The sequence below is a fragment of the Carex rostrata genome, chromosome 22, assembly GCF_964058835.1.
Source record: "Carex rostrata chromosome 22, lpCarRost1.2, whole genome shotgun sequence".
Lineage (NCBI taxonomy): Eukaryota > Viridiplantae > Streptophyta > Magnoliopsida > Poales > Cyperaceae > Carex > Carex rostrata.
Window position 1 is genome coordinate 4,144,771 of NC_135939.1, and position 72,089 is coordinate 4,216,859.

The window sequence follows — 72,089 nt, forward strand, 5'->3', positions numbered from 1 at the left end:
CACCTAAATGTTTTTTCCAACTTTCGAGTACAATTCATGAAACTTTATATTCTCCATCTGAATTTGAAGATAACCAATTTAAGTTTCTTCATTTGAAGATAACGCAATTACACTGGACCTGTTCGGTAAGAGGAAAAGAAAAATAAACTGTAATAGAGATAATGTTTTAGGTTAATAAGAAAGGAGAAAATAATTAAGTGGAATATTCTGTCGAGCACATATTTTTTTTAATATTTTATAATCATTTAATCATCGAAGCTTTTCTAATACTATTCCTTTTTATACTCACTATGATTTTTGCCGAAATTTTTATATATGCTATATTAAAAAAAAATACCTTAGATTATTGAGATTTCAAAAAATAACGGGGTCGCCAAATCAATATGTAGCTTAATTCTTGGAGGCCCCTCAAAGAGTGGTGGAACACTGTGGAGAGAAAAGGAGGCTAAGCATCCCTTATAAATTGACATTTTATACTTTAGTCCATTAAATTTTGTAATTCTCAAGAGGAGGGATCAACTTACATCATTTTTTGATGACACCAAATTACACTTTACATTTTCAAAGCTTTCAAAGTCCAAACAGTTGATCCAAATCATTCAGCATGATGAATATATTGAAATGTGCTTGCAGATCAAATTTTACATTTTTCTTAATTTTTTTACTATTTATTAAGTATTTTCCTAAATCGTTGTTTTCAGACCATTGAATTTTTGTACCCATCTTAATAAATAGTAAAAAAATTCAAAAAAAAATGTAAAATTTGATCTGGAAGCACATTTTAATATATTCATCATGTTGAACAGTTTGGATCGACTGTTTGGACTTTAAAAATGTAAAGTGTAATCCAAATCTGCTCATTTTCTTAAGAAAATGAGCACCCTCCTATTCTTTCATCCGAACCGTTCAAAATCAATCACACATCTTCAATTATTATTTTTTATTTTATATCAATATAATATATTAAAACAAATCATATGTAATTGAAACTGTGTAATCAATTTTGAACAGTTTGGATGAAAGAATAGGAGATGCTCCTATTCTTAAAAAAAAAAGAAAAAAAAAGAAAAAAAAAAGAAAAGCAGATTTGAATCCTCTAAACAGAAATACTGATTTTTGTTTAAACGAATTACTAAGTTTAATACTATTCATTTGACCAATGCGCTTGCATTTTTTAAATTTTCAACGAGAGGCAAGTAGGCAACACCAGATGAATTGACTCGCTTAAATTTATGATTTAATATCCTCCATCAACTGTACGATGCTCTCACTTCAGTGGCATTCCAGTGAATATCACGAACATCAGGACTCTTTGCGAGAGAAGCAGCCATAACTGCACGGCCCACTTGTTCGTGAACATCACGTGCGGTCTGGTGTACGGGCGGCGCTCCTCTCGCTCTCTCCTCAAAAGTCCAAACTCCAAACAGCGATACGACTCAAATACTCCTCGCATAGGACGGCCTCCTCTCCATTTCAAAACTGGCACAGAAATTCCATTGTTTTTAGTTGTGTCAATATTAATGGAGTAAGTATATGATACTATATGCATATTACGATTTGGCACTGTGTTACGGCTCTATATTCGAGTTTTCAAATTTTAATTGTCGATCCGAACCGTTCATCTTGTTCTCCATATTAATATGTGTTTGGAGACCAAATTTTATATTTTTTTAAATTTTTTTACTATTTTTTTAGATTTATAGAAAATCACTGTTTTTGGATGGTCCAGAATTTTCAAATCAAGTGATTTTCTAAATATCTAAAAAAATAGTAAAAAAATTTCAAAAAATGTAAAATTTGGTCTCCAGACACATATTAATATGGAGAACAAGATGAATGGTTCGGATCGACCGTTAGAATTTGAAAACTCGAATATAGAGCCGTAGCACGGTAACAACCCGTGATTTGCATAGTACCATAGACTCACTCATATTAATGTCATAATCTCTTATTTCGGCTTCACCGAGTATATAACAAGGCATTTATTTTCACGATATCATTTATTTAACTATTGAATTAAATTGTTCTTGAGGATTTGAGCCGAGAATTTTATTAATACTATTTGAAAAATAAAATAAAAAATAAACCGAAACATCTCTGAAATTGGAGAATTTGAAGGCTTCAATTCAATTTGCGGCCCCGAAAATGGAGCCGTAGATTGAATTGGCGGCTCTGATATTTTTGAAATTCCTAATTAAATGTGATTTTTTGGTTTATTTTTTTGTTTGGAATATGATATAAATAATTTTTTTGAGGATTTGAAGGATGCATACAGTTGTTGGCGCATTTGGACAAAACACAAACTCAGGGAGAATAGTTATTGATTTGAACTAACCTTCTAATCGCTAACTCAACATTTTGTTAGTTAGCAGAATAGTCATTGATTCAAAAGATAGCACTTTTTGTGGTATGCCCACACATAGAATAGTACGTGCACTGAATTGGTGTAATCTTTGAGTTAGTGTTAAGTCGAGCCCATCCAAACGTACCCCAAATTTAAAGTTATATGTTGTTGTTCATATTAACTAATTAGATTTATTATTTAATTATGATATACAAATTCATGGATGTTGCTAAAACAATTCAAGAAACTATTAAAATTAGATTGGTTTTTCAGACAAAAAAATCTAGTTGAAATTGGAGGATTTTTATAAAATAAAACAATTTATATAAAAATATTACATCAATGTTGAAATAATAAAATTATATATAATAAAAATTACCACAATACATCGCATGATAATTCATATAAATACACAAAACAGATTGTAACACTATGTATTTTGTTGCACCAAAGACACATCAGATACTTATTCATTAAATAAGAAAATGATTATGAGCTGTCTATTATAATAAAAGATTTAAATAGTATTTATCGTGTCATAGCGAAATAGCTAAAAAAATGCGCTATGTCCATATAACACTATAGCTTTTATAATTCGAAAACGCTATAGCGTGCTATTTAATTAGAATCTTGATTATAATAAATGAGGAGGGAGGCATAATCAGACGGACGGTTAAAATCATACACAGTGTAGCATGACTAGAAAGTTCAAAAACTCTTTATCAAGAGTCTATCTACATGCTGCACTCTCTCTTATCTTTTAAGAGGAGTATTATATTTAAGTAAAACAACACAACTATTTATTAAGGCTCTGTTCGGCGCACCGATGGAAATGAGTGTCGGCATAGGAAAAGTGAAAATTTGAACTGCTTTTTACTGTTCCCGTGGGAAAAAAAATTCAATTGAACTGATTATTTTTTTCTCACAGGAACAGTAACGCGGCCGAACAGGGCCTAAGAGAAACTGCTTATTTAACCTTAAAAAATGCTTATTTATCCATTATTTTTGTGGATTATGTAATATTTTTATTGTTAACAAGTATGTATTTTCGTTAGCATATACACAACTATTTTTTAACATAAATGATGACAATTAGGTGTAGTGGCTGAGTCACCATGTAACAGTGGTAGGTAATTGTCTATCTCTGGTATTTTAAAATCGGGTATGAAGTAGTATAAATATGTTGGCTCGTTTACTTTTATTGCATACTCCCATCCGTTAACAATTCATTCTTACAATCCAACATAATGAATTAAATTGCAAATTGCAACTGATAATTGACTAAAATTATTAAGTGTTAATGTTTTTCTTGATCTATGTTTAAATATGATTTAGAATTTGGTGAGATTGATTAAAATGATTCAAGTATATAAGTTAATTTTGTCTACTGATCCGATAACTTGATAATCCACAACTTTCTGTCCACCCCTAATTCAAATCCTGGCCACTAGGTGCACAATTTAAGATGGACACATGGACTTGTAAGATTTTGCTTATCCTTTTAATCCATGTAAAAAAAATAGACATGTTGTTTGAAATATTTTATATACTAAACAGAAAGTACAACAACTTGGAATTTTATTTATGTTATTTAAATAAACAAATAGTGTTGACCGGTAGGATCTTCCCAGGATGAGCACTAACGCAGTATTTATATTGAAGCACTGGAGACTGGAGAGGATGAGCATTGAGCAGTAATGCAGTGCAGTATTGAACTATTGATATTAAAGCACTGGAGACTGGAGAGGATGAGCATTGAGTATTGAAGCACTGTAGACTGGAGGGAATGGGCAATCTCGTCTTTACACCAAACACACACTCTCTCACTTCCGTGCTATTAAATCGCCCCCACTGCTATTATTGCAGCGCAGAGGCAGTCGCACGAATAAATGGGGGCTCTTTCCTCTTTCCCCCTCTCTTTCTCTCCTTTCTCTCTCCTCGTCCTCCCTGCGCCAGACCCAGCAAGCACCAGCGGTGACGACACCTCCACACCCCTTCTCGTACCGCGCTTCTACCCCACCTGCTTCAGTCCCCTTATCTTCTCTGGCGTCGCTGACTCTCATGTCCCCCACCCCCTCTCCTTGCTCGTTTCTCGTGACTTCTACTACTAGTCCTCCTACGAGATTCAACTAAAACCTCTTTTGGTAACAAACATAGGAATGGGAACTGACGTCACGCCTCCCCGCCCCAAGTCTCCTCCCAAGTACCCAGATTTGTGCGGTCGTCGGAGGTTACAACTCGAGGTGCAGATCTTGAACCGTGAGATCGGCTTTTTGCAGGTAATGCCTCTCTCTATCTCTCTTTAGAAGTACAATGTGGGAGAGTGGAGGCGTGGAAAAGCGACTCTGGGATTTTGGTTTCCTTTTCCTGGAATTTGCTAACAATGGGATGAGGGATGCTTGTTAGTGCCACAGAGGGAAAGTTATCTGGTTTTAGAAATGTTTCTGAGTGCGCTTCTTTTTGTTTTCTTGCGGTATTTTACACGAAACTAAAAGGAAAGCGAGGACTCTGTTCAGGATTTCAGGTAGATGTTGCAATAAAATAATGGACCATAGGTTTTTCTAGTACTCGTCTCCTTTTTTATTTTTTAGGAAATCTTCTTTTAGCTAGCAAATTTTTTAGGGAAATCTATTTGGAAAAGGGATTTTTAGAAACTTAATTATATCCTGATTTTGAAAACTTCCAAGAGAAAGCAAGCATGAAGATGAAAACCAGAGCACCATATCTATGCAGAACAAATTCAAACATGGATTGAATGCTAATACTTTGAAGTTGTGAATGTTTTTAGTTCAGTAGAAGATTTCGAGTATTTTTTTAGAGTCCTAGTCCTGGCTCTAAAATCTTGTTTAAATTGTCAATTACTCAATTTTGTTGAGCAATACATCTTTCTGAATTTTCTTTCTATTTAAATATGGATAAAAGAATAAAAGCTTCAGTATGGGTCCTGTTGTAGTTGTCATAATTGGTTCTATACATTTCTGGATCATATGGTAACATAAAGATACAACAATTGATTTGTATGCAAGAAGGAAATTTCAGCTTAATGCAGATGGCTAAAGTATTTTCGACTTTATTGAATTTTCAATTCCATGAAAACCTATTTTTGGTGTCACAGCCAGTTTTGGTTGGAATGCTTAGCAATATAATTATTGGTTATTGGTTTTGGAAACTATTTCTCTTTGCCATGCTTTTTTCCTGTTGTTTAATTAATTATTGATTGGTTGGTAGAACCAGGGTCCGAAGTTGTTGTACTAATGCAATCACTTGAAGGAGAAATAGTTGGCAATTCTAAAATTGTTGGGTCCAAGAAATTAACGCGAGGCTGGTCTGGTCGTAGTATTGACTTTCAGTTTAATTGTGCACCGATGTAGATATTAACTTAATACTAGGAGATTCGTATGGCACAATTGTTATTCAAAAGCACATAAGTTGATTTGGCAAGTAATTGTTTAATTAATTATTGATTGGTTGGTAGAACCAGGGTCCGAAGTTGTTGTACTAATGCAATCACTTGAAGGAGAAATAGTTGGCAATTCTAAAATTGTTGGGTCCAAGAAATTAACGCGAGGCTGGTCTGGTCGTAGTATTGACTTTCAGTTTAATTGTGCACCGATGTAGATATTAACTTAATACTAGGAGATTCGTATGGCACAATTGTTATTCAAAAGCACATAAGTTGATTTGGCAAGTATCAAATGTACTTCTAACCACTCTAAACAACCTTCTATTTATTAGAATTATCTCCATAGAAGGCCGTTAGAGAAATATATACTATTGAGTTTGGAATTTTAGATGAGGCTAAACTGAAGTTGTCCATCAAGTAGTCCACATTTACATCAAACAAAATATCTATGCATTTGTGTGGAGAAATTACACCTGAAAGGATATTTATATGTAGTGAATTTGGTATTGTACAGGGTCTGATGCTGGTAGTAACCGCGGTGGGACTGCCAGCTTGACCCTGTTCGTTTTCTTGTCTCAGTTTGTTTGATTTTTTTGCTTAATGTGAGTAGCTTAATACTGAATTGGACATTTGAGGGTTATTCAATTACTTGCATAATCTACCGTAGCTTAAGTTGTCAGCTACTTGCATAATCTACTGTTTGTTTCGTGTTTAATTAAGCTCAATTGCATATTTTGGATTACCTTTGGGTTGTGATATTTGATTACTGCTAATCTTTTGATTCTGTTGATTTTAACTAGGACGAGTTGCAATCACTTGAAGGAATACAACCTGTTTCAAGATGCTGCAAAGAGTATGCTATTATATCCAAAATTTTCCTTTCAATTTTTGTTTTGCTCCATACCGAAGTTCCTACTACTGTCCAGAAATGAAACTGAGCTCTCAGTTTTCTCTGTTTTGTATAATGATATGGTAAGGCCAAATTTGAACAACATTGAAGGTCAACCCCCCTCCAAAAAAAAAAAAAATCTACGAAGAAGATCACACGCAAAAGCAACGTGACATTATGTAGTCTGTTAGTCTGTACTGGTAAATGGCCAACTGTCTCATTCGTGTATTATAATATTGTTTACATGTTTGTAGCATTTTTAGACTTGAACCACAATGAACTCTCACATGATTACGATAGCTACTTGCATCTTATTCCAGATGAAACTTGTCATTTTACTTTTCTAATAATCTGGATTTTTTTACTGTGCAGATTGAACGAGTTTGTTGGAACAAAACCAGATCCGATTATACCAGTGTATGGTTCTACTCATGTAATCATATATCTTATTGTCTTTTGAGACTTGTGATGATTTGTGCTTGTTTTTTAGAAATAAGAAGAGACATGGGTCCTGTTGCATGTGGAGGTGGATCAGGTACTTCATAACTTTTTTTTGCTTGGACATTTCATGTTTACTTGCAATATTTTGTTAATATCAATTAATTTTATGTTAGCATAACGAAGAGACCAATCACCACAGGGAAACTTTACGAATCTTTCCTTTTTGTGGACTTCATCTCATTTGTTAATAAGAACTATATATATTGATTTTGGTTAATAAGCTACTTGTTTTCTGATGAGCTCACGAAAAGAATATGTTTGACTAGGTCAACGATGTGCTGCTGCGTCTCATGGATATGCTGCTTGGAGGAACCAACTAATTGCAGCTGTCCCCAATCAAAGAACTGTGACTTCTGCAGCTGCGAGTGTACATGCGACAGTTGCAGTTGCCCCAGTTGTAAATGCTGTAATTCCTGTGCTGAGGTCCCCTGCTGTCCGCGATGCAGGTCACCAAATTGCAGTTGCAGCAGCTGCAAGCCAAATTGCAGTTGCAGCAGCTGCAAGCCAAATTGCAGTTGCAGCAGCTGCAAGCCAAATTGCAGTTGCAGCAGCTGCATGCCAAATTGCAGTTGCAGCAGCTGCAAGCCAAATTGCAGTTGCAGCAGCTGCATGCCAAATTGCAGTTGCAGCAGCTGCAAGCCAAATTGCAGTTGCAGCAGCTGCATGCCAAATTGCTGTTGCAGCAGCTGCAAGCCAAATTGCAGTTGCAGCAGCTGCATGCCAAATTGCTGTTGCAGCAGCTGCAAGCCAAATTGCAGTTGCAGCACCTGCATGCCAAATTGCAGTTGCAGCACCTGCAAGCCAAATTGCAGTTGCAGCAGCTGCATGCCAAATTGCAGTTGCAGCAACTGCTGCAGCTCGAACTGCTACAGCACTAGCTGCAAATGTAAACCAATTTGCAGTACTGACTGTGGCTCATGCTCTAGTGCATCTTGCTGCAGTTGTATGAAGTGTTCATGCACACAACCTCAGTGCTGCAGTTGGTTATACTCATGCCTCCAACCATGGTTTTGTTGCTGCAAATCGAGTTGTGGCAAGTCTATTTGCTGCAGATCATGCTGTGTGCTTCGGACCCCACGCTGCCCAGAGTGCTCGTGTGGGTGTGTTTGGTCGTGTCCAACTTGCGGAGACATATGTAGGTGCTTCAAACGCAACAATCCATGCTGTATAAGTGGTTGCTTTTGCTAAAAGATGGTTCTTTCTTGGCACCCTTTTTTACTCACCTTGTTTATTGATGCAATATCATTAGTATTGTTTTGAATTCTTAAACATTGGTATTTAGAATATAGTTTTTGTCAAATGTGCAGCTTTTTATTGTTAGTTTTTGGGACAAATCTCCTACTGTTTTAAATTAAGTGTTGCCCTCATTCATGTGACCCAACCAGTTTATTCCCTCCTGTCAGGATTTTCAAAATGATTTTCTCAAGTGATTTTAAATATGCTATAAGGATTTCATACATCCATAATTTATTGATAAACGATTCTGTTCTCATCTTGTGTATTGAGTACTATTTGTATGTGTATGTTCATCATCTTTGAGAGAATAGAAAAAATATAGTGAAAATGGGATATATGATGATTTCAAATTGAGCCCATTAAATACGTGAGAATGGCAAAGGTGGATGCCTAGGTCTAGTGCAGCTAACAAAGGAGGTTAGTGGGAATTTGTAGTGGCTGCTGGTGCTTTTCAAGCATTGTATATTACCAGTAGGATACCTCCACGTTGCTCTTAGAGAATCATGACTAGTAGCAAAGTTGATATAAAACTATCTGAGGGAATTAGATGATTTTATGTGTTCATATACTTGAGAGAACAACAATCTAGTAATCTCTTTAATTTATTTGATTAATAAATGTTCTTTGTGATAGGATACAAAAACAACAGAAAATAGCAAACACTGGCGGTTTATTTGAAATCAGAGTTGTACTTATTAGATTTTGGTTGTTAGTTTAAGTGTTTCCCTTTTTTTATGTGGCCCAACAAGCTTTTCCCTCTTGTCAGGATCAAAATGATTTTCTCAAATGTCAAATATGCTATAATTATTTCGTACTCCCAAAATTTGTCGATAATGGATTCTGTTCTCGTCTATTTGTGTCATCATCTTCGAAATCATGAATATACCCTTTCTAGCAATTTTGCTTTGGTAATTATAAACGAGTCCATTATGCTTGTCTAAATAGGCACTTGCATTGATAACCTTTGAATTGGATGAGATCATTTGGCATTTATTACTCGTATGCATGTTGATGTGAGAGTTGAATACTTTCTTGAGACAGGATGAAGGAGAGTTTGGAAATAGGAGCCTTTTTAATTTAACCTTGATTTTCAGAGCATGAAAAATTAGCTCATAATTAATGCTTTCGAGTTTGTTAAACCTATAAATAAGAAATACACGGTAAACAATCACTAGTAAGAGAAATCAACAATAATGGTTGCATTGGACATAACAAGTTGGAGGCCAAGAGGATGAAGAAAACTAGGTTTATTTATTAGAACTCAACTTGTATACGGAGTTCTATTCAGAATTAAAAATAGTTCAGTGAGCAATGAACTCACTAAAAGGCAAAAGAAAGAAGAAAGAAGCAACATGGGCACTCTCTCAGTAGTTCCAAGTATAAGCTATCGGACTTCGCACTTGATGCTGCTCATTGCTCCATGTTAACCAGCCAAACTCTGCATCTGATCGGTTTCCAACCTGTATCGACTTAAAAGTCACGGTAAAGCGCAGTTTCTGGCCTACCTGTTTGAAAACAAGCTTCTGGGGCTTAATGGAGACACTGACACTAGCTGGCCCGGTGACTTTTGCATTGTAAACGGACCCTGCAACACCCACATTGGTCACCTCCCTTTGATACTTCACAACCTTTCTTGATTTTTGACCAAACACTACTGAAAAAGAAGGATAGTTGAGGTTCCCAGGAGTTGACAGCTTGTGTGAGCATGTCAAACTCGCACTAGAGGTGATAACTTGGATTTGCTGAACTGTGTAGCCTAAGGTGCACAAAAAGGAAATGTAATCTTCGGTGGTAGTGTTGTAAATAAGACCAGGAGATTGGGCCTTTACAGGATCAACATGACCTGATCCATATGACCATGGCGTTGCAAGTTGGGTCCCACTGGCAGAGTCATGGAGTGGCGAGCCGGTATTGTCGACTGTGTAGGCTGTGGTCATGAGAGCCGACTTGATTGCACTAGGGCTCCAATCTGGATGCGCAACCCTTATCAGTGCAGCTAGACCGCTGATATGCGGGCAGGACATTGAAGTTCCTGTACCAGTAAAATTTGAAAATCAATTAAGCCTACAATAAAACTTGTTCTTTCCCTCCTTTTTTAGTACATACAGGCCATTATTTCCCAGCCCGTGTATACTGGTAAGGAGTCCGGAGAGGTATGCTTCTGTCAAATTTCTATTAAATTCAGGGTAATAGAGGTATAGATTCGATTTTACAGATACATGTATTTTAACAACCAAAAGACCCAGATATTTAACAAGTGAAAACATTTTTCTATATGGTAACTGGTAAGGAGTGGACAGTTAACCTTATCACCCGTACTGTGTATTTCTAGAACTAAACAATGGCAAAATAGATCTTACCAGATATAATATTGAAGTCAGATCGCCTTTCATCCTCGGCTAATCCACTAGGCCCAACTGACCTAGTCCAACCAGCTAGTATGTTCAACCCTGGTCCGATCATATCCGGTTTGAGCAACTCTGGCACCAGTGTGTTAGGTCCTCTTGAACTGAAAGCTGCCACCACTGGAGACGGCTGCACGCCTAGTACAGTTCCTCCAAAACTCATCTCAACTGTTGGATTTTTATCAGAAAGCACGTAATCTCTTATCATATCACCACTTTTTGCTCCAACATTAATTGCTGGTAAAAGGTGGCTGTCAGCCACTAATTCCTCTCCATTTACTGGCAGATTTATCAATATCATCCCGGCTCCACCGGCCTCTTTTACAACTTGTCCCTTTTGGGTACGTGCATTCGTGCCCCGTTCACATAAAACTACTTTACCTTTGACTTGTGCTGGGTCTAGTGTACCAGCCAAGCATAACTTACTTGAATTGCTCCCAACTTGAACTCCCTTATTATATACGATTGGAAGCATTTGTTTTGCATCCCACTCTCCACTATACAGGGAAACTCCAGTGTACTGTTTTCCATTGCCTAATTGAACATTTGCTGGAAAGTCCCGATCAAGTGTCCCCGCTCCAACTGTGGCAATCCATGGTGCTGTGTTTGTGAGGGATGATGCTGTGGGCCCACTGTTACCTGCAGAGCAGGACACAAATATTCCTTTCCTTATAGCAGAAAATGCACCAATTGCAACTGGGTCCCGAAAAAAAGCAGAATTCCCGCCACCTAGGGACATTGATAGCACATCTACCCCATCGTCAATTGCACTGTTTATCCCAGCAAGAATATCTGACCCATAACATCCTCCAGTCCAACAAACTTTGTAAACTGCAACTCGAGCACCTGGCGCCATCCCGCGAGCAATGCCAGAGGCATAGCCAAACAAACTAGCATTTGCCACTAGTGAACCGGCAGCCGTGGATGCAGTGTGTGTACCATGACCATTATGGTCCCTCGGTGAAACCACACTTATTTTGCCTCCCGCTGCCTGAAATCCACTGGAGAAGCTACGTGCTCCAATCAACTTGCGGTTGCATACGGATGAAGAGAAGTCAGGTCCCGACTCACATGTGCCTCGCCAATGTGAGGGAATTGCCGGGAGATCAGCATCTCTAAAGCTGGGATGTTCTGGCCACACACCAGTGTCAAGTACTCCAACAATGACGTCAATAGAAGGGTAGTTGGAATTACTTGACGAAGTGTACGGAGATAAACCGAGAAAGGTCGGTGAATGGGTCGTAAGGAGAGGGATGAATGTGTCGGGATGGATGTGGAGGATAGATTCATGGTTGGCAAGGAGCGGTACATGGTGTGGTAGTAGAGATGCCGCAAAGGCATTTACGGAGGAGTATGAATAAAGTAGGTGGCGTGACGGGTCAATGGAGAGTGATTGAAGCAGGGCTCCGTGCCAGGCAGTGTTCGTGTGGTACGGTGCCGGTTTGTGTGATGGGTTCACATAAATGATGTATGTGTTGGAAGATATGCTTGTGGCAAAACTAGAGGTGGAGAAAGAAATTGAAAATAGGAAAAATATAGTGTATATGTGATGATGATTTAGAATTGAGCCCATGGGAATTGTTATACATATACATATATATGTTGTTAAATGTGTGAGAATGGCAAAGCAGTGGCATGAAGAGTATATATAGAATTCTTTTTTTGAAATATGTTGACCATGAGGTGGATGCCGGGTCTAGTGCAGCTAATAAAGGAGATAAGTAGTGGGAATTTGTAGTGGCTAGCTCTTGTTCTTTTCATGCATTGGATATTACCAGCAAGATGCCTACGCGTTGCTATGAGAGAATCATTAGTGGTAGCAAACTTGATGCAGAACTATCAGAGGGAATTGGATAATGTGATTTGTTCATACTTAAGAGAACAACAATCACATGTAAATAAACTTCTTTTATCAACATATATGTTGTCGGTAGGGCTGTAAATGAATCAAATCAAATCGAATTTATTCCAGTTTGAGTTTGAATAAGATTCGAATCGAACTGATTTGATTTGTTTCGAATCGAACTAATTTCAAATCAGATTAATTGTGAACTACAAATTTTTTGAATCGAAGTCAATCGAATTACAAACTATAATTTTTTTTGGCAGCCCTAATTTATGCATTAGTTTTCTTGTTTTAATTGCAAAAACAACTCTGTATGGTACACGGCCCATGTTTGATCACCTAATTAGAAATCTGACAGTTTAGATACTGAAATCACGCGACATAAATAAAGCAACGGTGAAAAGCATAGAAAACCGTCAAAAAAGAAAATGCTAGCGAGATTTTGGGAGGTTAGAAAGGGTAGAATTTGTGAAAGAAAAGATATGAAAATATCTAATGTTGGTGATGTATTCTCCAATAGTGGAAAAGTTATTGGATGGTTTATGGATTGTCCATTTCGGATAGTTGAGACCACATTTTATAATGCCTCAATGTTCCTAAGGCTTTAACCGCATGCTATTGCAAGTTTGCAACTATGATATGCCACGTGTATTTAAGAATGATTGTATGATATAAATAGTCTGATCGAAATGAGATGTTCGCAAGAGTTTAATAAAATAGAATTTTGACGAAATAAATTCAAAATATAATTTTGTTGATTGGAATCAAATTTGATAAAATGCTTATTAACAAACCTACAAATACTCATTGCTCATTTTTTTTCTTAAAAAAAGTATGTGTATTTGTGGTTCTCTTAGACTGAAAGTGTGTGTGTATATATATATATATATATATTGTAAAATCACGTTAGTTAGTGATTATGTATTAAAAGATGAGTAAGGCTTAGTTGCTATAAATAGTGTAAGCTCTTCTGTGCTATTGTCTAAAAAATATATTGTATAAATTTCGAACTTTGATCTAGGTAGCTTAGTAAATTGATTATATAAAGAACTAATTTTTACTATTTTTTAGAATTTATGAAAGATGGCAAACAATGGGTTAAAAATAAAAAAATAAAAAAATAAAATTGTCAATATTTTACACTATTTTTTGCCATCTTTCATAGATTTAAAAAAATAATAAAATAATTGACAAAATAGTATAAAATAATATTAAAAAAAATCATTATATAACTAATTTACTAACCTACTTAAATCAAAGTTTGAAATTTATACAAATTTTTTTAAAACAATAGCACAGAAAATCTTATACTATCTATAACACCTAAGCCTTACTCTTAAAATCTTAAAAGATATCCTACCCTATCATACACTACTACAACTTTCTTCCATTGTACCATACCTTAGAGGCTTAGACAACAAAAGATATTTTGAAAATTAAAATGGAAGAAATGATAGGACTAACATGATCATGTTTGAGGTAATATATATATATATATATATATATATATATATAGGACTTGGCTACGGTGCTATGGGTAGCTAAGAGGCCTCCCGTGCTACGGCTCAATATTCAACTTTTCAAAATTCTAACGGTCGATCCGAACCGTTCATCTTGTTCTCCATATTAATATGTGCTTGGAGACCAAATTTTACATTTTTTGGAAAATTTTTATTATTTTTTTAGATTTATTGAAATTCGCTGTTTTTCAAACAAATCTGGACCATAAAAAACAGCGATATTCAATAAATCTAAAAAAATAGTAAAAAATTTCCAAAAAATGTAAAATTTGGTCTCCAAACACATATTAATATGGAGAACAAGATGAACGGTTCGGATCGACCGTTAGGATTTTGAAAAGTCGAATATTGAGCCGTAGCACGGGAGGCCTCTTAGCTATCCATAGCATATTAGCCAAATCCTATATATATATATATATATATATTTTATCATGTACACCATTAGGCATTAGCTATTTATATTATTATCACTTACCTTTTCTTTTTGATCATTTTACCCTTTATTTTAGAGCACCCACCACTACACAAGCTAGTGCTTCCTGTTCCTGCCCATAAAGACCACGGCATTGTCCTCTCCATTGAGAAAACACTTATTTCTCCGTTTTGATTTTAAGTCTGTTGGGACTGTTCACCAGCAAAAATAAAATAAAATTTTAGTAAATACTAAATAATTTACGTTCGCTTTGTTTTAATTTGGAAAGACTAAATGTGCTTCATCTGGTGGTACGGTAGAGAAGTTTAAGGTTCAGGTATGAGCTAAAAACGACTAAAAAAAGTAAAGAAAAATTTAAAAGGTTAACTAGAATGTTACAAAATGTAAGAGAATGCAGTTTTGAAATCCGAATGTATAAAATATTTGTGAATATTAAATAGTTTATTAGTTTGTCCTTTAATTTTTACTCAAAAAAATGAATGTTACACAATAACACCATAAATTCTATCTTCAACAATTAATATATATAAAGATGAGAGATCCACTTACACCATTTGTAGTGACACTTTACATTTTTAAAGTTTTTAAAGTCCAAACTGTCAATCCAAATCATTCAACATGATAAATATGTTAAAATGTCTTGCAAATCAAAATTTATATATTTTTTAATATTTTACTATTTATTAAGTATTTTACAAAATTTTTGTTTTCAGACCATTGAATTTTTGTACCTATCTTAATAAATAATAAAAAAAGAAAACAAAATGTAAAATTTGATCTGCAAGCACATTTTAATATATTCATTATGTTCAACAGTTTGAATCGACTGTTTAAATTTTAAACATGTAAAATATAATCCGGTATCATAAAAATACGGTATAAATGAATTCCCCTCATATATAATTATAAATTAAACAAACACCGCTAATAGAGCATACTACCATAAAAACATATTCTCGATTTCTCGCTCAGAGCTACTATTTGATCGGAAAAAAAAATCCTAAAACATCTACATTCTTATATTATGCACATAGTTGTTCTGATCCTCCAACGGCTAAGATTGAAAGATAAATTTTCGAATTGAATATCAACCCTCCAATAAAATAATGTCTTCTTTTGATTATATACATCTATTTTATGTGTAAAAATTTAAATTTAGTTAAAAACATGCTCGCCACACAGACTGTTACATGGTTTATCACATTACAATTGAATAAATCCTTAGCAATTCGTTTCCTTATTTCTCCTTAGAGCTATATTTTATTCTTCCAATTAAATTATTTCCTTATTTCTCTATTTTCTCCATTTCATTTTCCTGCCATCTATAAAAACTAATTAATCTGAGCATGCCTTGTTTTGCTAACTCTCAATGAAGGTTTACAATAATCAATTGTCATTAATATGTGTAGACTAACTTATATAGAAAGTTTTTTCAATGCCGAAAAATTAACTCATATAATGAACAAAGATGGAAAAATACAATCCAATGTCTTTTATAAAAATTTTAATAATACCACAATTTATCTAGAGAATAATCATTATAATGAATATAAAAAAATTAATAATAAGAACATCACAAGATATTCTTTATGTGAAGTTATCCAGATGAGAGTTTCAATATAACAAATTTAATGTGTAATTTGGGTTAAAAAATTTCAAATATAAACAAAAAATAAATTTTCCTAGAAAATGTCGTAGCATTATAGAGAATTTTTTTTTTTATAAATTATTATTAAATAATATAAGAATATAGATTCAGTACGTGAATTTTTTTATGGCTTAGCAGGCGCTGAGTGGGTAACTCGGATTTAAATTTTGGAATTGAGTTAGTAGTTTGGGTCTAAAGTTTAAATCAGAACCACAAATTCGGCTTCAAAGTTTGAATCTGAACTACTAACTTGGTTCTAAAGTTTTAAATTCAAACCACTAACTCAGAGCCTTCTAGACCTTTGAAAATCTAACGTACTCCATCAATTTTTTTATATTATTTAATGATAATTTTTAAAATTCAAAATTCTCTGGTAAAATTTTTGTGCTATAAAATGTTCAAAATTTACTTTTTTATTTATATTTGAAAACTTATAACTCAAATTGTACATAAAATTTGTTGTATTGGAACTCTCTTCTATATAACTTACTTTTTTTTCATAAAAAAAATATCTTCTGGTAATTTGTAATAAATTTATTTTACTTGTGTCATAATATAAGAATGGAGATCAATTTCATAAAGACAAACTAGATTTTTTTTTCTATTTTTGTTGACCACATTAGTTGATTTTTCTATACTTAGAAACATTAATGACAAATCAAGTATTTAATTATTGTGAAAATCATCATTGAGAGGTCGAAAACGTGGCAGACCATGATTGATTAGTTTTCATAGATAACAGGAAAATTCTACTCACCGGTGGGCAGATGATTTGATTCCTTCATTTCTTCTCTTTCTTTATAGTTTCGACAATGAAAATGAAAACAATCATATTTTTTTTTATTTTGTTTAGGGGTATTGTATTTTTGTAAATAGATGAATATCAGATCTTGTGCTGACAAAAGCAATAAATCTTTTTGATCTGAAGAGAAAATGAATCATATCTAAAACTTTCATGTACATAAATGATATGTAGAGAAATTTCTATTGTGAAAATAATTTTCATGAATAATATATATGTAGAGAAAATCCTTATTTCAATCATTTAATTATATATTTTTCAAATTTGTTTCTTTACGTATCATCTCCTCTAAATTGTTTAATGATATGTCTCACTGTGGAGAAAATTAGATATTAAATCGCAATGATATTTAAAAAAAAAATCATCTTACATTTTGTCCTTTTTTTTCATTTGTTGTTATTTCTTTTATTGTTATTTATTATTTGAATTTTTATTTTTTTCAATTTGTCATTTATTTTCATTTTTTTTAATTTTGTGTGAATGTCAAATAAAAAAGTATCTTCATATTTTATTCAATCTTATAATATTTCTCCGTTGCAATGCACGGACATGATACTAGTATTTAATTAACGAGCTGCCAGAATAATCATATTTTAGCAGCAAAATGATAAAATGGAGACCAGCTGTTCTCGTCCTTGTTTCCCAGTCCTAAGCTTTCTTTCGTTCATTCATTCACTCTTTTTTTTTTTTTTTAATATCTCCAATCTTTTTATCTTTTGCATCTATGCTTTGTGACATGCTCATGATGTCAAGGAGGGTCATCGTATCTCATCCAAACAATAAGAAATTTTTGTAACAGGATATATTTACGAAGCACGGTTGAAATCTACCAAGAAAATTAAATCTGTCTTGTAAAAATTGAACCCAAAAATGATCCCTGTACATAATCGCTTTTTTTTTGGAACCAATGTACACCGTATTTTTATTTTTACCCATTTAAATAAATATTTCATTAAAAATAACCAGGTTTTACAAAAATTTATAAAAATGTCCAAACTGTACAGAATATTTGCAGACCGGAATTAAAATTCCGAACCGCACAGAATATTTACGGTCCGAATTTTTTTTTTTTGGAATTGAGTGAAGTTTCGTACGAAAATTGACCGAAATACAGTCTTGATATCTCATGATCTGTTTGGAGATTTCGTATGAAACTTCACAGCCTTGTTCTATGATGTCAAAACTGCATGTCGATCAATTTTCACGATTTTTGGAGATGTTTTGCTATGTTAATCAGGGGTGCAAAGTTGGGCTCATAATGCACATATTTAGCAGTTCAGACAATTTTTGAGACTTGATATCTCACGATCTGTTTGGAGATTTCGTACAAAACTTCACAGTCTTGTTCTGTGATGTTAAGACTACATGTCGGTCAATTTTCACGATTTTTGGAGATGTTTTGGTATGTTAACCAGGGGTGCAAAGTTGGGCTCATAATGCACATCTTTAGCAGTTTGGCAATTTTTGAGACTTGATATCTCACGATCTGTTTGGAGATTTCGTACGAAACTTCACAGTCTTGTTCTATGATATCAAGACTGCATGTTGGTCAATTTTCACGATTTTTGGAGATGTTTTTCTATGTTAACCAGGGGTGCAAAGTTGGGCTCATAATGCACTCCTTTAGCAGTTCGGACAATTTTTGAGACCTGATATCTCACGATCTGTTTGGAGATTTCGTACAAAACTTCACAGCTTTGTTCTATGATATCAAGAATGCATGTTGATAAATTTTCATGATTTTTGAAGATGTTTTGCTATGTTAACCAGGGGTGAAAAGTTGGGCTCAGAATGAACTCCTTTAGCAGTTCGAGCAATTTTTGAGACCTGATATCTCATTATATGTTTGGAGATTTAGTACGAAACTTCACAGTCTTGTTCTATGATGTCAAGACTGCATGTTGGTTAATTTTCACAATTTTCAAAGATGTTTTGCTATTTTAACCAGAGGTGCAAACAGATCTCAAAAAATTACCCGAACTGCTAAATGAGTGCATTTTGAGCCAAACTTTGCACCCCTGGTTAACATAACAAAACATCTCCAAAAACCATGAAAATTGACCGACATACATTTTTGATATAATAAAACAAGGCTGTGAAGTTTTGTACTAAATCTCCGAACAGATCATGAGATATCAGGTCTCAAAAATTGCCCGAACTGCTAAAGGAGTGCATTATGAGCCCAATTTTGCACCCCTGGTTAACACAGAAAAATATCTCCAAAAATCATGAAAATTGACCGACATATAGTCTTGATATCATAGAATAAGGCTGTGAAGTTTCGTACGAAATCTCCAAACAGATCGTGAGATATCAAGTCTCAAAAATTGCCCGAACTGCTAAAGGAGTGCATTATGAGCCCAACTTTGCAACCCTGGTTAACATACCAAAACATCTCAAACAATCATGAAAATTGACCGACATGCAGTCTTGACATCATATAACAAGACCGTGAAGTTTCGTACGAAATCTCTAAACAGATCGTGAGATATCAAGTCTCAAAAATTGCCCAAACTACTAAAGAAGTGCATTATGAGCCCAACTTTGCACCCCTGGTTAACATACCAAAACATCTCCAAAAATCGTGAAAATTGACCGACATGCAGTCTTGATATCATAGAGCATGGCTGTGAAGTTTCGTATGAAATCTCCAAACAGATCATGAGATATCAAGACTGTATATCGGTCAATTTTTGTACGAAACTTCACTCAATTCTAAAAAAAAAAAATTTCGGATCGTAAATATTCTGTGCGGTCCGAAAAAAAAAATTTCGAACCGTAAATATTCTGTGCGGTTCGGAATTTTAATTCCGGTCCGTAAATATTCTGTACGGTTTGGATATTTTTATAAATTTTTGTAAAACCTGGTTATTTTTAATAAAATATTTATTTAAATGGGTAAAAATAAAAATCACAGCAATGTACATAATCCCGAGTTTTTTAAAAATACCCAAATTTATAAATATTTTATTATAAATAACCACAGTTTTGTCAAAATTTTATTTTTGCCCAAACCGTACAAAATATTTACGAACCGGAATTAAAAATTCAAACCGTAAATATTCCTTACGGTTTGAATTTTTTTTTTGATTTAAAAATTCCAAACCGTATATATTCCTTACGGTTTGGAATTTTTGTTTTAGTTTTTTTTTGAGGTTTTTTTTTTAGTCCAACTTTGCACCTCTGGTTAGCATATCAAAACACTGTCAAAAATCATGAAAATTTACCGACATGCATTCTTGACTTCATAGAACAATAATGTGAAGTTTCATACAAAATCTCAAAACAGATCGTGAGATCGGCTCTCAAAAATTGCCCGAACTGCTGAAGGAGTGCTTCTGAGCCCAAATTTGCACATCTGATTAACATATCAAAACACCTTCAAAAATCATTAAAATTTACCGGCATGCATTCTTGACTTCATAGAACAATACTGTGAAGTTTCATACAAAATCTCAAAACAGATCGTGAGATATCGGCTCTAAAAAATTACCCGAACTGCTGAAAGAGTGCTTCTAAGCCCAAATTTGCACCTCTGATTAACATATCAAAACACCTTCAAAAATCATGAAATGCAAGGTAGGCCATAGGGCCACCGTCCTCTCCGTTCCACTACTGACAGGTAGAGTCGAGGTATGTAACATTCAACCCTGATTATATTTCATTCCAATATTGAATCTCACGATCTGTTCTGAGATATTGTATGAAACTTCACAGTCTTTAACTTCACAGTCAAGAATGCATGTCGGTAAATTTTCATGATTTTTGAAGGTCTTTTGATATGTTAATCAGAGATGCAAATTTGGGCTTAGAAGCACTCCTTCAGCAGTTCGGGCAATTTTTGAGAGTCGATATCTCACGATCTGTTTTGAGATTTTTAATAAAACTTCACAGTCTTGTTCTATGAAGTCAAGAATGTATGTCGGTAAATTTTCATGATTTTTGAAGGTGTTTTGATATGTTAATCAGAGGTGTAAATTTGGGCTCAGAAGCACTCCTTCAGCAGTTCGGGCAATTTTTGAGAGCCAATATCTCACGATCTGTTTTGAGATTTTGTATGAAACTTCATAGTCTTCTTCTATGAAGTCAAGAATGCATGTCGGTAAATTTTCATAATTTTTGACAGTGTGTTGATATGTTAACCAGAGGTGCAAAGTTGAACTAAAAAAAAAAAACTAAAAAAAAAAAAAAATTCCAAACCTAGGAATACGGTTTGGAATTTTTAAATCAAAAAAAAATTTTCAAACCGTAAGGAATATTTACGGTTTGAATTTTTAATTCAAACCGTAAATATTCTGTACGATTTGGGCAAAAATAAAATTTTGACAAAACCGTGGTTATTTATAATAAAATATTTATAAATTTGGGTACTTTTAAAAAGAGTTAGGCTAGGGTGCTATGGATAGCATAGTGGCCTCTATGCTACGGCTCAATATTCGAGTTTTCAAAATCCAAACGATCGATCCGAACCGTTCATCTTATTCTCCATATTAATATCTGCTTGGAGACCAAATTTTATAATTTTCTGAATTTTTTTTACTATTTATTAAGCCACTTTGAAAATCACTAATCCAACGGTTTTACTGTTTTGTGCAGCCACCGTTGGATCAACAATTTTGTAAAATACTTAATAAATAGTAAAAAAAATTCAGAAAAATGTAAAATTTGGTCTCCAAGCAGATATTAATATGGAGAATAAGATGAACGGTTCGGATCGACCGTTTAGATTTTGAAAACTCAAATATTAAGCCGTAGCATAGAGGCCACTATGCTATCCAAAGCAACCCAGCCTAACTCTTTTAAAAAACTCGGTACATAATCTCTCGCCTCACTGAAATTTCACTGATCTTCTGTCAGAAGTTTGCTTGATTTCTTTTTTCAGATTTTCTGTAACGCTTCAGTTCAAAGCTAACATGTAACGAGTCATACATTGAGGGAACACAGGTCAATTTCTGATTTGTTTCGCCTCAAATTGATAGTCTCCGCTCCGCAGAACTTCAGCAGAGTCTAGAGAGGCAAAGCATGTGGGGGCACGCTTTCCTGAATTCGTATCCTCTGAGATATCTCAAACTTTGCGTGACTTTTTGGAATTTATCAACCGTTTAAATAGTTTTACACGAATCTCAAAAGAAAAATAATACTGGCCCCCGCCGCTATCCCTGAATAGACACCGGACACATCGGTCACGCAAAAATTGAGATATCTCAGAGAATCTCACTCCGCTTTCCTCGGGCGTGATCTCCCATGAGTGCGTGTCCTCTGAGATATCTCATATTTTGCGTGACTGACGTGTCGGGTGCCTATTCGGGAATACTGTGGGGGCCAGTATTATTTGAGATTAAAGATTCGTGCAGAACGTATTTGAACGGTCTGGATTTTCCAAAGAGTCACGCAAAATGTGAGATATCTCAGAGGATGTGAATTCATCTCGCATTCCCGCTTTTCTAGATCCTTTGTGAACATGGCATTGAATATTCCGTGTTGAAGACCGCAAAATGAACATCTCTTATCCGCTATACATAAAGCTGCAATGATTTTAGATCATATGCGATTTATTATTTTCATATGAATCCCTAATAACTTCAATAATCGTAGAGATTATACGAAAAGGATGGCTGTAAATTTCCAGAATATTTGTATAATTTTTACGAACAATACAAGTTTATTTTGGATATATTTGTTGACCATCTCCATTTTTTTTTCTTTGGCCTAAACCTCTTAAAAGTGGGAAGTGATAATATCAATTGAAACTAATATGTGCATAATAATATATTTTTTTCTTGCAAAATATTTAGATAGGGGAAAAATATGATTTAAATTATCTCATATTAAACTCAATAACATTATTTTGATACATAAGTTTTGTAAGTTAAGTTTCTTTCCTCTGTAGCAGATTTTTTTTCTTTTTCGATTTTAGTAGTTAATTGTGTTTCATTAGAAATTAGATGTATGCTAATTTCTTTTACAAATAAATATATTTTGTATTCCATAAAAGATATATTCCATTATTTTGTAAATTATGAATGTTGCAAACTTATTAAGTCACACTTCGGTGGAACTTTTTGTTTTTATGCCTTTTTAAAAAGTTTTTATATATTCCGTAATTAATAAATTTTCACATTTCTTGATACTTAAAATGAAAGAAAGGTGTATACTTATATAAGTATATTATGACATATACTTATAAGTTATCTATTTATTTTCAAAGTCCAAAACAAATTCAAACTACTTAAACCGATTTCTTTCTTAAGAGCTTTTTGAATTTATTTAGTATCAAATTAACCGGTCAAAAATAAAGTTTTTTGTACACGTCTTAATGCACTATATTTCTATAAAATTTTCACTTTCAAAAATTCTAAAAAAAGTAAAAAATCTCCAAAAAGATATAAAAATTTGATATCTGAACACATTTTAATATGAGATCAATTTGAACGATTTGAATTTGTGATTTGGACTTTAAAAATAAATATATAACTTACAAGCAGATGTCATGATATGCTTATAAAAAAGTAAGATGCTTTCTCTGTATAATTTTAGCGTAATAAAAAATATTGTTTGCTCATTTTATATTGATCGGACGACTGTCTGTAAATATGTTAAATACACATTTCGTCTTTTGTTTGTTTTTTTGAGGTTTATTCGTCTTTTGTTTGTTTTTTTGAGGTTTATTCGTCTTTTGTTTGTTAAACTTTCATAAAAATAAAGTGCATATGAAGTGCACCTTAAAATATTCAAACGCATTTACAAGATCCCATCTTTCAAAGATTTAGTCACATTATAATTCCATAATTTTTTTGCTCAAAATATTAAATATTCTTGTTATTGAGATTTTATATCTCACTCTCATAAATTATAATACTTCCAAATTTTCTAATTATAAAAAATAAAATAGAAAATAGCTGTAGTGCAACTGCATCTGGAAATTAATTAAGGCTTCTCTAGCCCACAAATACTAGATCCAAATGTCATGGCTATTGGGCTTTAGGCCCAAATCGGTTAAGGTAGAGTCCAATCCGAACCGGCCTATGATGAGGTTTAGTGGGAAAAGTGTTGTTGTTTTGAAACAGTGTCTGAACTGGGTTCAATCTAATCATATTGTGGATGTTGGTGCAGACTGTAGAGTAGGGGTGCAAACGGGCCGGATATTATCGGACTGTATTCGAATTCATTTTCAAAAATTAGAATATTCGATATCTGAATACCTATACAGATACGTATATAGATATGAATATGGTTTTTAAATTTTAATTATCCGTATTCAAATAGTAGATATATACCATATAGTTTAATATATATTATGAAAAATGTTATCTTATTCACTATTATAAAAAGTGGATATTTGTACCCGTATCTATTTAATATCCAATTCATATATGTATCTGAAAAATAAAAGCAGATATAGATATGATTTTACCACTATTCTATCCGATCCGTTTGCACCCCTACTGTAGAGCACACTTAACACACTGGGTGAATTTATATTTTTACTTGAAATATAAACTATAGAACATAATTAATTACCATGTAAACATGTGCACGCAATTGACAATTATGTTACTTGGAGCCCGGTTGACTAGAAAAACTAACCCGGAATGGTAACTGTTAAGTCCAGATTAATTGACATTAATCGGTTGATAAGGTGCGTAATTATCCAGTTAATTGACATTATCTCTAACAAGTCCCTTTTTGGGATCTGGATCACCTGCTTCTAAAGTCACTGCTGGGTGAGTCCGGAGTTATTTTTACTATTTAAATATTTGATATCGGGCCCACCTCGGACCCACCCGACAGTGACTCTAGAGGCAGGAATTTCCTGCCCCAGGGGAGCAGGAGATTCGGTCTTCCCTTTTTGTAGACTTCAGGTCATATAAAATTAATTTGAAAATTACTACTCAGAAACAGATAAATAAATTACCAATCACAATCTTTCTTTTGTAATCATCACCAATCATAAATTCAACGAAATAAGCACTCAAATTGTAAATTGGACAATTATTTTACTTAAATATATTACCTCAAGAGTGTAGGAGATTCGGTCTCCCATTTTTGTAGGCTTCAGGTCGTGTAAAATTAATTTGAAAATTACTACCCAGAAACAAATAAATAAATTACCAATCACAATCTTTCTTTTGTAATCATATCATCACCAATCATAAATTCAACGAAATAAGCACTCAAATTGTAAATTGGACAATTATTTTACTTAAATATATTACCTCAAGAGTGTAGGAGATTCGGTCTCCCCTTTTTGTAGACTTCAGGTCGTGTAAAATTAATTTGAAAATTACTACCCAGAAACAAATAAATAAATTACCAATCACAATCTTTCTTTTGTAATCATATCATCACCAATCATAAATTCAACGAAATAAGCACTCAAATTGTAAATTGGACAATTATTTTACTTAAATATATTACCTCAAGAGTGTAGGAGATTCGGTCTCCCCTTTTTGTAGAATTCAGGTCGCGTAAAATTAATTTGAAAATTACTACCCAAAAACAAATAAATAAATTACCAATCACAATCTTTCTTTTGTAATCATATCATCACCAATCATAAATTCAACTAAATAAGCACTCAAATTGTAAATTGGACAATTCTTTTACTTAAATATATTACCTCAGGAGTGCAGGAGATTCGGTCTCCCCTTTTTGTAGACTTTTGGTCGTGTAAAATTAATTTGAAAATTACTACTCAAAAACACATAAATAAATTACCAATCACAATCTTTCTTTTGTAATCATCACCAATCATAAATTCAACAAAATAAGCACTCAAATTGTACATAGGACAATTCTTTTACTTAAATATATTACAATATGATTTCTCTTACTTCCTCATAAGCAAAACAGAGAAAGAAGGGAAAAAGAAAGAAAGAGATATATAAAGAATATAAGGAAACAAACAACCAACAACACTTTTCTTTAGAACACAAAAAAAAAAAAAAAAAAAAAACCCTGATGATACCTTCCTTTGCAATCTATTTACAGAGATCGCCGGTACAACACCGCCAAAATCCTATCTCACCTACACATCCAGCTTACGTCCCTCTGTCCCGGTTGTTACTCAGTGATCTCCGACATGCTCTCAGTGATCTAGCATACGATCCATTCCATTGAAACACATCATCTGCGTGAATCGCCGAATTCGGATACCTTTGCTTATGCCTATCATGATGGCTCCGAGGAGGTTTCTCTTCGTCATATCTTATGCTCTCTACTCGCACCTTCTCCTTCCCGTCTTCTCCATTCTCATCCTCGACTATAAGCGTGAACACAAACGGACCCATCGGTACGTCTTTAAACTCGAGTACGGGTTCCAAGGCCGAGACCACTTCTTGCATGTGGGGCCTTGATTTTGGATTTTCACTCAAGCATCGGTATGCCACTTGTGCAGCTATCTCTGCACCCCTTGTTGAGTACTGCGATTCGAGATTTGGATCCATGATTCTGTATAACTTCTCGGGTCTTTTCAAAAAAGGCCGAGCCCAATCGACAAGGTTTTGCTCTCTAGGTTTTCTTTTCTTATCCACAGATCTCCTGCCTGATAGGAGCTCCAACAGTACTACTCCGAAGCTGTACACGTCGCTCTTTGTTGTAAGATGACCTATGAGATGAAGAAAAATTGTTGGATTAATTGTTAGCTATGTAATTATAATTTTTTTGCTTTGTGAGGAACTGATAATGCATGCATGTATTATGTATAAATAGTATCAGTACCGGTCATGATGTATTCTGGCGCAGCATAGCCATGAGTTCCCATGACTCGGGTCGTGACGTGAGTTTCATCTCCTTGCGGGCCGTCTTTTGCGAGTCCGAAATCAGACAGTTTTGCTGAGTAATCCTGAGAATTTAAACAAATGGTATGAATCATCTGAGTTAATATGATCAATTTCTGCTTCTGGTTTTGTAGCCCAAATATTTTTGCTAAATCCATGGTAATTGTTCAAGTTAGGTAAGCTCTGGTTAAAAAAGAAATGCGTCACTTTCTTGCAGTGTTAGAATAAGAGCTCATACTTTGAAATTAATTGGAAATTTAACCAGTGAATTTGATAATTTGACTTTTATCTGGAAAGAGACTGCGTGTTCTACCTAACAGTCAAATTAAACTAACCACACACACACACACACATATATCAAAAGATAAAGGACCAATCTATTGTAATAACTGATCAGTTTGTGATAATTCAACAAAGATGACTTAAAAAGTTGTGAAAAAAATATAACAACTTACCGGGTCAAGTAATATGTTTGAGGCTTTGAAGTCGCGGTATATAACGGGTTTTTCCGCCTCGTGAAGGAAGGCGAGGCCTTTCGCAGCTCCAACGGCAATTTTCATTCTTGTCATCCAAGGCAAAGTTTGAAATGCACTAGCTGGTAGAATTGTCAAAGGAAGAAACTTAACACATCAGATATTTAAAAAAAATGTATCTAATTAAATTAATAAGAGATGTGATTACTTTTCAATTAAATGTAGACACTGAATATTTTAAAATGTGACAGTGTATGAAAAGAAAGGGGGGCATGCTTTGAAAGGTATTGATGTATTTGGAATTAAATATAATGCACACGGAGGATATGTAGGAAGGAGAAGATCCTATCAGAAATATAAATATCTACAATAGACCAGCAAGCTAGAGACATTTGACCAGTTGCTATCAGGATAGATATTTCAAATTAGCCCTCAATAATTGAATATTATTATCAGATATTCTTAAGCAAAGGAGAGAATATATTCAAAATGTCAAACAGGATAAAGTTATGCAACCCACGAACAACTTTAAGCTGTCGGCTTAACTAATTAAATTGAGACATTTCTATCAAAAAAACCAATCAACTATTCAAAAATATAAAAAAAAAAATAAGAAGAAGAAAGGCCAGACAAGACAAGACATAATTAAAATATTAAAATATTTATTTATTTCTTCCTGAAGTTACTAAACTAACCAAGAAAAGATAAAATCTTACATTTGAAAAGATGGTTTTCCAAGCTTCCCTTGTCCATGTACTCATACACCACCATTCTATGCTCATCTTCATAGCAATATCCAATCAATTTCACCAGATTTGGGTTCCTCAGTTGCCCAAGAAAAAACACCTCTGCCTGATGTAAAACAAAAAAAATAATAACCTCAATAAATGATGCTGCATTTTTCTATATGTTTATCTTTAGTACAAAAAAATAATATGTAAGATTTTAACGTTGAAAACTAATATATGAAATTTTTTTCAAATAAAAATGAGAAATGAATTTCCTTACCAGCCATTCCCTATGGCCTTGTGTGCCATCGGCATCCAAGTACTTCACCGCAATTCGTTGCGGTTCCAGACCGGGTCGGACCTTCTCATCAATGAAGCCCTTATAAACGGGTCCGAAACCACCTGACCCAATAAAATTACTATTGGAGAAATTGCGAGTAGCAGTCTTGAGCTCTGACATGGTGAACACGTAAAGATTCGAGCTTGCAAGTGTGATCGATAGATCTTCTGGCGAAAGCAATTCCATGGAGTTAATGCTGGAGAATGACTTGCATGATCTTGAGCTACCGGCAGTTCTCCCGCGAGAACTTTCATGAGAGGAGAAACATCTGAAGAGAGATTTGTATGAGAATTTTCTCGCCATTTTTGGCTTTGAAATTTTAAAGCTTGCTTAGCCAAGCACGTTTGTCTCGCTCTTTACAAGTGTAAAGGTGGAGTATATATAGAGGTAGTTCCCTTTTGTTTTGAGGGGGGTAAGTTAGGCTTCTTTGTTTGTACTGAGAAACAGAGATAGATAGAGAGAGAGAGAGAGAGAGAGAGAGAGAGAAGATATGATGCAGTATTGGCTTGACTTTGTCAATTGGAAGGGAAATGGAAACCGTGGAAAGATTTGAAATCCTGATCAGAAGCTGAGAAGGATTGGTAGTTGTTGAGTCTAGCGATGGATTTGTTTTTATATTTTATATTATTTTTGTTGAGGAGCTGAGATGAAGTAATTTATAAGGAAAAAAATATAATAATGTTTGGATAAGGACCTGGTGGTAAATATAAGATGGGGATTTTTCTTATTGGTCCGGTGCAATTTTCAATTAAAGAAAGAAGAATTCATTCATTAAAATCAATCTCTCTCTGATTAAAATTTTAAGCATCTAGAAGACTAGAACATTTGAAAGAAATGACATAAATAAGAAATTGAAGCCTTCTCATTTCTCAACCATGCAATTTCCTTGCACCTGCTTTCGAATCAACCTTGCAACACCACCATCTCCACAAAGTATAATTTCTTCAGTGAACTTTCTTGATCTCCAAAATAAAGTAACTTCTAAAAAAACTTGTAACTGAATAATTTAATTTTTTTAGAGGAATTGAATTGCCTAATTATAATTAGCTAGAATCTTTATTGCAGAGTTCATCAGATACCTGAAAAATTCTAATGTTGTTATAAAAATTCAACATAATATTAAGTTAGGAGTGAGGCTATGCGGCCATTTTTATTAATAACCCAAAATAAAAAGTGAATTTTAAAAATAACCCCGCATCCTATTTTTTTTCAAAAATGACCAAACCGCCCGGCACACGGGCGGTCTCCTCGGAGACCAAACCGCCCCTCCCACGGGCGGTCTCCTTTTTTTTTTTTTTTTTTTTTTTTAAGAGATCTGAGTATTTTGATTTAAATAATTTTGTGAAGAAAAAGTTTTATTGTTTAGAGTGTATATGCCAAAAAAAATTGTATATATGTATATGTGAATATGGAGTTAGGCTAATATGACACTAGTGTTATATCAAACTAAATAACACCAGATCTTAAACTCTCAGATCTGCTTTAAGATTCGTACTATACGCTTTTACTGTTCAAGCACTTCATTTTGTACGAATCTTAAAGCATATCTAAGGGTTTAAGATGTGGTGTTATTTAGTTTGATATAACACTAGTGTCATATTAGCCTAACTCGTGCATATGTATATGTGTATATGTGTATGTGTATATGTGGATATGTATATATGTATATGTGTATGTGTATATGTGTATATGTATATATGTATATGTGTATGTGTATGTATATGTGTATATGTGTATATGTATGTGTATATGTGCATATGTATATGTGTATATGTGTATGTGTATGTATATGTGTATATGTGTATGTGTATGTATATGTGTATATGTATATGACGACCATTTTTATTAATATCCCAAAATAAAAAGTTAATTTTAAAAATAATGTGGATACATTTTAATATATGACGGCATTTCATTGTTGTTTTGGTTGTAATAATATTATATAATTAATATCCTTTTATTAATAATTATTATATTATTATATTATGTTGTTAATATATTAATATTGTGTAATTAGTATCTTATTAACGATATATAACTATATAATTAATATGTTATATTATTAATATATTAAATAATTATTATAATAATATTATAATATTTTATAGTTATTATTAATATATTAATATTATATAATTAGTATCTTATTATTAATAATTATTATTAATATATAATTATATAATTAATACCCTATATTGTTAATATATTAAATAATAATTATAATAATATTATAACATATTAATATTGTATAATTAATATTTTCTTATTCATAATTATTATTAATATGTTATATTGTTAATATATTAAATAATTATTATAATAATATTACAATATATTACAGTTGTTATTAATATATTAATATTATATAATTAGTATCTTATTATTAATAATTATATAATTAATAATTAATATTCTTAATATAGTAAATTATTATTATAATAATATTATAATATACACATATACACATATACATATACACATATACACATATACATACACATACACACATACACATATACACATATACACATATACATATATACATATCCACATATACACATCCACATATACACATATACATATGCACATATACATATATACAATTTTTTTTGGCATATACACTCTAAACAATAAAACTTTTTCTTCACAAAATTATTTAAATCAAAATACTCAGATCTCTTAAAATAAAAAAATAAAAAAAAGGAGACCGCCCGCGGGGGGGGGGGCGGTTTGGTCATTTTTGAAAAAAAAATAGGATGCGGGGTTATTTTTAAAATTCACTTTTTATTTTGGGTTATTAATAAAAATGGCCGGAGGCTATGGTACTTTGTAATGCGCAGATCGTTCCGTGCATTGGATTCATATCTCCGTTTTCAAAGTTCAAATAGTCGATTTGAACCGCTCAACATTATTATCATGTGAAAATATACTTGGAGACCAAATTTTATATTTCTTGAAATTATTTCACTATTTTTTGAAACAATTAAAAAATCACTTAATCTAAAAATTCTGACCATCAAAAAGTAGTGATTTTCTACCTACAAAAAAAATAGTAAAAAAATTTCAAAAAATATAAAATTTGGTCTCCAAGTATTTTTTTTTCATATGATAATAATGTTGAGCGGTTTAGATCAACTATTTGAACTTTGAAAACGGAGATATGAATCCAATGCACAGAACGATCCGTGCATTGCAAAGTACCATAGCCTCACTCTTAAGTTAGATTCAAAGAAAATGGCCATTTATTTTTCATATTTTAGACAACCACAATAACAAAAAAAATCAAATAAATAAGCCAACTTTTGAAGGATTTTAAAAATTAGCAAATTACTAGTAAAATGCAGTCGGGTATTTAACGAACATTCGGCAAGTGACAGCTCGTTATATATGACCCACCTCCTTTAAATAATATTAAATTAGGTTCTAATAGAAATGGTCTTATTTTTTGCAATATAATTTTATAGAAATAATATTGTAAATTCCAAGGAAATTTGACCTGGTAATTAATGCCATTTCTTAATACTCTGTTGCACTTAAAAATTGTATCAAGTGCTCAATTTTCCTTTGATATATTATTACTTTACATTTGGATCAAGGAAAATAGGAAAACAATTCATTGCTACCAGTGAAATCGACAGGGTAGTAGAAAAATAAATTTGACCATTCTCTCCTTAAAGGTACCTTTTATTTTTCTTATCAACTGCAAACACAAATAATTAGTTTAGTTTTTCTATGAGAATAAAATTATATTATACTAGGTTGAAAAATATGATGTGTGACTCCATTTTTCAGTTTTATTCATATAAATCATTAAAATTACTTGATTTTATTTATAGAATTTTAATTTGTAAAATTTTGTTTTATTTTTAAAAGTCCTCTTAATAATTACTGGAAAAATATTCCAACAATTTTTCCTATATTTGTAATAAGTGCAAAAATTTAAAATAAATGGTATTTTTATTGTTAGATTGGACCCAAATCTGCTCTTTTTTTTCATCTGAATTGTTTCAAATCCAACACACGGCTTCAATTACCCCTGAATCATTTCAATAGATTAGATTGATATAAAAAAAAAGTCATTGACGCCGTATGATGGATTTTGAACGATTCAGATGAAAGAAAAGAAACAGATTTGAATTCAGAGAGATCAATCGATCAGAAGCATCCATTATTGTGTTTTTTTTTTTTTTAAATTTTAAGTGACCCCACAAAATCCTTAGTCAACCACTAGCGATTGAGTCAGTTGTTTAATGTTAGGCTATTATTTAATTTAGCAAATGAGGTTGCACCATACTTTTAATAGTATATTTTTTAAAGCTCATCCAAACAGAATCTTACATAGGTTACCACGAACAAAACAGCCCACAGAATGCTGTACACAAAAAAATATTTTATTTTTTTTCTCTTGGCTTTTTTACTCATGCGTCATGGAACCCTAATCTACTGTTATTCCGAGAGGTTACCACGAACAAAATAGAGCCCACAGAATCAGTGGCGGAGCTGCCTACCCTGATTTTTTTTTTCCTTCTTTTTTTGATAAAGTTCTTCGATGGGTCTTGTCTATCTCTGAATTTGATTTTACTTATCTCCGGATTAAATTTGGAGTAGCAATTGTCAGTTCAGACGTTAGAAATGATTTGTGAGTCGGTTAATCTAATTAGGAAAGAAATGTATTTTAAAATCTTTGTTCAATTTGGAATAGCAATTCTCCTCCGCTCAATTAATATCAATTGTTTTAGAAATTACAAGTAATTGTTTTAGTAATTTTGGAATCAATTAGTAATTTATTAAAAATTACAACCGATTCGATAAGCAGAGATGCAATTTGGTAGGCGGGAAGAGAATTATGAAGGTAATTCGAATCCGAACCCGTTTAGAAAAAATACCCGAACCCGATTTTTGTCCACCACTGATTCAAATCCTGACTACGCCACTGCACAGAATGCTGAACACAAAAAAAATATATTTTTTCTCTTATCTTTTTTACTCATGCGTCATAGAGTCCTAATTTGCTGATATTCTGAAAGGAATTATAGGATTTTGAAATTCCGATATCAACTGTTCAAACTTTTTGATGTGTGGATCTCAAAAACTTTATGCACGCATCTCGAGAAAAACCAATGATTGAGAACGGAATTACAGGATCTTGTAATTCCCCGAGAATCACATGATCCTGTAATTCCCCGAGAATCACAAAAGATTTATTTACTGCGTCACAAGGTTGTTCGTTCTGTGTCAAAATTTGTACTAATTAGATGCACACGATTTTGATGTAGATCGAACGGTTCCGACCGAATTTATATAAAACCTTAAAGACAGGTAGAGATTGAAAAGCTTAAATATTATGGATGAGGTTTCCTGAAACGAATTGAAGGCTTGATAAGGTGTCCATTTTGTGAAAGCGAAACATATAATTATTCGCAGCTGTACCGCTACAAGCCTCCAATTAACGGTTGCAACATCTCAATAAGCGGTCGGTCATGTGGGCCCCACTCCATCTCGTACCGTCACCACTGGAAATTTGGAATGGAATTAAGTTGGAACAATAGACAAGGTAAAATACAGTAAAGTGAAAGCTAGGGCTAGAAAACAGCCTATTTTTTTTTGTTCTGTACCATAAAAAATACTAAATTTGTGAGATCAGAATCTTCATATTAAGAAAAAAAAACAACATATATAGTAGTTGCATTCTGAATTTATTTCTATATATATGCAGCGTCTCTCTTTCAATGACGCAATTTACGTTGAGTGATCTACTTACATTTTTTGTGACACCCGATTACACTTTACATTTTTTAAGTTTTTAAAGTTTAAATAGTCAATCCAAATCATTTAACATGATGAATATATTAAAATGTGCTTGCAGATCAAATTTTATATTTTTTTGAATTTTTTTTACTATTTATTAAATATTTTATAAAATTGTTATTTTCAGACCATTGAATTTTTGTATTAATCTTAATAAATAGTAAAAAATTCAACAAAGTGAAATTTGATATGCTAGCACATTTTAATATATTTATCATGTTGAACGGTTTGGATCGATTGTTTGGACTTTAAAAATGTAAAATGTAATCCGGTGTCATAAAAAAATGGTGTAAGTAGATGTCTCCTCATTTATGTTTTAGCATATATCTCGCTATCTCTTTGCATTATTTTATTGAAATATGTCTATGAGATTAAGGTTGCAATCGGTTTATTATTTATCCATTATAATAATTTAATAAGTCTCATCAAATAGTATTTTTAAATATCAAGATGTAAATATTTAATGTTTATTTATAGATTTTTTTTTTCTAGAAACGCGATCAGATCAAAGAACATTCCAATTTGGGAACAGAACCTCCTTCAACAAATCCAATGAACATGGATGAGCACCTCATTAATATTTTGATTGATTATCGAGAAACATAATTGGTGGAAGAGCTAGATAGATTTGATAGTGGGATCCTCACATTCATTTTCCTAGTCGATTAATGTACATGTACATTGTTTAGGGTTTTCATTATCTCTTTATCTATCACAATCCCAATAATTAAAGAAATTTAATAAAACAAATCTAACAAATTGTGATTGTACTAATGTGCTTATCTTTTTAAATTTTTTTTTTTTTTTAAAACTTGGCAGTGACCATGCATTAAGAATGTATTAACATAGTTGTTTACAATCACAAATCCTAAACTATTACAAAGTTTTTTTTTTTTTTTGAAAAAATATATAGAGATCAAGTCTCTAGATTCCATTAATTGATTGATAAAGACACAAGAAGTGTAAGTTTGTTAAAAATATATATATATATATGAAGAAAAAAAAGGTAGGAAAATGAAAAATAAAAAATAAAAAAAGGAAAGAGATTAAAGATACACATTAATTTGCACTCCTCTATCTAATGTTGAACCACATTGAAATGTCGTGTTTAATTTCTATAACTAGCAGGGCCACCAGCTTGTCCTTGTCAGACTCTTCTGCATCTCTCCAGATGACAAAACAGAATGCACCTATCAAAAAAAAAAAAGACAAAACAGAATGCCACCTGCATTTGTTTCATCACTTTTCCTCCTTTCTACAGCAATTAATATGTCCCACTAGTTTCCATTCACAAACTTCCTATTTTTCCCCAGGAACGAGGATGTAGCAGCAAGCCGACCGCTATGGTATGCGTACAGTGCATATTACAAGGTTTAGGTCGGCTATTGTATGCGTACAGTGCATATTACAAGGTTTAGGTCGGCTATTGTATGCGTACAGTGCATATTACAAGGTTTAGGTCGGCTATTGTATACGTACAGTGCATATTACAAGGTTTATGCATGTTATGATTTCGAATCCATTGCCCTCTGGGTGCAGAAATTTTCTGCTCCTACAGTCACTGTGTGTGAGGCCGATCACATTGGATCCACACACAATGACTCTGGATTTCTAGGATTCGATTCCTTATGTTATAGCTGTAACTCTCCTCGCTCCAGTATCTTTCTACTTTTTGGTCGCTTATATAAGAACTTGATATTTTTTTCCCCTAAACTTTAACTTTAAGAAACCATTTCAAACGAAATGATATTGACCAATAACTCGATTTGTAATTATATTATTAACTTCAAACAACTTAAATTAGAAAGTTAATAAATTAATTTCAGTGCATTCATTTTTGAAATATTTTTTGACCGCTTAATTAACTTTATACTAAATTAATTCTAATGTTTAAAATTTTCACATGTAGGCGCATCACTCATAAAATAGACGGATTTCAACGGTTCGGATTCATCATTTGAAATTGACTTAACGGGTTTTAGACTTGAGTTCACCAAGGGCTTTGATGAACTTAAGAACACCCTAGTTCTACTCTACACAAATCGGTCAAAATTAGAAAATTAATAAATTAATTTTAATGCATTCATTTTTGGAATGTTTTTTGACCGCTTAACTTTATACTAAATTAATTCGAATGTTTAAAATTTTTACATGCAGACGCATCACTCGTAAGATACCCGGGTTTCAACATTCGAATTCATCATTTGAAACTGATTTAATGGTTTTTAGACTTGAGTTCACCAAGAGACTTGGTGAACTTAAGAACACCCTAGTTCTACTCTATATACAGTTTTTATATATAAATGTATTTTTTTCAATTTATTAAAATGTTACCAATTAATTAAATAAGTTTGATCGAATTTGTATGAGGTGTGGATAGCTCTAATTAATTTTTAACTCAAAAACTCGATTTAATTTTACTTATTATTAAATTTAGTTATAGTTCAGATTAATTTACTCGAAGTCCATTTATTTACAGTTAGGAGTACGATGATACACTTATAAAAAGATCAAATTTAAAATAAAATAGCTAATATATAAATTTCTAGAAAAGAATAAAGCAATTTAAGGAGAGTATAGAACACTGATAAATCCATAAATTACTGAATTGATCAAATTATTTTGGATGCATGCCAAGACTAACAATGATAGTACAAAAATAAATAAATTTAGGTACATTAAAATTAGGGATGTCAATGGCACCCTTTTACCTGTTTATCTGATATATATTTATCTGAAAACATGGATAAGGATGAGATTTTTTTTTCGTTATCTCATTGGGTACGGATAAGGGTAACGATTTTTTTCCATTATCTTACCCGGTTTCGTTAAGATAATTTTTAGAAATATAATTATATATATAGATATATATTTGCATGTAAATGCAGTCAAGTTTTGTATTTTTATTAAATTTTCATAATATAAATTAATTGTATTTATTATTTTTTTTTCTTTTTTCCTTGTTTTGAAAAATATTTTATCAAAAACACAAATCAAAATGTCAATGGAACTTTTTTTATCCGTTTACCCGATCCGTACCGTATTAAAAAAGATAGGTAAGTATAAATTTTTTTTCATTATCATAACGGATTAACGGATATAGGTATAATAATGTCTCCACCTGTAACATTATGCAAAATGCATACATGAAATTAATAAGTAAAAATAAAATACGAAATGTCTGAATGAATTGTTCTATAAAATATGTTACATTTAAAGAACAAGCAGTATAATTTTGAATAGATGAACAAGATAATTGACCTACATGAAGTGAATTACTATTAAACCATTTTTATAATCTGTTTGACTGATATGAATTTGAAAATTCTAAAATATTTTGGAAATGAATATTCGAAATTTAGAAATTGAAATATTATGAGATATAATATATAGCAATTAAAATATTATAAAAAATAATAATAATTACATGTGGGTTTGACAAAGAAAAAAAATATAAAGTTAATTAATGATATACAAGGTAGGTATAGTTATCCTTTTTCATTTAACAATTATTAATGTCCTTGTACGGTTGTACCTATCCTAATCTACGGTTCTTATTTTTATACCCCAAGTATACTTTCTTCTCTCTCCTCTACCTTATCTTCTACAGTTTTTTATGTTCAGAAATACTGTTTACAAAACAGAGATTGCAGCAGATTTCAATTCTATTCGTAGTCTCACTCAAAACTGAGGGGAATTTTTTATTGGTAGTAATTGATAGAAAAGAAGAGAAGAAAACAGAAAGAGTACAACTATTTTTATATGGGTAATAAGATCGGTACTGTTCATACCGATTCTATCATTTTTTTTTTTTGCGATCCAAACTTTGAAAAAAAAAGTTTAGATCGTTATGAACAGTACCGATTCTAACTTAAAAAAAAAATTTAAATCAATATAAACAGTACCAATCTTACTACTCATAAAAAACAACTGTACTTTTTTTATTTCTCTCTCTTCTTTTTTATTAATTACTAACAATAAAAAATTCCCAAAACCGAGCAAGGGCTGGGTTCAGCTTTTGCACACGGAATTGATGGTCGTTCCCCTTTTTTTTATTTTTTTTTCCTATTAGATCGCAGCAAGTGGTATACATCTTTCTCGGTCTCGTCTTCTAAACAGATATGAATCCAAATTAAGATAGTCGGTAGCTGTTTTACTTGCTTTTGATCGTTGGGATTGAGAATTTTATATGGTGCAATTAAAGGTTGTTAAATTTGATTGATCTCTTGATTTTGGATTGGAGCTCAAACCATATATAATATGTACCTTACGGTACCAAGTTCAAATAGGCTTGTATCAATGAATACCACCTTGTCCTTGATATATTTTTGATGCAATTTTAGTATTTAATGGGGAATTCAGTATGATGATACATGTACAAACATTTTATGTGAAATGGTATACATATGTGGGTGCCAGGGTTAAAAGTGCAAACTTTCCTTAGTGAAAATTTAGCCATGTCAGAAGGACTAAAATAAAAAATGGAAAATTATGAGGTATATAGCCGGTTGTAAAATGAAAGAAAAGACCCTCGGGTTTGGTCCAGAAAATAGGAAATAAAAAGGAAATAATTTGAGTAACATAAAAGAAAGTTACCAAATAAACACATATTGAATTATAAATGAAGTTGAATCGACACATTAGAATTAAATTAGGATTTATTATGAATAGCTCTGTGTAACAAAATTTCCATTAGTTGTGAGTAATCCAAACTTTAAACAAAAATGGTAATAAAATCTTGATAAACAGTTAGATGAATAAAATTACTCAATAAGAATATACATGGGGTTTAAATATTAAAAGACATAAATTGATCTATTAATATTGATCAAAATAGACATATGATATTTACATAGGCATAATTACGGAGAAGGTTGATGATATGATATGTCCAGAAAGAATAGATTACAGGTGACTTCGTCTATTGCTTTACAATATCAGGTGGGAAATTATTAGATTAGTCTGAAATTCATAATTAGAAATTAAATCGCAACTCGCTGTGCATTTTAAATATTTGATTAAGCTGTTGTATCATATGCATAGCCCAATACAATTAATTGAAACTGAATTACAGGTAAATCTGTTGACTGTCATATTGATATTGTTTATCGATTGGTTGATTCTTATTGCAAATGAATGATAGAGACCACGGTGATTGAATTGAATGAATATTAAATACTGTTATCCTTGAACCTCCATATAGTGGAGAAAAATGATTATTATATCGTAAAGTCTAAATCCTAAACCCTAGTTTACTCCAGGACCCTTATGCGCATATGGTGAATGACCCCAATTGAACCCAGTACTGGTTAGGTAGGAGATAATGAGTAAATGTGACTTGTGACTGTAAACCTAATGAACTATGGTAACTGTCTTATCATTGATTTTTTTTTTTATAATGATAGTATTGTAATATTGATTTTGTATTGGTTATGTTAACAAATTATCAGGATAATTAGAATGGCATAAGTCATGACACGACAAATACAAGTTATGGTATCTGCCAGTGTTACCACACTAGAAATTATAAAGTTAAGAAATCAAACGTTACAAAACTTAGCAATTGTAAATATTAGGTCACATATGTTACCAGACTTTATGATTGAAACATTTTGACTCAAACCATTTATTCTGATAATATTTTTAGATATCTTATTTATTTATGTAATTTTCGTTGTTCAATTGGATACTGTTATTGGGCATTTGCATTCGTCATTATGAAATGAACTGTTAGTTTAAATTTCATTATGAATATGGATTTCCTTTGAATCCAATAATCTGAGTGGCAATCAACACTGAGAAATAATTTATTATTTCTCACTCGTTTCTCTTTGTGGGTTACATGTTCATTATGCGTAGACAGAGAAATGTTTTTGCATAAAAAGATCCATGCCTTATGTTATATATATTGAATGATAAATAGACGTGGTATAATTGTCGCACCTCCGGATTGAGAGTGTGACACCACTCGACCTGTATCGTACCCGCTGACACCCCTAATTGAGGAATGGAATCTGCTCCTTTTCTTGAGAAAAGGAGAACCCTCCTATTCTCCAATCCGAACCGTTCAAAATTGATCAAACGGCTTCAATTACATCTGATTCATTTTAATACATTATATTGATATAAAAAAAAAGTAATTGAAGCCGTTTGATCGATTTTGAATGGTTCAGATTGAAGAATAAGAGAGTCCTCCTTTTCTCAAGAAAAAGAGCATAGTTGCTTCCCTAATTGAAATGTCAGGAAAATTGAATTTGAGGGCAGCTATAACGGATTTTGACTTTAGTCAACTTCTTCAAAAGAGGATCGAGAAGAATTCCGAACCGGTCAGGAAATTAAAACCTCCAGCTAGCTCATTACTTAGGTGGTCCCAACCTGCCAGCAAAAAATATATATATATAGGACCGTTTGGCAATAATAAATGAAATTATGTTGGGGGGGGGGGGGGGGGGGGGGGGGGGGGGGGGGATATTTAAAGGCTCAAACGAATTGTAAGATTTTAAACAAAAAATAATGTCAAAGAAATTAATGTTCAGAAAATTATGCAACTAAAAATATTAAAAATGTTGTCAAATATAATTGGGATCTGAACTTTTATCCCTTTTCTGCTCTCTATCTGAACTATTATCCCTGTAGAATGAGATGATTCAAACTGTTTTTCTAACTTGAAGCAAATCTTTAAGGAGATTCTTACAGTCTAATTAGACACCGTATTGAGGTTGGTCCAATTGAGAATAAATCTGAACTATAAAATTGTGAGTCCCACTGTGAGATACTGCATATTGCACTGTCAAATACTCATGTTTAGGTTTTTGGTGAGTTTCCAATTCAATCTGTGGCCCCTCAAGAATGAAGTTGCAGATTGAATTGGAGATCCTGATATTTTTTTGAAATTCTTAAATTTCAGAAGTGTTTTATATTTTTTTTTAAATGGTATTAATAAAAATTTCGGCTAGTAATAAGTCTCGAGATGCTGATTTGGTGGCTGACATGTCACAATCTCATCAATATTTCCTCTTAATTACTTGATAAAATTAGTTTGTTTTTCTTGTAATCGAATCATTAATTCATTATATATGAAGCGACAATTGTACGGAATTGATTAGTGATTAATGAAATAATTTCTGAGTTCTCTTTATTTCCTTTATTACCCATTCCGACAAGATTTAAACATGATTATAATAAGATGTCATGAATAACATAAATTAACTCACAAAACAAAATTCTATATTTTTGTCCAGCTCATCTTATCTAATAAAAAATAAAGTGGAAAGTTGAATTTATGACAATCAGAGCCACTGCTGCAATGTGAGACCTAGAATAACATATATATATATATATATATATATATATCTGGATTCCTGAAATTTTTATTTGTATATTAAAACAAAAAATCAAAACACCTTAAATTATGGTGATTTCTAAAAATACCATGAACTTCAAGCTAATCTATGGCTCTATTTTTTTAGAGGGCGTAGATTGGTTTAAGGTCCTCAAAAATCTAAATATATTTAATATTACAGTGCATTTTTAAATTCTTGGGAGCCACAAAGCCAATTTGCACCTTCTAAAAAATGGAGCCTCAAATTGGTTTGGAGGACATGGTAATTTTTGAAATCTCCAAAACATGGTTTTTTTTTTTTAATATGGTATAAATAAAAATATCGGTTTAGATTCAAAACAAGCGACAATATTTTTTTCTGTTTTGAAATATAATTTCGTTTAACAATTTTGTGAATTTAAAACGCAGAAACAACGCCAATATTTTAGTAACACGAACGAATTTCACCGAAATATTGTCCGGACATGCAACCTGAACAGCATGCAAGAGAAAATAAAAAATTTCAGATGTCTGGTATATATATACATAATCTAATATAAACTAATATATTATCCTTCCCAAATTATAGCGGCTAGCACAAATTAAATATTATTACTATATACAAAACAGTTGATCGTGGTGCAACAAAACAACAAAAGAACATTCTTATTATCTTATATATATATTATATTTTATTCCTCCGAGTAGGTTGAGCCAACCAAACCTTGTCTTTCGGTGAATCGACAAAAAAAAAATGATTGCGATTGCTGCTTATTAGGTGTTAGCAAATTGGCCTTTGAATTATATTAGTCTGGTTTTGAATTTTCATGCGGCTTGTTGTATTAATGTCACGTGTAAGCAAATTCCAACCGCCCGAGTTCGTTAGAGTATACTAAAATATTCTATACATGGACACGTGGCGAGTGAGTTTTCTATTATTAATCATTATCCAATCTCAGTCTTCTTAGAAATAATTTAAATGTGGAAGATACACTATTATTGTGAAGTGATTGATTATATAATTGGAGAATTTGAAAAATATCATGACTTTCAATTCAATGAATCTGTATCCTTTGCATTAACTTTTTTTTTTTGAGTTAATGTATCTGAACCTTCTGATCTGTTTTAAGATTTGTGCGGACTAGATCCGTACTGACAGTAAAGGCCACCTGAATTATAAGTTGTGGTAAGATCGGCTCCGTTTAAAATCAGATGACCAAAATGAATGAACTCAAAAGATGATGTTTTGAGTTAATGTAGACGATGCGGACTCCAATTCAATATGCGGCTCTATTTTTGGAGGGTCGTAGATTGAATTGGAGCCTTCCTCCTAAAAAAAAAAATTTAATATCAGTATATTACAATGCATTTTTTGAGTTTTTTGAGGGACCTCCAATCAATCAGCGCCCTCCAAGAATGAAGCTGCAGATTGAATTGACGGCCCTAATATTTTTTTTTAATTATCTAGAAAAAATGATTTTTTGGTTTATTGTTTTTTGAAATATGGTATAAATAAAAATTTTGAATCGAAAAACAATTAATTAGTTGATATTGGAAGTTGATTAAATTAAATTCAAACATAAAATCATTGTTCATAATTTAAACTAGTGTTAGCTAATTTGATGGGTATGAGGATTATGTGGTAAATTAAATTACTCGAAAAATACAGATTAATGGTCTTGGCGCGGATTAGTTGCTTGGATTTGCAAAATTCTCACCTGATATAGAACAAGTGACATAAGACTTTTAAACCTGTCCATTCCACTGACTCCTCATTTATCAAAGCCACCTTTTACAACAATGTGCAATCCTAATTGTATAATTCATATAAGCATTAAATGCTCATACAGCACGTTTTTTTTTTTTTCATGGGAGATGGCGCTTTGTTGAAGCACGAGGTGAAAGGTCAAGATGTTCAACTTTATTCGGTCCAGTGTGAAAAATTATAGGTACGGTGTTAACGGGTACAGTACGGGTCGGGTGGAGTATTTTCATACATGTATTCATAATGATAACAAATTTAATTTTTATTTTTATCTGTCTTTTCGAATACGGTACGGATCGGATAAACGGATAAAAATGTGTCATTGACATTTTGATTTGTGCTTTCGACAAAATATTTTTCAAAAGAAAAAAATAATAATGAATATAACTAATTTGTATTATGAAAATTTAATAAAATGTAAAACTTTATTATATCATGTATCATCTTTATATATATATATATACAGAGAGAGAGAGAGAGAGATGGGCTACGGTGAGTTGCGAAGTGAAGGGACTAATTTACTTCACACTTATATTTTGCGATTTTAAAGTTCAAAACGTCAATCCGTTCATCTTGTTCTCCATATTGAAATGTGCTTGGAGACCAAATTTTACATTTTTTGAAATTTTTTTACTATTTATTAAGCAATTTTGAAAGTCGCTGATCGGATGGTCCAGAAAATTTTACTGTTTTTTTACTGTTCACAGCAAAACAGCAATTTTCAAAAATGCTTAATAAATAGTAAAAAAATTTCAAAAAATGTAAAATTTGGTCTTCAAACACATTTCAATATGGATTAAACATCTAACGGTTCGGATCAGTCATTTGGACTTTCAAAATAAAAATACGGCGTGAAGTAGAAACACGTTTTACTTCGCAACTCACCGTAGCCCATCTCTCTCTCTCTCTCTCTATATATAGGAATATGCTAGCATGCTATGCATAGCATAGAGCCCCTCCATGCAACGCCTTGGATTTCGACATTTCAAAATCCTAACAGTCGATCCGAACCGTTCATCTTGTTCTCCATATTAATATGTATTTGGGGACCAAATTTTATATTTTTTGGAATTTTTTTACTATTTATTTAGATTTTTTGAAAATCGCTGTTTTTTTATGGTCCAGATTTGCTGAAAACAGCGATTTTCAATAAATCTAAAGAAATAGTAAAAAAATTCCAAAAAATGTAAAATTTGGTCTCCAATCACATTTTAATATAGATTGAACATCTAACGGTTTGGATTTGTTGTTTGAACATCAAATACTAAAATTCGACTCCGTAAGCAGTTAGGTTGAAGTGCTACCGGTAGCAATTTAGCCATACTCCCTCTCTCTCTCTTTATATATATATATATATATATATATAACTTTATTTTTAAAAATTATCTTATATAATAACGGATAATAAAAAAAATCATCACCCTTACCCGTACTCAATAAGTTCACGAAAAAAAATCTTACCTTTACTCGTGTTTTCGAATACAATACGGATCGGATAAAAAGATAAAAGAGTACCATTGACACCCGAAATTTGAATATTTTTTATATTAAACAGTTGAAAAAATAGACCTGCATTTTTTTACTAAAACAAAATATTCAATTTATCCAATGGCATGTATTAAAATTCGAACTTATAACCTTTCGTACAATAAATAATGTCTTAACTGATAGTGTTAACCATATTTTAAAAAAGTACAAATGAAATTAAAAAAATTATGTTGTTTGTTATGAATAAAATATTAATGTGGATGTCCATAACTATCAACATTCATTCTCCACTATCCCCACTACTCCATGCACTACAATTGGAATTGATGACCACTACTATTGAAATTTATTTCTCTACTTATTTAGATGGTTTTTCATTTACAATTTGTAGCCTATAAATAGAGACTTTGTAATATTGTATTGTACACATATATGAGAAATGTATGAATAAAGAGATTGCCATCTTTTCATCTCTATTTTGCTTATTCTTCTTTATGCTTGTTCATATTTATTTTATAACACGTTATCAGCACGAGAGCTCTACTAGTTGAAGATTCGAGGTAATTTTAATAACTTTTATTTCAATTTCATTTATATAAATAATACTTCCTAGTAATTGCTAAATGAAATAAGTTATCTATTTATTTATATTTATTTTGAGATGTTTAGTATGATTCATATAATTTTATATGAAGTGCATTTTTTTATTTAATCTTTCCGAAGAAGATTTAAAAGAAAAATATTCTTGAAGAAGATTTAAAAGAAAAATCTTCTTGAAGAAGATTTAAAAGAAAAATCTTCTTGAAAAAGATTTATATGATGTACAAATATTGTATAGTGGTTCATATTTTTTTGCTTTAATAATTGAATCTTCTTGAAGAAGATTTCAAAAGATATTAAGAAGATCTTCCTGAAGAAGATATAAAGAAAAATTATATGATGCGCAAATTTAACATGATGTTCATATATATATATTTTTTTCAATAATTTAATCTTCTTGAAGAAGTTAAAGATATTCTAAGTTGATTTATTATCTCTTTATGGTTGAAGAGATTATAACGAGTTGTTGGACAAAATAATTCAATTGGTTCTGCTTCATTTCCTAAAGTAAATGTAGCAATATATATTAATAAATTTGAAAAAAAAAACTCGTGGACGTGGACAAGAATGAGTTTATTATCATGGTGATTATTACAAAAACACATATTTCCACCTGAAGTGGAAAGATAATGAAGAAAATTTAAATAATGTGCAAAAATTAATGTGATGTTCATATTTTTTTTAATAATTTAATCTTCCTGAAGAAGATTTATGTGGCTCACAAAAATTAATATGAGAATATTTCAATATATCTTCTTGAAGAAGATTTCAATAAGATTTATATGATGTGGAATTTTTTTTGATGTACTATTCCCGAAGAAGATTCAAGAAATATTTCGAGTTTATACATTATCTTTTACATTATATTATGTTAATGAAATGGCCCGAAGCCATATGAATATAAATTATATTAATGAAATTGGCCTGAAGCTATTTCATCAATTTTATCAATTGACCTGAAGTTCAATTATAATAAATTATTGAAGCCACATGTCTTGTTCTGGTTGAACAAAATAATAATTACACATGAAGTGAAAAATAATATGATGGACAAACTATTAGATATGGACGTGATAATGAAGAAAAAGCGCATCATTCCACTAGAAGTGGAACAATAAATGAACAAAAAGAATTACCACTAGAAGTGGAGAAATAATTAGAAAGTGAAGAGAATGACAAATAAGAAAATTCATGCTATTATTAGTCATGTACCTGTCGTACGCCAATGTACCTGTAGTACGTCAAAACATTATATTGAACTATTATGAACAAACTCAATTTAGTCAAATGATTTGACATTATTTGAATGATGAAAAAGAAATATATAAAATAGGTGACATTTATGAAAAATTGAGCCCTCACTGTTTGAAAAAAAAAATAGTATATCAAACTTATACAAAATTATTTGAAAAGAGATGATTTACTTTCATAAATCATTTAATTTTCTATTAATACAATGCCCTAAAAGAAGCTTGTTCGTTTCTATTAATACAATGTCTTAAAGAAGCTTATCTATTTCATTAGAGGTATTACAATATAAGGTGGAATTTTAATTTTTATCTTTTATATTGTTACGAAAAATTGTAAGATAAAAAATGAATAGTTGTTCATTCTTTATTTTGAAAAATGAATTAATACTTATTTATTATTTATATTGATTGTAGTGCATAAAAAATGTAAATGTAAGATAAAATTTGCTTATTTATGTTTAATTTTTTTAAATACTACTTATTTATTTATTTTTATTATTGATTATTGTTGAAATGGTGTTTATTTATTTTTATAAAAAAAAAATTGATTGAAAGCTCCAGAAGAGTTATTTTGTTGTTACATGGAGGAATACAAATTTATATTGATGATGATGTATTATATTTTTGTAAGTCTCAAATAAATTTGTTAAGTTTTAAGAATATCCGCCGAAATGGATATCATATTGAGACAACTAATGAAAAAAAATATTGAATATATGAAAAACAATGCATATTGAAAATAAATTGCATATGTTTTTTTTTCTCTGACTTGTACTACACATATATTAGTGCAATTGAAACACATGTTATTGTAAACCAGAAGTTTACATACAAGAATATGTTTATAGTTTGGCATGTCCGGTTGGACCATTCCGGATCAATAGTGATGCGAAAAATAATAGATAATTATGAACATTCATCAAAGAACTAGAAGATTCTTTAATCTGATGAATTTTTTTTTGTGTTGGTTTTATTTCTAGAACATATACAATATGATATTTGTGGAATAATATACCCAACATGTGAACTATTTGAATATTTTATGATTTTAATTGATGCATCAATAAGATGGTTACATGTATGTTTATTATCAAATCGTAACCTGGCGTTTGCGAAATTACTTGCTCAATAAATTTGATTAAAGAGCATAATTCAATTATGAAAATACGTCTAGACAATATCGAAATTAATGTTGAACATCCTGTAGATGTTCGTATATAAAAAGAAGATATGATATTCGCATCATGCCAACTAGCTATTATAAAGCTTCCCCTTATAATTGGTTTTTGGTCACATACCTAATATTTCCCATATAAGAATTTTTGAATGTGCGGTATATGTTATAATTGCTCCACCACAACGCACTAAAATGGGATATCAAAGAAAATTGAGAATTTATATTGAATTTGAATCTCCATATATAATAGAGTGGTAGATTTATTCATGGCTAATTTTGCCGGTTGTGATTTTGATGAATAAAAAATTTCCAACCTTAGGGGGAGAAAACTATCAGCTGGAAAAAAATATATTAGTATGAATTATCATTGTCTTATTTTGATCCTCGTACTAAAGAATGTGAACTAAATGTTCAAAAGATAATTCATTTGCAAAGGTTAGTGAATCAATTGCCAGACACATTCACAAACTCAAAGAACGTGACCAAATCACATGTACCAACTGCTAATGCTCCAATTAAAGTCGGTGTCCCTGTTGGACAGACTAATTATAACACGCATAAAGCGTGGAAAAGCAATCGGTTCCAAAGATTAAAAATATAAAAATCCTCGAAAAAGAAAAGGAGCAAAGAATGAAAATGGTCAAGTCGAGGATATGATAATTTCAGATAAAACTCCAGAAGAGAATAAAATTATAAGTAATATTGGAGTTCCAACAGAAACTCAGGTATCTGAAATTCATGAAAATAAAGAGATCTCGATAAATTATATCATTAATGAAATAAGATGGAACCGAGATGAAATTGATATCAATAATATTTTTGTATATAATATAGCGCTAAACATAATAAATATTGAGGATCATGACTAGAAGTCTATTAAAGAATGTCGACAAAAGAATGATTGGCCAAAATAGAAAGGTGCAATTGAGGTAGAGGTAAACTCTCTTGAAAAATGAGAAGCTTTTGGACCTGTAGTCCTTGTACCTCAAGGTATAAAACCAGTAGGATATAAATGAATATTTATGAGAAAATAAAATGAGAAAGGTGAAATTTTGAGATATACTCATATGTGGTGGATGCAACAACTTTTTGATATATAATTAGTCTGGCAGTCCATGAAGGACTTAATTTGCACCTAATGGATATAGTTACAACATATTTAAATGGCTCGCTTGATAATGATATTTATATGAAAATCTCTGAAAGATTTAAGATGCCTGAAGCATGTAATTTAGGTTCTCGAGAACATTATTCAGTTAAATTGAATAAATTTGTATATCGATTAAAGCAATATGGATGCATATGCTATAATCATTTAAGTGAATATTTATTGAAACATGGATATAAGAATGATATGACCTGTCCATGTATTTTCATGAAAAGATATAGAAATGATTTTATTATAACTGCAGTTTATGTTGACGATCTAAGTATCATTGGAACTCCTGAAGAGCTTCCAAAAGAATAAATTATTTAAATAAAGAATTTGAGATGAAAGATCTTGGAAGAACAAAATTTTGCATTGGATTGCAAATTGAACATTTAAAAATGATATCTTTTATGCATTAAGAAAATTATATTGCAAGAGTGCTGAAATAATTTTATAATGATAAATAACATTCATTAAGCACTCCGATGGTTGTAAGATCATTAGATGTGAATAAAGATCATTTAGACCTCGAGAAAATGATGAAGAACTATTTGGTCCTGAAGTACCATATCTTAGTGCAATATGAGCACTTATCTTGATGAGCATTCAATACATGATATATCATTTATAGTAAATTTATTAGCAAGATATAGTTCTTCTCTCACGTGAAGATATTGACATATAATTAAACATATATTTCGCTACCTATGAGAAAATTTAGCAATACACAAAAGCAAGTCAAGTATGTGTTTGGTTAAGATCTGTGATTTAACACATTTGTCAGACATGTAGATTGTCTTTTAGAGAAATGATCCCGAAGATCATATATGAATATAATATTATATGTATTGCTCAATGAAAGGAATGATACATTAAAGAAGATAGAACAAAACATATTTCACCAAAATTCTTTTTCACATATTATCTCCAAAAGAATAATGTTATTAATGTTTAGCAAATCCGTTCAAGTGAAAAATCCAGCAGATTTATTCACTAAGGCACTCCCTACTGCAATATTTAAAAAGCTAGTTCATAATATTGGAGTTCGCCGACTTAAAGATCTTGATTGATGCTGTCATGAGGGGGAGTTAATATGCACTATATTTTCCTTAACCATGGTTTTTCCCACTGGGTTTTCCTAGTAAGGCTGTAGTTGCGTATTTAGAAGAATATTGTACTCTTTTTCCTTCACTAGGTTTTTATCCCATAGGGTTTTTCCTAGTAAGGTTTTAATGAGGCATATTCTTATGTAATGAACATCCAAGGGGGAGTGTTATGAATAAAATATTAATGTGGATGTCCATAACTCCCAACATTCATTCTCCACTATCCCCACTACTCCATGCACTACAATTGGAATTGATGACCACTACTATTGAAATTTATTTCTCTATTTATTTAGATGGTTTTTCATTTACAATTTGTAGCCTATAAATAGAGGCTTTGTAATATTGTATTGTACACATATATGAGAAATGTATGAATAAAGAGATTGCCATCTTTTCATCTCTATTTTGCTTATTCTTCTTTATTCTTGTTCATATTTATTTTATAACATTGTTATAATAATAGTTATCTTTATTTTTTATTTTAGTTATCATTAATTGTATTCGACCTAAAAAGAAACTGAGCTGCATTACAAAAATCAATGGCCTATTTTGCTCAGCCACCCCTATAATTTTTTTAATTATGTTTACTAGATTTAGTTGAATTTTATTTTAAAAATTATATATATATAGTTCAATCATTTTATTAAAATGCTAAATGAGTGCTTATAGTCTAGTGGTTTTTCTTCTTCTTTGTATTTGTGAAAATTTGAATTTAAATCTCACTACCACACATAATATATTTTACATTTCAGTCCCTCCATCTATTTTTTTTTGTTTCACCCCTATCCATGAAGAACCATGGCAACCTATCATGCACCTTCTTTCTTCTTATCAAACTGTATGTAGAGTGAAAAAAATGGCGCAGGGGAGTCAGCTCCATCACAGAATGGCACAGCATGAAACAGAATGACACATAATGGAACAACCTAAATGTTTAGGAAACAAATCTATTTTATTACTTCCTTAGTTTTACCATATTTCTTTTGCGAACATTTTTTTAAGCATATGTAAAATAAGAGAGAAATCAAGCAACAGAAATTGAAAATTTCTCCTCTGATATTTTGTTGTTTTTTATTATTTGGATTTATTTATCTTATTTACAAAATAAAAATACAAAAACAAAAAAAAATATATCCAAGACCTCCCTCCACCCACGCCTAGTACGCAGCGTTTTGTGTCCCATATAAAATGTTCTCATTTATTTTGCAAACTTCATCTAAAATTTCATCAGAAGTTCAAAATACACAGTCAACCTCATAGAATTTTTGTATGTTTGTTTGAATGCTCCTTTTCATTTTCTTGGTCAATTGTTATGTTGGTAATTAACATTGTGAGTCCAAGTTATTTGGAGAAAAAAAAAATAGACATTAAAGAATGTTTGACAACAATTCATATAAAAAGATGTCAGACCACTTTTCCTTTACAAAAAGCTTCTATTTTCTATTTTTTCTGTTCAAATTATGTCACTTTGATTGTCTTAGATTTTAATTTTGCATAAAATGAATTAATTTCTGACAAACTTATAATCCCATCAACCTGTAGAGCATAAAAACAAGTCTCTCTTCCCGAAATTTTTAATTATACCGTATTTCAAAAAAAAAAGAGCCACATTTTATGAGGAATTCCAAAAATATTAGGACTGCCAATTCATTTTGAGGGGCTATAGATTTAATTGAGAGCTTCTCAAAAATTCAAAACTGAATTGTAATATACTGATATTTAGGCTTTTGAGGAGCCTCCAATATAATATGCGGCCCTCAATAATGGGATCGCATATTGAATTGGAGGCCTTGGTATTTTTTGAATTCCCAAATTTCAGAAGTGTTTTTTTTTAAATGGTATAAATACAAATTTTGGTTTCTCTTAATTTTTATAATTTTATGGATGACTTTGCAAAAATGTTTATTTAGATTTATCTTTTCAATTAATGTACAGAACATAACAACTCAATTGGACATTATTTTTTGAAATTTGTGGAGTCGGTCATCACAATTGAACTTGTTGACAAAATATATATAATATAGAAAAACAAATATGTACTTCTTATTCTTATTATTATTTTTAGAAAGAACAAAGATCATGCCTGGTTTTTATTAATCATAATTGGTTACATAGAAGATATACGATGCTTTAAAATAAAGCCTTTTAAAAAGGAAAAAATATATATATATATATATACAAAAAAGGATTGAGTCTTGTCAGAAAGAGGGACCTTCTCATATATGTTCCAAAAATTAAACTTTATATGGACGGGATTTTCTGTACCCTTTAGTCTTCTGCTAATCTTGTACCGAGTCAAACGAGAAGCCACACAGTTTTTAACACAAAAGGAGGTGCAATAAATAAACAAATAATTCGACTGGATCAGATAGACCGATATATTTTGGTTACCATCTTTAAAAATATAATAAACATAATTGACATTATTTTCTTAATTTTTCAGTGTCAGAACAGAGACGTAGCTAAAAGCTGCGTACCTATGGTTCAACGAACGACATAGAATAAAGTGGCGTACAACAAACAACGTTTTTCTTTTTTGAAAGAGAAACATGAGGGTCAAGCCTTCAAATTCCATTAATGATCATACCAGTGGTATGATTAAGAGTTATGTACAACAAACAACGTTAATTGGATAACATAGAATAAAACGACGTACGACAAGAAATGTAAAATATCTAGCTAAAAAAAATATATATTAATTTTTTTTATTATTTTTTGAATGATGGTAACAAAAGAAATTCGGTCAATACTCTTATTTGAATATAAGAGGAGCATTGTTAAATGCTAATTTTGCAACAAAACTAAAAACAAAAGCAATATTACTTGAAAATGGGTTCCTACATACAGAAGCAAGGATCTTTTGTGGTTAGTGGTTACTATTATATAGAATGCTGGTTTGTGTACTTGTGTATCAAACAATTTAAGTTCGATTTTGAATAAAATTTGTCAAAAACTCTCTTGATGAAATCCAATATGTTTTCTTGTTATTGGTCTCCTGAAAAGTTTAAATAGGAGAGCCAAATCATAAATTACGTAATATGTGAAACGCAAAAAAAAAAAAATATATCATCAATGATAATTGAATTCAAAATATCACAAACACCAAATAGAACTCTAACCACTAGACAACAAATATACATTTATTATTTTATAAGAAGAATTAGACTATATAAAAATTTTAAACAAATGAAAATTTAATTACATTTCACTTTCAAGATAAATAATTAAAATTTTAAAAGTATTGACTTAGCCATCTTAAACTAAGCCTTAAATCTGCTCGTAAGTAATTAATTACTAACACATAAAAAACCACATAAGTATGAACTATCCGTATCTTCTCTTTGACTCCGAAGAATTAACTTTATAACAGAAGCACAAGGGGGCAATTGCGCCGATAACAATAACAATAGTAATAGTAATAGTAGTAGTAGTAATAGTAATAGTAGTAATAATAAAAATAAAAATAATAGTAATAATAATAGTAATAAAATAGTAGTAATAATAGTAATAATAATAATAATAATAATAATAATAATAATAATAATAATAGTAGTAGTAATAATAGTAATAATAATAGTAATAATAATAGAAGAGGGTTCAAATGCTTTCATGTTTTGTGCCTCCATCATGCCTCCATTTTTAAAAACATAAATAACTCAAAGTTTAAAACTTAAAATTCAAAATAAAACCGTTAGATGTGATCTATGTTATTTTATCTATGTGCCCATAAAAAATTATCATATTTTGATTTTGCTTTTATATGAATCAATAAGTTGAAAAATCAACGTCTAGAAATCATCCACATTAGTATACATTTTTACAAGCTCAAGATGACAACCAAAACAACGTTGAAATGCCATAATTTTTTACACGTGCATAGATAAAATGGTGTAGTACATATCCAACGGTTTTATTTTAAATTTTAAGATTTAACTTTTGAGTTATTAAAGTTTTTAAAAATGAAGACATGATGGAGGCACAAAAAATAGAGGCATTTGAACCCTCCTCATAATAATAATAATAGTAATAGTAATAGTAGTAATAGTAATAATAGTAAAAATAATAATAATCATCATCATCATTATCATCATCATCTAGTGAGGTTATACAGTAAGATCGATCTACACTATTAATCTATATCTCTATTTTCAAAGTTCAAACAGTTCATCAGAATCATTAAATATATATTTCATATGAAATGTTCTTAGAGACGAAATTTTATAATTTTTTATAATTTTTTTACTATTTTTATATAGGTAGAAAATTACTTGTTTGGAATGGTCCAAAAAATTTATATAAAGTGATTTTCTAGCTGGATACCAAAATAGTAAAAAGTTGTTAGAGAATATAAAGTTTGATGCGAAAGTACATTTTGGTGTGAAACTATATTGAGCGGATTAGGTCGAATTATTTGAATTTTGAAAAGATAGATATAAATTCATAACATAGACAACCTTGTCATATTCATATTACCATATCCTGACTCATCATTAACATCATCATGATTAAAATAACAGTAACAGTAACAGTAACAGTAATAATAATAGTAACCATGATAGATTATGCGTGGCAAAGAGATTGGGTGAACTCCAAGCAAATAACTCAATTGTGACAGTTTATTTTAATACTCAAACTGACGCAATCATACAAGTGACCTGGCTCATCCATGTGTACAAGTGAAAATGAGAGCTTAAATTATTATAGAGGAGGGTTCAAATCTCTCCATTTTTTGTGCCTCCATCATGCCTCCATTTATAAAAACTTTAATAACTCAAAATTTAAATCTTAAAATTCAAAATAAAACCGTTGGATATGAACTATATCATTTTATCTATGCACATGTAAAAAATTATGGCATTTCAACTTTGTTTTGATTGTCATCTTGAGCTTGTGAAAATGTATACAAATGTAGATAATTTCTAGACGTTGATTTTTCAACTTATTGATTCATATAAAAGCAAAATCAAAATGTGATAATTTTTTATGGACACATAGAGAAAATAATATAGATTACATCTAATGGTTTTATTTTGACGTTTAAGTTTTAAACTTTGAGTTATTTAAGTTTTTAAAAATGGAGGCATGATGGAGGCACAAAAAATGAAGGCATTTGAACCCTCCTCATTATTATATTAGTACTTGTGCATGTTCCACACGAATTTCCAGGAGTCTCGTATCTAAAAAAATTATTGTCAAGATAACGAGGTCCTTATTAAAAAATAGAGTGATGTTTCTATGGACATAAGGACCTATTTGTAAAATAAATATATTTTTATTTTCAAAGTTCAAACAGTCGATCCGAACCATTCATCTTGTTTTCCATATTAATATGTGCTTGGAGACCAAATTTTACATTTTTCTGAATTTTTTTACTATTTATTAAGATGGGTACAAAAAATATCAAATTCAGACCATTGAATTTTGTACCCATCTTAATAAATAGTAAAAAAAATCAAAAAAATGTAAACTTTGGTCTCCAAGCACATATTAATATGGAGAACAAGATGAACGGTTCGGATCGACTGTTTCAACTTTGAAAATAAAAATATGTTTATTTTACAAATAGGTCCTTATGTCTATAGAAACCTTTGCCTAAAAAATATATATATATTTATATTTATGAAAATAAGCTGTATATTAACAGGTAATTTTTTTTTTAGTAAATGTTGCAGGTTAAATCACCCAATTATTTAATGAGAAAAGGTAACGTCCCCCCAAGTCAAATCTCCCAAAAATCTCCGTGTATAAAAGTCTTCCCTTTTTAACTTAGTTCTTACGCACTTTCAACTGCCACGACTGCCATAATTTCAAGTACAATATGTATGTTTACAAAATAATATGTGCATGTTTATAGGATAATATGTGTATGTTTACAGGATACTATGTGTATGTTTACAGGATACTATGTGTATGTTCATAGAAGGTGGTCCCCAACAGCTGTCACGTGTTTTCAACAGCTGTCACGCATTTTTAACAGCTGTCACGCATTTTTAACAGCTTTCATGCGTTTTTATGTTGACAGGATTTGTTGAATTAGTTTACAGAATTTAGTATTGATGTTTACAGAATTAGTTGAAAATATCCGAGGATTTTTTGGGGACTGGAGTTGGGGAACTGTTAGTTGCTTCCTTATTTAATATTTATAATCGATTCCTTTATTTTGATTTCGAATCTGTAACCTCCCACACAGAGGGCATTATATTTGCCACTAAATCAAATAATTCTCTTAATAAATAAATTATTTTTTAAGGAGATTAAAGTTTGTTGAAATTAAAAGAACGAACACAATAAATCTATTCATGAGATCATGTAGATTGATAGTATTTATGAAAATAAGCAATATATGATATAATCTGAATTTAGCTATTAATCAAATTCTACTAAATTAAATAGTTAATTCCCCAATAACTCAATAGATAACTAATTAAATTTTAAATTGCATCTAATTTAGTACGTGGCATATTAATAACTCTACCCACAATGTTGTGAAATTTAACTAATGCTCCACCTAAGAAAATATATGAGACTTAATTGGCATATATCAGTGTTGTAAAAATATCAGTTTAGGCCGATTAATTGGTCGATTAGTTGTTAGCGGTAACTAAACCGTTACAGATTTTTCCTATTAATCGACCAATTATTTCTAATTATAGCTGATTATTTCAATTATTCCTGATAATCACATAGTGGTGCCATATTCGTCTGATAACCGTATACCGTTATGTATGAATCCCAATAAATTTTCTTGGATTTAATTTGCCGTGTATAAATGTTCTTGACGATCTCAATCCAATATCTTTGGAATATCCACCTCCAAAAAATTTATTCGGTCCGGCAAAAACAAAGGTCAAGCCTTGTTTTTATTAATTATAATTGGTTACATATAAGATATATGATGCTTTAAAATAAAGCCTTTTAAAAAGAAAAAAAAAATATATACAAAAAAGGATTGAGTCTTGTCAGAAAGAGGGACATGAGATGTAACTCAACAATTAAATTTGTCTTCTCATTATCTGTACCGGATTGAGTTGATAGGGACCGGATTGAGTGAATTCTGGATGGAATTAATCTGGACCGTTCGTTTCTTTAAATTGCACCTCCGATATCTGAGGGGACACGGACTCGCAATTGGGACGATCATCATCCATGGAATTCTTATCCTCTGCATTAACTCAAAAAAAAAAATTTAGTTGATGTATATGATTCGTTTGATCTGCTTTAAAATTTGTGCAAATTAGATTTACACTAACATTAAAGGTCCCCTAAATTATAATTTGTGGTCAGATTAACTTCATTTAAAATCAAACGACCGAGATGCATTAACTCAAAAAAATACTCTTTCGTGTTAATGCAGACGATATGCGGACTCTCATCCACGTACCTTCAATATTCTGCGTAGTTAATGCTCGCATAAATAAAAGGCACCAAATTTGATAATAATAATAATCATCATAATCATCATCATCATCATCAAACAATCTATCTGAACTGAATTTCATATGAAATGTTCTTAGAGATCAAATTTAATATTTTCTAGAATTTTATTATTATTTTTATATAGGTAGAATATCACTTGTTTGGAATGGTCCAAACAATTTATATGAAATGGTTTTCTACCTCAGTACCAAAATAGTAAAACGTTTCTAAAAAAATATAAAGTTTGATGTGAAAATATATTTTGATATGAAATTATATTGAGCAATTTAGGTCAATTATTTGAACTTTGAAAACAGAGATATAAATCCATAACACAAACAACCTTGTCACAATTATTTGAACTATGAAATTATATTGAGCATATTACCATAACCTCACTCATCATCATATCATCATCACGATCATCATCATATCATCACGATCGTCATCATTATGCGTGGCAAAGAGATTAGATGAACTCCAAACAAATAACTCAATTGTGACATAGTTTATTTTAATATTCAAACTAACGCAATCATACAAATGATCCGGCTCATCCATGTGTACAAGTGAAAATGAGAGCTTAAATTATTATATTACTACTTGTGCATGTTCAACACGAATTGCCAGGAATCAAGTATCTAAAAAAAAATATTGTCAAATTTTACGAGGTCCTTATTAAAAAAAAAAGTATTTATGAAAATAAGCTGTATATTAACAGGTTTTTTTATTTTTTAAATGTTGCAGGTTAAACCACTCAACTATTTAATATTTATAATTGATTTTTCTATTCGAGTTTCGAACCTGCAACCTCCCATACAGAAAATATTATCTGTGTCACTGAACCAAATATTGATTCTCTTAACAAACAAATTATCTTTTAAGGAAATTAAAGTTTGTCCTAATTAAAAGAACGAACACAATAGATATATTATTTATCATGTAGATTGATAGTATTTATGAAAATAAGCAAAATATGATATAATCTGAATTTAGCTATCTATCAAATTCTACTAAATTAAATAGTTAATTTCCCCAATAACTCATTAGATAACTAATTAATTTTTAAATTGCATCTAATTTAGTACACGGCATATTAATAACTCTACCCACAATGTTGTAAAATTTAGCATTAGTGCTCCACCTAAGAAAATATATGAGACTTAATTTGCATATATCAGTGTTGTAAAAAATGTTTGTTTATGCCGATTAATCGGTCGATTAGTCGTTAACAATAACCGTCACAGATTTTTCTAATTAATCAGCTGATTATTTCCGATTATAGCCGATTATTTCCCATTATTTCTTATTAATTGCTTGGCGGTGGGGCTGTAAACGAGCTGGGCCTTAGCTCGGCTCGTTTATTTTGGCCCGAGTCTGGACCGAGCGAGTTGGACCTAGGTCACCCGAGCTAAAATCTCTGGCTCAACTTCTGACAAGCCAGCCCGAGCTAGCTCGCGAGCTGACGAGCTGGCTCGCTGGGCTTTATTGGACTGCTATTATACAAATTCAAAAAACAAATTAAAAAAAAAAAGTCCATTAAAAAAATTTAAGAAATTGTCCAGCAGGCACATCTTCAAGCAACTAAAACCCATATCATTTCTTTCCAAACCGAAAATACATCAATTTTGCATAATTACGCCTTTGAAAATGTGACTGAACTTAAAATTATACGAGACTAAACCCTAAATCCACTGTAGCTTAACGAGCTGAGCTGGCCCGATCCGAGCTGACCCCTGGCTCAGCTCGTTTATTTTGGCCCGAGCCTGAGCCGAGCTGGCTCGTTAACAGCTCGGTCCACTACCGAGGGAGCTAGAGGCGAGCCGCGAGCTTTTTTGACAGTCCTACTTGGCGGTATCATGTCTGTTTGATAGCCGCATACCGTTATTTACAACACTGACATGTATAAATCCCAAAAAAATTTCTTGGATTTGATTTGCCGTGTAAAATTTTCAATGTTCTCGACGATCTCAATCCAATAATTTATTGTCGGTCTGAAAATAATTACATGACAACATAAAACAGTTAACTGTCAATTTAACAAAGATATAAAAATATAATTGGAAAAGGTCATGAGACAACTTGCGTATGGTTAATGTCAATGTAGACTTGCGCAATTGCGCTTTCCTTTTTTTTGAGTTAAAAAAAGGACATTTCATTAAAAAAAGGAAAATGTATCATTTTACTCAATTCCATAAGATATACAAATTGTTGCATTCTTTATCAAATTTCTCTATTTCCTATATGGAAGATATACAAATTGTTGCATTCTTTATCAAATTTCTCTATTTCCTATATGGAAGATATACTCGCGCTATGAGGTTATATCTCTGTTTTAAAATTTAAATTTTTTAATATAATCTGTTCAATATGATTTTCATATAAAAATATACTTATAGACCATATTTTATATTTTTTTTCAAAACTGTTTTTTACCTTTTTAGATAGATAAAAAATTACTCAATTTTAAAATTCTGCGTCATTCAAAAAATAATGATTTTCTACACATATAAAAAATAACAAAAAATAATAAAAAATGAAATTTAGTATGGAAGATATTATCATATGATTTTTATTTTTAAAAGTTCAGTCGACTATTTGAACTTAAAAATATAAATATAAATTCATAGCATGAATGAATCCGTGTTATCTATAGTATCATATGAATTCACATCCTCTGCATTAACTCAAAAAAGAATTTTTTGAGCTAATACATCTAAATCATCTGGTTCGCTTTAGGATCCGTGCAGACTAATTTTGCACTAATATTAAATAGTTCTCTGCTTTACAGACAAAGTCAGATTGATTCCGTTTAAAATTAGACGCCTGAGATGCATTAATTCAAAAGATGGTGCTATGGATAACATAAGGCCATCCGTGCTACGGCTTCAAAAATCTATCGAATAAATTTCAAATTTCGATCTAAGTAACTCAATAAATTGGTTATATAATGACCTTGTAGACTACCAATTTTTACTATTTTTTATGATTTATGAAAGATGTCAAAAAATGACTAAATATAAAAGGAAATTATCAATATTTTAGACTATTTTTTGCCATCTTTCATAAATCATAAAAAATAAAAATTCCAAAAATAATAAAAATTACTAAATTAGTATTCTACAAGTTCATTATATAACCAATTTACTGAGCTACTTAAATAAAAATTAAAAGTTTATATGATAAGTTTTTGAAGCCCGTAGTGCAAATGACCTTATGCTATCTATAGCACCCGAGTCTTACTCTTACCATGTATCATCACTACACAAGCAATATTTGGTTTTCTATCTCCTTGTCACGTGTAATTAACTATTTCTCTATTAAATGGTTTTAGCCGCAACCAGGCTATTTCGTCTTAGATATTAGGCTAAGGTAGATGACATATCTCAACTATTAAATTTTGAAGAAGACTGATCAACTATTAAATTTAGGATGTAATTTTCAGATATTGTCCAACTATGATATATTTGAGTGAATGTGAAGTCGCCTGCAATACCATCTATCATTTTTTAAGTATGAATCTTGAAGAGGACAATAATTGGTTTTATATTATATTGATGTGATTTTAGAAGTTATTTAAAATTAGTTTTTTTTTTCTCAAGTCTTTATTTCCAATCAAGTTGGAACGGGCTAGAAATGAAACCCAACTGGAATCACAAAATCAAGGTAGATCTCATAGAGAAGAGAGAACATTTTAAAAATTAATGTAATATAATCTTAATTTATAATGAGCATACATCTACAAAAATTATTAGAATCATACTATACATTGAGATTCTCTAAATTAATTTTTTTTAAAGGGTTGTTATGCAAAAGTGCCGAGTAAATGCTACTAATTATAAATTTAGAGTGATCCGGTTATCCAGTAACCTGATTTTTATTTTTTTTCCGGTTACCCAATTTCCGGATTAGTGAAATGGGTCCAGTTATTGGTTAACCGAAAATGAGCAAAAAGTTTGGTATGCTATATGTCCGGTTAATGGTGCACCGGTTTTGTTGTTTTTTTTGTGTTTTTTTTTGTATTAAAATATTAGAAATGTTGAATATATTTCTTTGAAAATAGATGGAATACAATATAATTTGATTTATTAGAAAGACTGCAACAAATAACCCGGATCAATATTTTTCATGTCGGATTTTTCGCAGCTGTAAGAAAAATTAATATATTTCTTTATGTGTTATTGGAAAAAAAAATATACTTAGATTCCGAGTTATTGATCCCGGTTCAAAAGTCACTTCTAGGTAATCTAAAAAATATTATGATCTTTCTAGTACATTTAATTTATTAAAGGTTATATCTATTTTGAAAACAAAAACAAAAAAAAAACTTTAATTTATTTAATGATTATTATTCAAAAATAATTCTCAAAATAGATACAACTTTTAATAAATTAAATGTACTAGAAATATCATAATATTTTCTAGATTACCTAGAAGTGACTTTTGAATCGGGATCAATAACTCGGAATCTAATCATTTTTATTTTTTTCCAATAACACATAAAGAAATATATTAATTTTTCTTACAGCCGCAAAAAATCCAACATGAAAAATATTGATCCGAGTTATTTGTTGCAGTCTTTCTAATAAATCAAATTATATTGTATTTCATATATTTTCAAATAAATATATTCAACATTTCTAATATTTTAATACAAAAAAAACACAAAAAAACAACAAAACCGGTGCACCATTAACCGGATATATAGTGTCACACCCTGCGGCCACAGGTAGTAACAGTCCCCCGCCGTAAGCATACAACGCCGTGTATGCTTACAAGGCTAATCACAATTTAAACCAAACAATAACAATTCAAAACAAGTTTCTAATATAAAATCAGAGTACACAGTCTGGATAGTAATAATACAACGAAAGTATCGCATCCGGATACCAACCATGAGGCCTACCCTATATCTATACAACCAAAATATCTAGGGTCCTGAGATGGTCAGCTACTATGGCCCACTACTCGCGTGCCTCTCCGGAATCAATCGTACCTGTACCTGTAAAATAACCGGGAGGGTGGGGGTGAGAATAAAATTCTCAGTGCGAATTTGCCACAGTTTAGATTATTGGACTTGCAATCAAACTCTATATTCAAAGATGAAACCCAAACAATAAACAATGCAACAGTTATATAAATAAGAAAACATAAATAACAGAATGCCACTACTCGACAACAGTTAATCAACCTGAAACACAGTTTACGGAATTTCAATATGGATTTCAACACACAACATGTACTTTGGCTTAACTCGATTCCTAACGCAGTTCATTAGGGCTTGTAGCAATTACAGATGTTCTCTCGAGCTGAACCGTTATCAAACCCACATCTGTAGGGTTACAAGCGCCTACAGATGGCCAACCAAGCTGGACCCTTTATCGGACACCCATCTGCAATTGCTGTTTGGCTTAACCATTTCCTAAGGTCCGGTTACAAGTCACCAATACAGGTCAACTTGACACATATGCAAACACACGGACTCAAAGTTACCTATACAGGTCAACTTTGCTAAATCTCAAGCAAATATATCTCAAGCCACACATATAGGTCAGTCTCGCAAATTCTACAGATCGACGCATAAGTCAGCAGCGTCACCTGAATCCAGCCACCTAAACAGGTCGGTCTGGCAAATTCTACAGATCGACGCATAAGTCAGCAGCGTCACCTGAATCCAGCCACCTTAACAGGTCGGCCTGGCAAATTCGTAAACACAGGTCAACGGATAGGTCACCGTTACCTTATCCAGCCACCTAAACAGGTCGGCCTGGCAGATTCATTCACAACAAGCACAATTCATAGAACTAATCGAATAATAACCATACCAACATGCCAATCAACCTTAACTAAAACAATTCAATCATTCTCATTTATGCAATAATCAATATACAGCATGAATTCCAAAATATGCAACAATTAATCATTCAACATGACAAACGAATAAACAGTTTAATTCCTGAAAACAAAGTATCAAACAAGTCCAAGAATCCCGCACCTTATTATGACGAGCGTACCGCTTAAGCTAAGGATCGGACGTCTCGTATGGTCTCGCAAGTTCTTGCTCGACCGAGCCTACACCTATATTATACGTATACTAGGTTTAACATTGGTTCAGGATCGAGGAGTTTAATCGAGTGGTGCTAGGGCTTATACCTTCCCTATTCAATTTCTATGTTTTTGGTATCAATTCGTTCGGTTCATTATTTCTTACCAAAATCCTCTAGGTCCTCGGGACCATACAACTCTCCATTTGGTGACCATCAATCACCGGTTCACTACCTTGGTTCTCGGTTCATTTCAATTTACCGTTTGGTTAACCCTAATTTGGTCAAAACCTCAAATCGGCTGTTAAATGTTCTAAAAATTCACGATCAGGAGGCAACCCTACCGATTACAAGTCTAATTGGTCGGGTTAAGCAAATCAAATCACGATTAGGCCAACTTTCAATTTTGGCACGAAACCCTAGAAATCAGATTTCATAAATCGGAAGAAATCGGGAAAAAGAATGACAAACAAACTAGTAAGAAGTGTAGAGGAACTAGTCCTCGAGCAATTCGAGCACAAATCTCGGGTTTAAAACGAGAATCCGAGAAATCGAGAAAATTCGAGGTTTCGAAAGTAAAAATGAGAGAAAGAAATACCAAATAGAAGGGTTCTGAGAGATCCTCGGCTGCTTTCTCGGTTCCAAACTCGATTTCTCGCAACAATCGGGAGTCTGAACGAAACGGAAACTCACGGGATCTTTTCCTTCTCTCTTGGACGAATTTCACTTAGAAATGGGGAATGGTGGAAGAGAGAGAGAGAGAGAAGGTTTAATTTGGGTTTTAGGGTTAAAATTACCCTGAATGCGGATTAGCCAATCCGCACTGCGGGTTACCTAATCCGCACTCGAGACTTAGTCGGTTGTCAGCCGAATCCAGGAAAAGTCCGAGCCTACTGCGGATGAACCTGATCCGCACTGCGGTTCACCCTCATCCGCACTCACTACTTAGCCGATTTCAGGAAAATTCAGTGCAATACATAAATTCATGAGTGCGGCTAAACTCATCCGCACTGCGGATCCCTCACCCGCACTCACTACTTAGTCAATTTTTTTGGCAAAATTCCAGAAAAAGCCTGAGCCACTGCGGATGGCTTCCACCCGCACTGCGGTCAACCTAATCCGCACTGGGGCTATAAAATTCCGAAATCTCGAAATTTCGACGCGGTTTCAATTCACAATTAACTTACTTATTTAGGGGAACCTTAATTAAGGTTTAAACTTCCATTTTATTAACATGATTTATCGATTCTTTCTTTTAAATCATTCGAATTTAATTGTAAAAATTTCATAACGTAACATATAGCATACCAAATTTTTTGCTCATTTCCGGTTAACCAATAACCGGATCCATTTCACTAATCTGGGAATTGGGTAACCGGAAAAAAAATAAAAATCCGGTTAATGGATAACCGGATTGGGTATTTTTTGAAATTCAACGCCGAAGTGGTTATTTTTTGTAATTTGATTTATTTTTTGAATATAAATAAAAAAATCGGGCAGAAGAAGGACTTGTTTCATACTTTCATGAGCTTACTCTTGATAAAAACTTTCAAATCATTCGAATATCCTCCAAAAGCGGTGCCGCTTAAGCGGCGATAAAATTCCGTCTTGGGCGAAACCCTTCCGTCGGGCTCTCTCTTCGTCCTCTATCTCTCTATATCCATCTGAGCCAGTGCTTCTATCTGATGAATCTGGTTACCGATTTCAGTGTTTCCGCTTAATGGATCTGGTCACTGCTCATCGCTAGGGGTTTTTGCTCTACTATCAGCGGTTTGCTTTTTCTTTCGTTTTCATGAGCTCTTCTTCTCCTCTTTGACAATGGAAGAGTGGGTGGAATGAGTTATACACTATGTTACCCTGATACGCCACTTTAGGCCCCGTACCCGTATCACACGCGTATCGGATACGGATACGCACCCGATATGGCTCTGATACGCCAGCTGGCGTATCCGCTTACGTGGCGTATCCCTACTTAGTAGATATGGTCGTCGATACTCTGTTGACACCCTCATATACGGCATATACGGCAGATCAAACCAGTGCAGCACCGCGCCCGTAGACCAAGAGCCGCTCTTGTGGACCGCGTCTGTGAACCACTACAAATCTCTATTTTTTTGCTTGGAGCGGGATTCGAACTGGAGTCTTCCCAATTGGTGCCAAAACCCTTATCCAATACACTAAAGCATCATATATGATATATTTTAGATAAATATAATATTTAACTTGAACTTAGATTAAGTCTTTATTTTTTTCCTTCAAATTTGATTTAAATTATGATTATCTAAATATAATATATAAAATAATAATATTATATATATATAAATAGGCGTATCGTATCCTAGATTTTTGAAAATTGTTGTATCGCCGTATCCGTATCGTATCCGATACGATACCCGTATCTTTATCCATGCAACATAGGTTATACATATCTTTACGTACTATATAGTGGAATAAATGTTAAGTTTGAAATAAATGTTAGTTTTTGTTATGGTGATGTTATGTGTTGTTTGGTTCTATTTTGGCTTCTTCTTCTCTTTTTGTTTCAAGGTAACTGTCTTATATTGGTTGATTCAGTTCCCAGTCTGGTTTGATTCAGTGCTTTCTGTTTTAAGGTGACTATCCTAGACTGGTTGATTTAGTTCCCAGTCTGGTTTGATTCAGTGCCTTCTCAGCTGATGGGTGACTGTCCTGGTCCAGTCGAGTCAGTTCCCGGCCTGGTTTGGATTCAGTGCCTTCTCGGCTGTGCTATGCATACAAAGGAACTATCGCTAGGCTGCTATCACTCTCATCAAGCAGGACTGATCAATTTGCATCCTGGATGCATTTACCCCTGTGCGTTTTTTGTTTTGATTAGCTGTGTGGTTTTCACAGACACTGGTTGTCTAATTTTATGTAACAGCTATTTTTTAATTCTCTATCAATGAAATTGCCTACAGGTTTTCAGCAAAAAAAAAAAAAAAAAAAACTTTCAAATCGTCATTTTAATGCGTTACTCTTAGAAATACTACTGTTGAAAAAACCTTCTATGGTTACCCTTATAAATACTCTTTTCCTGCCCTGCCATTTTCCATTGCATAATAATTTACTCAAATTACGTGCCAAAGTGCAAAATAATCGGTCCAATTGGTTAAATTTATTATTTGGCTCAACAAAAATTTAGATAGCGTCAGCAAAGTAAAATATTTAACACACGAACAACTTTATGACAACGACATCGATCTAACAATTTTCTCGAAAACATGAGCACCACAAAAAGGATTTAAGAGATACAAAACAAAACAAATGAGCTTTTCCATGTAGATTAAGTCTCTCTATATATAGCTAGTATTTTTGGATAATTAAATTGAAATCATAATTTAAATCGGACGATAATAGACGTGCACAATAACTTATTTTTATGAGTAAAAGACTGACATAATTTTGAGGACCAAATTTTAAAGTATTTAAGAACTAAATTATTTATTAATAAGAGAATAAAAGATTGACTAATTCAAGATAAATGAACAACAGTTTCCAAAATAATATTTTTTTCAACTTTGATTTTTTTTTTTTTTTTTTTTTTTTTGCGTTGAGATTATTGGGACATCTTGTAACAACTTATAAGTTCAAGCTCCATTGATTAATTCATTCAATAAGAATAGAGAATAAAAAGAAAAATAAAAATTTCAATACATCCATTATTGATCTGTACATCAAAGGTCGTACCCCGAATTTTTATTTTTACCATCCTTAAAACGAAAAATTAATAATCAGTTTTTCGTAAGATTTCAGATTTATCCTGCCCGCTATTTTTGAAAAGTCTAATAGACTGATCGTTATTTCAAACGACAGTCCACATAATAGGTTGCTATTTGAATTGACGACTCGCTCGATACATGGATCGTCGTTTCAAATGGCAAATCAAAATAATATTTATGGTATCCATTTATATCGGTGGTGAGGTTGTACAAGATCAAAATGGATTTATTATAGTCTCGATCCTGCAACTGTGATCCCGGTAAGGCTTGAACTGAATTATTTTGATATAAAGGAGAAAAAATTGCTAGCAATTGAGGTAAATTATGGTCAGTATTCAAGCCAGAATTAGCATGCTTACTGGTTTGGCACAAATCTGATTCCAACTATTTCCATATCAGAATAATAAAGTCTGGAAAGTATAGTACAACAAAACATTTAATTTTGTTGAGGATGGCTGGATGGGTACAAGGTACATGAGTTACATGTGGAAACGACCCCAGTTCGGTGTACCAATCCATTGATGAGGTTAACCCAAAATCGTAATCAAATTAACTTGTCTAATTCAAGTCGGGCACGAACCCGTCAGGAAGAACCAACTTGCAGTCGGGCCCCAATTCAAAGAGACGAACCATCTAGCAGCCGGGTCCCAGTCCTGAGGGACAAATCAGATCCAAGTCGGACCCAATCTTGTGAACCGGGTCCAACTAAAGAAGGTATGAATGCAAAATTGAGCCACATCTAACGATTAAGTCATCAACACAGAAAAGCTTCAAGAAATATATTATGTTACGTGTTTTTAGGATTGAAATTATAATTTTTTTAATTTATTTTAGTATTGGGTTATTTTTTTGGGTTGTTGAATTTGTCGTGGTAATGTTTGAGCATATATCCAACGTTGAACATGTATATGATATAATTGTGGATTGTATACACAATTAAGTAATTTAATATGAAATTAAGATATTAGATAATATATGTATTCAATAGGGTGTGGTCCATAAATGTGTTAAATAATTTAGGTAAATTTTTAAATTATTGATGAACTGATTTTAAAATTTATAATTCAGAAAACTGCCTTTTCAGATGTTAGAAAACTCCCTTTATAGAGTTTTGTGTGGACCACACGAATTTTAATGTGATAGCACGGTTACAAAAAATATCTTTTTCAAGTTGACAAATAACCAGAAATGTTACTAAATATAAGGATCGGTCCCCAAGGCACAGGGTAACACAGAAAAACACATAACTAAAAAAAACGTTTTATTTTTTTTTTAGAAAAATACATATCTATGTGACTTCTCTTCTTCTTCCACTATTAGAAAGAAGAAAAATATATAAGAGAAATCTATTAGAAAATTTGAAGAGGATTTCTAAAGGGCCATATCTTACTGTCTTTGAAGACCTATTTCATGACCCGATGACAAAAGGCAAGAATGACTTCTTGCCATCTAGAGTCTAGTCTCGCGTTCACGGAGACAGCTATTGCTCTATCAAGATTTTGGATATTCCATAACAAATGACATGAAACCAGGACGGCAAAAGTATATTTTCTTGTATTTATTTTAGATCTCTTTGGCATAGGACGGTCATTAGATTAAGATGGAGAACTATTTCTTCTTTTTCGGAGTGTAAATGTTTGGAGATGCATTTAAAGTAATTCTTTGATCTCTATATAAAACTTAATTATTTGAACTTTATGATTTCCAACAGCTAATTCATTGTCAATGGTTTCATACCTATGAAATTTTTTTCGAAGAATGCACACTATTTATAAAATACATATTTGTCTCTTGTGAAAGTAACATTTATGTGTATATTATTTCAAAATAATTAATAGATTTTCATATACCAAATGAAACAAAAATAATACTTTTAGAATAATTTTTATTATGCACAATTTATACAATTATATGAGCAAATTTATACGACAAATCGGACGGTTCTGATTTAACATCGGACCGTTCCGATTTGTAAAAAGTTCAGTCTTGGGACGACGTACAGTAAAAAAAAATGGACCCATCGCATAATGTCGGGCTAAACCCTGATCGAATCTAAATAGAATTAATTGTATCAAATCGTGTCTAATTTGACAGAAGAACAGGGTCCGATTCATGCTAAACACACGTGGGAAAGAATTCGGATCCCATAAAGTAACTCAATTTTTGAATTTTGATCCAATTCATTTGTGATGCTCTAACACGAATCTTAAAGGATCCGAACTCTTCGAATAATATTGGACCCCTGCACTATTCCCGAATAGGCACTGGATATATCTAAACTCAAAAATGAGGTTACTTCAGGGAGACCAGACTCATGAAAAATAGATCAGTATCCGCTACTTTTCTCAAAAAAAAAGCAAGATCATGCTATCATTTTTACTCTCTATCTCTCACTTCAAAGAGGAGGAGAGAGAAAAAGAGGAGAGAGAGAGACAAGGAGAGAGAATAGCACGGATTTGAAGAGCAGCTGATTTCATTCCATAGAAAATGCTTGGATCACGACCTGATCGACCGTCAAATTAAGAATTCAGCACATTTTATCCATGATGGCATTAAATAATTTGTGTTATTGCTATCAGGTTCTCTCTGTTGTCCATGTCGGAAAAGATCTAACAAAATTAAATCTTAACTAGCCGGAATTAGCAAGGGGCTGGATTCCCTAGAGTAACTCAAAGCAGAATATATTCTGATGCAAAGCTATATACATAATATCTCTGTTAGGTGGTTTTATTCTACTTTGTAAGATCTTTTGTTTAGCTGATTCTGTTCAGTGGTTTTGCCACTGCTTTTCTAAGAACACTTTAAATTTCTTAATGAAACTGGTGGGTCTCCCACTTTATAAAAATTTAAAAAAAAAAACAGATCGGATGGTCTGTATCTAAACTCAAAATTTGAGTTAATAAGGGGATATGAATAGTCATGTGCAAAATATCCATTTTGTTTGGTTTTCAATCAAATCGAAATTTTTTGGTTTAAATGGATCAATTTAGTTAAATTTTTAATTTATGTTGGCTTAAATGGATTGGTTGGATTTAGACTTTTCAATACCGATTAATTCAAACTGATCAAATTATAATGGTTTAGGTATGGTTTAATTGTATCAAATCGTCTCAAATTAGAGAGAAGAACAGGGTCCCATCCAAGTTAAACCCACGTGGGAAAGAATTAGGATCTCAATCTATTTTTTGAATTTTAATCCAATCCATTCGAGATGTTCTAATTAATACGAATTGTAAAGGGTCTAGACTCTTTAAATAATACTGGGTCCCTGCACTATCCCTGATTAAGCACCAGACACGTCTAAACTCAAAAATTAGTTTACTTCAGGGGATCTAAACCCAATAGACCCACCATTAATTAATCTACTAGATCATCTTTATAACTGTCAAATTAACAAATTAGCACATTTTATATATGGTGGCAATAAATAAATTGTGTGTTAGTGCTGTCAATTAAGTTCTCTCTGTTGTCCACATCGGAAAAGATCTAATAAAATTAAATCTTAACTAACCGAAATTAGTAAGGGTCCGCATCCTCTAAAATAACTACTACTTTAATATTTATTTATTTATGTTAAAGCAGAATATTCTGTTCCAAAACTGTATGCAAATACTATATGTCTGTTAGGTAGTTTTATTCTGCTTTGTAAGATCTTTTATTTAGCTGATTTGTTCAGTGGTTTTGCCACTGCTTTTGTAAGAACACTTTAAGTTTCTTAATGAAACTGGTGGATCTCTCACTTTACCCCCCCCCCCCCCCCCCCCCCCCCCCCCCCCACACACACACACACACAAAAAAAAAAAAAAAAAAAGTAGATCAGATGTTCTGTATCTAAACTCAAAATTTGAGTTAATAAGGGATATGAATAGGTATGTTTAAAATGTCCAGTTTGTTTGGTATTAAATTGATTCGAAAAATTTCCGTTTAAATGGATCAATTTAGTTGAATTTATTTTGGTTTAAATGGATTGGTTCGGTTTGGACTCTTCAATATTGACTAATTCGAACCGATCAAATTATAATGATTTAGGTATGGTTTATATTTTGTTTGATTCAATCATCGCGTCCTTATTTTCATTTTGGTTTGAGTATTTTAGATCATATACATATTTTGTATGGAATTGAATAATGTATGTGATATTATCTGAGTAGAACTAGGGTGTTCTTAAGTTCACCGGGTTCTTAGTGAACTCATGTTTAAAACCCATCAAATCGGCTTCAAATAACGAATCCGAATCGTTCAAATCCGTATACCTTACGAGTGATGCATCTACATGTGAAAATTTTAAACATTCGAATTAATTTCGTATAAAGTCAATCGGTCAAAATTAGAAGGTTAATAAATTAATTTTAATGCATTCATTTTTTGAACATTTTTTGACCACTTGACTTTATACTAAATTAATTCAAATATTTAAAATTTTCATACGTAGACGCATCACTCGTAAGGTAGGCGGGTTTTAACAGTTCGGATTAATCGTTTAAAGCCAATTTGACGGATTTTAGATTTGAGTTCACCAAAGAACTTGATGAACTTAAAAACATTCTAGTTCTACTCATATTATCTTAATATTTTTTTCTTATAAAAATTGCTAGTGTATTCATAAATGTATTGATTTTTGACTTTTTAAAATTTGTCACTATTATTCAGTTTAAATTATTCGGTTAGTTCGGTTACAATTTTAAAAACCGAAAAACAATTTAATTTAATTATTTTACTTCAATTTCAACTGAACTGACCGTTTGAACACTCCTATATACCGAATTCAATTAGCAGCCCCAGCTTGCATTATTCACTGAAATTCCACTGGATGTCTGAATCAATCCACAAAAAAACAGAGAGGAAGTTATCCAATTTAATTTGAATTCGCCTTAATT

The 72,089-nt window shown here is 31.7% G+C and overlaps 3 protein-coding genes across 5 annotated transcripts; 1 reads left to right on the plus strand and 2 right to left on the minus strand.

Moving 5' to 3' along the window:
* Nucleotides 1-4,192: 4,192 nt before the first annotated feature.
* LOC144574150 (uncharacterized) lies at nucleotides 4,193-8,443 on the plus strand. Of its 3 annotated transcripts, XM_078324020.1 has the most exons (5): nucleotides 4,193-4,623; nucleotides 6,548-6,600; nucleotides 7,009-7,053; nucleotides 7,127-7,171; nucleotides 7,404-8,443. In XM_078324020.1, exons 4-5 carry the CDS (start codon nucleotides 7,141-7,143, stop codon nucleotides 8,084-8,086), a joined length of 714 nt encoding a protein of 237 aa, XP_078180146.1. In that variant the 5' UTR covers nucleotides 4,193-4,623; nucleotides 6,548-6,600; nucleotides 7,009-7,053; nucleotides 7,127-7,140; the 3' UTR covers nucleotides 8,087-8,443. The 3 variants fall into 3 exon arrangements, with proteins under 3 accessions (XP_078180146.1, XP_078180145.1, XP_078180144.1); XM_078324019.1 differs by having other exon boundaries at nucleotides 4,200-4,623; nucleotides 7,009-7,171; XM_078324018.1 differs by lacking the exons at nucleotides 4,193-4,623; nucleotides 6,548-6,600 and having other exon boundaries at nucleotides 7,015-7,171.
* A 1,235-nt stretch (nucleotides 8,444-9,678) lies between these two features.
* LOC144574176 (subtilisin-like protease SBT1.8) lies at nucleotides 9,679-12,407 on the minus strand. The gene is made up of 2 exons (XM_078324060.1): nucleotides 10,734-12,407; nucleotides 9,679-10,405 (listed from the first exon to the last, which is right to left on the minus strand). The coding sequence occupies exons 1-2, from the start codon at nucleotides 12,349-12,351 to the stop codon at nucleotides 9,738-9,740; spliced, it is 2,286 nt and encodes a 761-aa protein (XP_078180186.1). The 5' UTR covers nucleotides 12,352-12,407; the 3' UTR covers nucleotides 9,679-9,737.
* Nucleotides 12,408-25,927: 13,520 nt separating this feature from the next.
* On the minus strand, nucleotides 25,928-28,872 carry LOC144573952 (serine/threonine-protein kinase RIPK-like). Its single transcript, XM_078323735.1, has 5 exons — nucleotides 28,288-28,872; nucleotides 27,996-28,131; nucleotides 27,262-27,401; nucleotides 26,748-26,871; nucleotides 25,928-26,634 (listed from the first exon to the last, which is right to left on the minus strand). Exons 1-5 carry the CDS (start codon nucleotides 28,648-28,650, stop codon nucleotides 26,069-26,071), a joined length of 1,329 nt encoding a protein of 442 aa, XP_078179861.1. The 5' UTR covers nucleotides 28,651-28,872; the 3' UTR covers nucleotides 25,928-26,068.
* Between the last annotated feature and the right edge of the window lie 43,217 nt (nucleotides 28,873-72,089).

Coding starts and splice junctions, on each gene's coding strand:
- LOC144574176 (XM_078324060.1), bottom strand. CDS start 12,351: ATGGGCTCAATTCTAAATCATCATCACATATACACTATATTTTTCCTA. Junction 10,406..10,733: donor TGACTTCAATATTATATCTG/GTAAGATCTATT, acceptor TTACTGGTACAG/GAACTTCAATGTCCTGCCCG.
- LOC144573952 (XM_078323735.1), bottom strand. CDS start 28,650: ATGGCGAGAAAATTCTCATACAAATCTCTCTTCAGATGTTTCTCCTCT. Junction 26,872..27,261: donor CAAACATATTACTTGACCCG/GTAAGTTGTTAT, acceptor TTAAATTCTCAG/GATTACTCAGCAAAACTGTC. Junction 26,635..26,747: donor GCCAGAATACATCATGACCG/GTACTGATACTA, acceptor TTCATCTCATAG/GTCATCTTACAACAAAGAGC.